The following is a 56452-nucleotide window of genomic DNA, read 5'->3' as shown; positions in this document are numbered from 1 at the left end:
AAGTATTATGTACACCCGTTTTGTATTCTGTATTTGATCCTCTGACACTAATAACAAACAATTTCAATGTTATATTTCAAAAAGAAGCACTGGGCAAAGATTTATTCATTCATTTTCTTTTTGGCTTAGTCTCTTTATTAATCTGGGGTTGCCACAGCAAAGTGAACCACCAACTTATCCAGCATATGTTTTACACGGCTTTGGACTGTGGGGGAAACCGGAGCTCCCGGAGGAAACCCACGCGAACACGGGAAGAACATGCAAACTCCACTCAGAAATGCCAACTGATTTAGCCGAGGCTCGAACCAGCAACGTTCTTGCTGTGAGGCGACAGCACTACCTACTGCGCCATTGCGTTGCCCTGGGCAAAGATTAATCAAGATTAATCGCATCCAAAATAAGTTTGTTTTGACTTAATAAATGTTTTAATTAATATTTTTATTATGTATATGTGTTTACAAAACATACATAAAAACAAAACTTTTTTGTCACATAGATGTTGAAATTTAAATATAATTTGTATCATATATTTTATTTTCATTCATTCATTTTACTTTGGCTTAGTCTCTTTATTCATCAGGGGTTGCCGCAGCAGAATGAACCCTCAACTTACCCCAGCATATGTTTTACTGAGCGGATGCCCTTCCAAGTGCAACCCAGTACTGGGAAAAGCACATACACACTCATTTACACACTCACTCATACACTACGGCCAATTTAGTTTATTCAGTTCACCTATAGTGCATGTGTTTGGACTGTGGGGGAAACCGGAGCACCCAGAGGAAACCCACGTGAACACGAGGAGAACATGCAAACTCCACACAGAAATGCCAACTGGCCCAGCATGGACTCGAACCAGTGCTGTGAGGAGACAGTACTAATCACTATATTTTATATTTACAAAATAGTCATATACAGTGCACACTCATTTGCAAATGAATGACTTTTATTTTAGATATGATTCATCGCGATTAATCTTTGGAGCATTAAAAAAAAAAACAGCTTAAGCTGACTCTTAGACTCTTTCACTTTTTTCAAACTTTAATAGCAGCAAGAATTAGAACCGAGTTTGCTTTTTTAAACTGACAAATAACTGTTTTTAATGACATATAAGGAATTGAAAACATTTATTGTATTGTTGAAGAAACACATCTAATTATGTTTGTTTAATTTATTAATTAATTTTAATGTATTTTAATTTTGGAAAGTATTGGAAGCTTTGTTAAAGGTATTTTATTATTATTTTAAAAAGGAAAAAAAAGCTGATTAAAAATATATATAATGTGCTAAATAAAGAGATGTAAAAATAAACTATCTATCTATCTATCTATCTATCTATCTATCTATCTATCTATCTATCTATCTATCTATCTATCTATCCATCCATCCATCCATCCATCCATCCATCCATCCATCCATCCATCCATCCATCCATCCATCCATCCATCCATCCATCCATCCATCCATCCATCCATCTATCTATCTCTGTCTGTCTGTCTCTCTGTCTGTCTGTTTGTCTGTCTATAAATACTGGTTATATTTACAATTACTTTATTAGGTACATCTTATTAGTACTGGGTTGGACCCCCTTTTGCCTTCAGAACTGCCTAAATCCTCCATGGCATAGATTGAACAAGGTACTGGAAATATTCCCGAGATTTTGGTCCATATTGAGATGATAGCATCACACTGCTGCAGATTTGTTGGCTGCACATCCATGATGGGTATCTCCAGTTCCACCACATACCAGAGGTGCTCTATTGGATTGAGATCTGGTGACTGTGGAGGTCATTTGAGTACAGTGAACTCATAGTCATACTAATGGACCCAAAGTGTGCCAAGGAAACATCACCCACACCATTACACCACCATCACTAGCCTGAACCATTGAAACAAGGCAGAATGGATCCATGCTTTCTTGTTGTTGATGTCAAATTTTGACAAACCCAAACTCGGCAGCAGAAATCAAGAGTCAAGCAACAGTTTTCCAATCTTCTATTGTCCAATTTTGGTGAGCCTGTGCCAATTGTAGCCTCAGTTTCCTGTTCTTAGCAGGAGTGGCACCAGGTGTGGTCTTCTGTTGCTGTAGCCCATCTACTTCAAGGTTAAAAGTGTTGTGCGTTCAGAGATGATTTTCCACATACCTCGGTTGTAACAAGTGGTTATTTGAGTTACTGTTTCTTTTCTATCAGCTCGAACCAGTCTGGTCACTTTCCTTTTGACCTCTGGCATCAACGAGGCCAAAAGAGAGATATTTTCTTTTTTTCAGATCACTTTCTGTGAACCCTAGAGATGGTTGTGCATGAAAATCCCAGTAGATCAGCAGTTTCTGAAATACTTAGACCTGCCCGATTGGCACCAACAACCATGCCATGTTCAAAGGCACCTAAATCACCTTTCCCCCCACATTCTGATGCTCAGTTTGAACTGCAGCAGATCGTCTTGACTATGTTTACATGCCGAAATGCATCAAGTTGCTGCCATGTGATTGGATGATTAGAAATTTGAGGTAATAAGGTATACCTAATAAAGTGGCCGGTGAGTGTATATAATAAATAAAATAATTTTTTTACAACTTTAACGAGAATAAAAGTGAATAATAATTCTATGACAGATTTCAAATTAAACAGATTTATTTATGTGGTGGACTAATTTTTAACATGTACACAAAAATATATATTTTTTTGTCTTCTTTAAAAGACAAATATGTAAAATCAACCAGCATGACGTCTCACACAAAGGATGTTGATGTTAATGAAGGCACTAATGCAATGTCTCTGTGCTTGCAGGAAATCTGAACGAAACCACAGAATGTCATAAATGATAGAAATATCATTTACTATTGCACAAAAGTTCAAACAAATACAGTAGCAACTGAAGACATGCACACACCAAAAGACACACATTAACCGATAAATAGCTTTAGGCTTGCAAAAGTGTTAAATTAACAAAACAAAAATCTGAGAAAGAATGCATAAACTTACAAATACGTACAAATTGAATACAGAAGTAGTACTATTTAACTGAAAACTATAACCTGATTTCTTCATAACTACCTTTTAGGAACATGTTCTGAAATGCTTGAGTTAATGAGTTAATATAGTTAATATAGTTTTCCCCCTGAACAAATACATTCATATTTCACATTTTGCAATCCACAATAACATCTCTGAAACCTAATGTAGGTTGGTTTTAGGAATAATTTGTGATCAAAATTGATTTTAATGCCCTTAATGTGTACTTTAAATTCCAGTGCACAATAGGACAAAGAGGAGACGTCGTATTTTGGTGTCTGCAAATAACTAAATGTACAATAATTAGTTTTATATACAAAGCATATGAAATACATGTGAAAATGATTTCAGGTTTCAAATAAAATGTTAAAATATGGCTGAAATAATGTTCCATGGTCATTCAGTGTAACACTATATATATATATATATATATATATATATATATATATATATATATATATATATATATATATATATATATATATATATATATACTTATTCTGACCCGTGAATATATAAAAATATATATAAAAGAATAAAAACTCTTGCTAAATTAGATCATATTTGAACTGATTAAAAGTCTCTTGCGGACAAATGGGTAAAACCTAGTAGTTTGATAGATTGTGGTAAAGCATAAAGTATTTTAAATGATAAGTAATTAGTATTGAGTGATGCAGTGTAAAGTCTTTAATATGACTCTTTTTTTTCTAAATGTTCTGAAACTTATTCTAAATCATACAACTTTTTAGTTTTATAAACTGTTGTTACATTGAAGGGCGAGGCAGTGGCGCAGTAGTTAGTGCTGTCGCCTCACAGCAAGAAGGTTGCTGGTTCGAACCTCGGCTCAGCTGGCGTTTCTGTGTGGAGTTTGCATGTTCTCCCTGCCTTCGCGTGGGTTTCCTCTGGGTGCTCCGGTTTCCCCCGCATTGGGTAGGCTAAAGTGTCCGTAGTGAATGTGTGTGTAGATGTTTCCCAGAGATGGGTTACGGCTGGATGCTGCATAAAAAATGGCTGGATAAGTTGGTGGTTCATTCCGCTGTGGCGACGCCGGATTAATAAAGGGACTAAGCCGACAAGAATGTTACACTGAATGACATGTTATTGGGTATATTCTGTATGATTTATGAAACTTATGATTATGTATAAAAGTGTGTCTCGGTTACGAACATAACCCTCATTCCCCGAATAGGGAACAGAGGCGTGTGTCTAGATAAAGACGCTTTGGGAAATCGCTAGATGACCAAAGTGTCTTTTATCTAGACACACAATAGAGTTCCCATGAAAGGAATGTCTTGGTTAAGAATGTACAGTTGAAGTCAGAATTATTAGCCCCCCTGAATTAGTAGATCCCTGTTTATTTTTTCCCCCAATATTTTTTCTCTCCTAGTTTTCAACGGAGAGCAGATTACTAAACATAGATTTAATAACTCATATCTAATAACTGATTTGATCTTTGCCGTGATGATAGTAAATAATATTTGACAAGATATTTTTTAAGACTTGTCTCCACAGCTTAAAGTGACATTTAAAGGCTTAATTAGGTTAATTAGGTTAACTAGGCAGGTTAGGGTAATTAGATAAGTCATGGTATAACAATGGTTTATTCTGTAGACTATCAGGAAAAAATATAGCTTGAAGGGGCTAATAATTTTGTCCTTAAAATGGCTTTTAAAAAATCTAAAACTGCTTTTATTCTAGCCAAAATAAAACGATACTATTTTTTCCAGAAGAAAAAATATTATCAGACATACTGTGAAAATTTCCTTGCTCTGTTAAATATCATTTGGGAAACATTTAAAAAAGAAAAAAAATTTAAAGGGGGCTTAATAATTCTGACTTCAACTGTAACCCTCATTCCCCAAATAGGGAACAGAGACATGTGTCTAGATAAAGACACTTTGGTTGTAGCGATCTCCTAAAGTGTCTTTGTCTAGACACACATCTGAGTTCCTATGAAGGGGAACCATAATTTTTTGGTCTTAGAAAAATATATTAATCATCTCTTATTCTAAATAACTGTGATAACTCCATTATTAAAGATATAACATTATTCGTATATATATATATATATATATATATATATATATATATATATATATATATATATACATACACGAAAAATGTAATATATATATATATATATATATATATATATATATATATATATATATATATAAAATAAATCAGTAAAGTGAGTAAGGACAATATTATCTCTTGCGCGTTTTACATTAAAATGATAACTATAGAGCTTCTATTGTGCAGCACTCTGCGTAAGGCAAAGGGCTGTGCAGGAATTAGAAATGTATTCATTTACACATCATTTAAATAACACACCTACGCCTTCACATTTGATATCACTACATATGTATAAAGTCAATGGGTTGGCATGGATAAATTATCCACCTTTTTTTCCGCAGCCTGTGATGCTTTGCGTGAATTATGAGAATAACCCAAGACAATAGATGACAATCCGGAAGTCATTCGCCGAAATGGCATAACAGCTAACGCCAGTACCTGAGGAAGGAGCCCTGAGGCCGTTTTTATTTTAATGGATGTCAATGAAGGAGAGGTGTCACTTTACTGAATAAACAGCTTTTCTGATTAAACAACTTGTCATTTTATCAATCGAAAGCCTCTCCGCTGATCTTCAACATGTTAAACACTAAACAATGCATTCATGGTGAATCATTACCCTGATAAAAAGGCATTATAGGGAATGCTGCATCAGCTAGGTCTATCAACTGTGAATGCCGACCAGCAATGTTAAAGCTGTTACATGATCGGCTGAGGCGCTTATGGAATCCATGTTAGCCGTTACGCTTTTCCCGATAGTGAGTAATACACTGATTTCCATCTTCATGTAGTTTAGAAAATCTTAAATTCATATAACTGAAATTGTACAATCAATAGGGACAGTCTTTTTTTTATTGTGCACAAAGAGATGTCATGTTGTCTATTGTAATCATTCATTGAATATTTTAAAAAACTTATAGAATTAACAAAATTTTGGCGGACAGTAAATAATATCTTTCAGAAGGTCATGATTCGCACTCATTAAATAATTACTTTATATAGCTTTATTTTATATTATTAGGAGAAACATAACACAGACGTTTCAGCACAATGTCTTCACAATTTTTTAGTGTGGTTAATACAGTATGTTGAAACGTACATTTTACATTTACATTTAGTCATTTAGCAGATGCTTTTATTCAAAGCGACTTACAAATGAGGACAAGGAAGCAATTTACACAACTATAAGAGCAACAATGAATAAGTGTTATAGGCAAGTTTCAGGTCTGTAAAGTCTAAGAAGGAAAGTATTAATACATTTTTATTTTATTTTTTTAGTATAGTTAGTGGTATATCCAGAGAGGCAATTGCAGATTAGGAAGTGAAGTGGAGACTAACTAGAGTTTTTAGACGTTTCTTGAAAACAGCGAGTGACTCTGCCGTTCTGATGCAGTTAGGGAGATCATTCCACCAACTGGGCAGATTGAACGCGAGCGTTCGGGAAAGTGATTTCTTCCCTCTTTGGGATGGAACCACGAGGCGACGTTCATCCACAGAACACAAGTTTCTGGAGGGCACATAGATCTGCAGAAGAGAGAGCAGATAAGAAGAAGCAAAGCCAGAAGTCGCTTTGTAGGCAAACATCAGAGCTTTGAATTTGATGCGAGCAGCCAGTGCAAACGGATGAGCAGCGGAGTGACATGTGCTCTTTTAGGTTCATTAAAGACCACTCATGCTGCTGCGTTCTGGAGCAGCTGAAGAGGTTTGATAGAGTTAGCTGGAAGCCCGGCTAGTAGAGAGTTGCAGTAATCCAGTTTGGAGAGAACAAGAGCTTGAACAAGGAGTTGAGCTGCATGTTCAGATAAGAAGGGTCGGATCTTTCAGATGTTATAAAGTGCGAATCTGCATGATCGAGCAGTTCTAGAAATGTGGTCAGAGAAGTTTATGACTTGTCTAACTGATGACATAATGTGATTAACTGTGGGATAAAAGGGTGGAGTGAGATGATTGTGTCACGCACTGAGGAAGGCATTGTGTTTTGTTTCTCCTAAGAATGTAAAATAAAGCTATACAAAGTATTGAGTGTGAATCATGACCTTCTGAACAATATTATTAACTAGTTTAACACACCAAAAATATTTAAAAACAAGAGCGCGCAGTTCAAACTACATTACAGACCATAAATAATGCCCAAAACTACTCTCTACAAATCTTTCTGAGGGAATATTACAGACATACATTGAATATTACTGTACTGAAGGGAATGGAAATAGATAATTAACTGGGCCAACAAAGCACATTCATTTTCCTTCAGCTTAGTCGCTTATTTACCCAGGGTGGCCACAGTGGAATGAACCGCCAACTATTCCAGCATATGTTTTATGCAGTGGATGCCCTTTTGGCTGTAACCCAGTACTGGGAAACACCTATTCACACTTGCATTCATACACGCACTCATACACTACGGCCAATTTATTTGATTCAATTCACTTATAGTGCATGTCTTTGGACTGTGGGGAAAGTCAGAGCACCTGGAGGAAACGCACGTGAACATGGGGAGAACATGCAAACTCCACACAGAAATGCTAACTGGCCCAGCCGAGACTCGAACCAGCGACCTTCTTGCCCACCATGATGCCTGAACTAAACACAGTGAACTCAAAAAAAGAGCTTTGGCCACAGATGTGCTTGTGATTCGAATGCTACTTTAAAACATTAAGCATAGCGTAATTATAATGATGGATAAAAATAAAGTACGAGGCCAAATGTAACTGTCACTGTTCATTGATTCCTTTTTGTGGTACAACTCTATCATCTAAAAGGGTTTTATTCAGTTCTTTTGATTAGAAGTTCACGAAACAGACCCATAGTTTGAAATGCAATAGACACATGCAGGAAAAAAGGTGGATGTGTGTGTTGATTTCTTTGAGAGTTACTGATGTGAAGGATTGAAATAATTTGTGTGTGTGTGTGTGTATGTGTGTGTGTGTTTTTCTCAAGGTTGTTGCTGATACTGGCTCTCGGTGGCAGTGTAAAAGTCCTCCAGCACGCTCTGCAGGTACTCAAAGGTGGGTCTGTCCTCAGGCTTGTTCTTCCAGCACTCTAGCATGATGTCGTAGAGCTCTTGAGGACAGGAGTCCAGACGCTGCATGCGGTAACCTCTCTCAAGAGCACGGATTACCTCGGGGTTGGTCATCCCTACACAAAAACACACACACAGTGTAAAACAGAGAGTTCAGGAGATTCTACTATTAGCTGTTGCTTCTGTTACTACATAGTTAGTTCTGGGTCAATGTCTGAAAAAGTCATTTGAGTTAACATTTGTGTTTTAAACTGTATGGTTGCTCTGCTGGAAGTACCAAAACTGTAGCTTGCTAGTATTGCATCACATCATATTTATGCACAGCCTGTTCACTGGTTGTTAAAAAGCAATGTCTAAAATGACTTTCATATATTTTAGTTTGATCTACAGAAGACAGACACTTTGTAAAATGTCATTCAGTGTAACAAAAGTTTCTATACAAAAAAATCTGGCATATTAAAAGACATTAATACAATATTTTTAAGGATCACAGTGCAGCTTCAATATACTTATTAATTGTCATGTTAAAAGGATAGTTCATACAAAAATGAAAATTCTGTCATCATTTACTCATCCTTCACTTGTTCCACATGGTTTCATTCTTTTGTTGAACACAAAGGAATATATTCTAAAGACTGTAGTAAAAAAGCAGCATTTCTTGTTCCTACTATATGTCAATGGTTGCTTCATAATATCTTCCATCAGAATTGTTTGTTTTCAACTAAAGGAAGAAGTTAATAAAAGAGAGAGAACCACTGAGGAAATGGTGCATGAGGATGTAAATCTATATGTTAAATCTATATGTTTTGCGAGTATACTGTACTTTAACCACTTGGTTTAGTTCTTAAACGCGTTTTAAGTATAATCATGTATTATTTTATGTATTTAATCAGCATACACAAGTGTCTTAATTGGTTTTCATAAATAAATATGCTATGATGAATGATAATGGAACATTATTTTGCCCAAAATTGAGATTTAATTTTACAAACATAATTAGAAACATTTGTTTATATTAATGTTTATATTATTTTTTTTTTGTCAAATGTAATCATTTTAAAAGTAAAATGTCATTGTATAACATGACTGAACAGAATGTTTAATATTATTTTCATTTTAATTATTTAAAAAAATATTTCCTATAAACTCCAAATATAATGACATCAAGCATGCGTTGGATTAATTTAGTTAATGTTTTCTTTAGACTTTCTATTTATCAAAAGTAATGAAAATTGTTAACACAATTTACAACAATAATAATAATAATAATAATAATAACATTAATAATAATACTAATAATAACAATAATAATAATAATAATAATAATAATAATAATAATGGGCGAAGCAGTGGCACAGTAGGTACTGCAGTCGCCTCACAGCAAGAAGGTCCCTGGGTCGCTGGTTCGAGCCTCGGCTCAGTTGGCGTTTCTGTGTGGAGTTTGCATGTTCTCCCTGTGTTCGCGTGGATTTCCTCCGGGTGCTCCGGTTTCCCCCACAGTCCAAACACATGCAATACAGGTGAATTGGGTAGACTAAATTGTCCGTATGAGTGTGTGTGTGTGTAAATGTGTGTGTGGATGTTTCCCAGAGATGGGTTGTGGCTGGAAGGGCATCCGCTGCGTAAAAACTTGCTGGATAAGTTGGCGGTTCATTCCGCTGTGGCAACCCCGGATTAATAAAGGGACTAAGCCGACAAGAAAATGAATGAATGAATAATAATAATAATAATATTAATAATAATAAATTTTTTGTGGACCAAATAAACATTTATGTAATCATGCTAAATATTCAGCTTTATAGTCACATTAATATATTTTCCCTACTAAAAAATCCAGCTTAAACCAGCCTAGGCTGGTTGGCTGGTTTTAGCTGGTCGACCAGCCTGGTTTTAGAGGTGTTTTGGCCATTTCCAGGCTGGTTTCCAGCCATTTCCAGCCTGGTCTTAGCTGGTCAGGCTGGGAGATGACCAGCTAAAACCAGCTATGTCCAGCTTAAACCAGGCTGGTCAAGCTGGTTTTAGCTGGATTTAGCTGGTCATTTTCCAGCCCGACCAGCTAAGACCAGGCTGGAAATGGCTGGAAACCAGCCTGGAAATGGCCAAAACCCCTCTAAAACCAGGCTGGTCGACCAGCTTAAACCAGCCAACCAGCCTAGGCTGGTTTAAGCTGGATTTTTCAGTAGGGTTAAAATACTCAAAACAATAAAACAGAGATACAAATATATATTTATTTCATATTGCAAATGATTTATAATTGTAAACTTCTATTTAATTTACAGTAAAGTGATATTGCTTGATTCATTGTATTTTTGTTAACTAAACCATTTTGGTGAGCATAAGAGCCTTTTTTCTTAATTTTAGCGTGAAAAATGTAATTGATAACCGTGGAACAGTCACCTGGGTATGGTGTGCGTCCATAGCTAATGATTTCAGTCAGCAGGATGCCGAAAGACCACACATCGGATTTGATGGTGAAGGAGCCATAGTTTATGGCCTCTGGAGCTGTCCACTTAATAGGGAACTTTGCACCTGAGGTCACAAGAAAACAACATTAAAACAACCCATAAACATGCTGAAGTTTACCAACATGACTCAAATACCAGACAGACCTTCTCTAGCAGTGTATTCGTTGTCCTCTATGATACGTGCCAGTCCAAAATCAGCAATCTTACACACTAAACTTTTGTTGACCAGGATGTTGGCAGCACGGAGATCTCTGTGGATGTAGTTCCTCTGCTCAATGTAAGCCATACCTTCTGCAATCTAAATGAGGAAACACAGCCACATTTAGATTAATGCTAAATGCTAATGCTAATAAGAGAACAGGAGGTTAGTCGCCAACAGGTAAGATAAGCTATGATGAATTTGTGTGTCTGTGTGTGTGTGTGGTTGTGTGGTTGTGTGTGTGTGTGTGTGTGTCCTCTTATCGCTCAGGGCAGATTCACATCTGTCTTTTTAAGTGCTCGTAGTTCTCTTCCTCTTTCCAACTCAGTGTCGCACCCTTTTTTTTATTTTGCAACCGTCACGCACACTTGAACTCAAAATCATCACTTGTTTTTTTTTAATTAACAATGTTTTTTTTTCATGTAGACTAGCTAAAAATGGTTTTGAAATAGCTATTTGTTGTAGTATGCCATCAGAAATATCAATTTGCATTTCCAAACATTCATTTAGCCATTGTAATTGACCCTTAATCTCCAAGACTCTTCAAGAAAGTGATTATTTAAAGCTACCTGTAAGGTTTATCACAAGTGTAGCTAGGATTCTATTTACAGTAGTGCATTTTTTGTTTTAAAATGTCTTTTTTTATGTAAACACTACTCATTTGACTGATGTTTTCATTGTGTTTTAGAAAAAAACATCTCTGTCCATTCTATACAGCTTAAAACCTATGATATGTGACCATTCACTCACATTTTGCCGGCATCAGTACTTGCAGTCTATTGGTTATGTAATGGTCAAATGAGAGGGGCTAGATGGATCAGGGAACAATATGCAATAGTCTGCTATAGAAGACTAATCAGAGATCTATTGTGAATAGCTGTGCCTACGTTTTCAACAGTTTGCCTTGCTGCCCGTCTATACAAAATTCTTCATTTTCACTGGTCAAAGATGTCGGAGTAGTGTGGATGCCAGGTGTAACCATAACAAAATTCTTACTTCGATTTTTTTGTCCTGTTTCTTGACCAAATATCTAAAAATACTTAAATCAAACGGCATTTTCTAGACAGATACTGTCTTGTTTTCAGAAATACTGATAATAATTGAGTTGAGTTTTTCTTTAAAACAAGCATAATAATCCACCAATGGGGTAAGTAATGTAATATTGTTTCTCTATTCATTGGCAGATTATCTTGCTTGTTTTAAAGAAAAACTCACTTAATTTTGACCTATTATTTGTGGAAACAAGACAAACTTTTCTCCTTGTCTAGAAAATACTTCTAAATGCATACTAATATGCAAATGTATTAGTGTAAACAGTTTCTTTAAAAAACAAAGAGTGGTCACACAAATAGTTTCATTTATTTAATATAAGTTAATTCATAAATAAAATCCAATTATGAATTTATTTTTGGGGATGTCCCGATCAGTTTTTTTTGCCCTCGAGTCCGAGTCACTTGATTTCGACTATCTGCCGATACCGAAACCCAATCCAATACTTTTATAATACATAAAAAGTATAAAGAAAAGCGAAGAAAGAGATCCAGGATGTTCCTTATTTTTTTATTTAATTCACCTTATTTAAACATTCAACAACTCTGTTAACAAACAGAGCACTTCTGTGAGGTAGCTTGAACAATCAAGTAATAAATAACATCTATTCTTCACTTTTGGACTTTAGTGCGACAGTACAAAAAAATCTAATATGTAAAACAAATAGCACCTTAACTAAAAATACCCAACAGGCAATCCCAAGTTTACATATCTCTCAGTTTGCTAAGGCAATATTTTCATCATCAACTTGATAATACCTCCAGACCGCACACATACTTGTGCTTTATGCTTCCATGTTCTACTTTGCCTGGATTTAACATATATCAGTTAATATTGATATTTAACCTATAGCAATATTAAAACTCTACAAAAAAGTGATGTCACGCCGCACGTGTTGCTTTTCTGTGTTAAGTCAAGAAAGAGGTCTAACTCTGTGCCACTGCATAACTATCGATGTATTAAAAAATAATGAGAATTTATACAGTATGTTATATGCATACAGTTGAAGTCAGAATTAATAGCCGCCCTGAATCGTTGTCCCCTGTTTATTTTTTTTCCCCAATTTCAGTTTAATGGAGATTTTTTCAACACATTTCTGAACATAATAGTTTTAATAACTCATTTCTAATAGCTGATTTATTTTTATCTTTGCCATGATGACCGTAAATAATATTTGACTAGATATTTCTCAAGACAAGGTTAGGGTAATTAGGCAAACTATTGTATAATGATGGTTTGTTCTGTAGACTATGGAAAAAATATAGCTTAAAGGGGCTTATAATTTTGACCTCAAAATGGTTTTTAAAAAATTACAAACTGCTTTTACTCCAGGAAAAATAAAACAAATAAAAGCAAAAAGAATTTCTCCAAAAGAAAAAATATTATCAGACATACTGTGAAAATTTGCTTGCTCGGATAAACATCATTTGGGAAATAATTAAAAAAGAAAAAAATCAAAGGGAGTTTAATAATTCTGATTTCAACTTCTGTGTATTTGTCTGTTTAAGCACATAGCCAAATTCCAAGTGTTGCAGCACCTCTTTATCATTATAGAGCACTTCCAACAGACACACAATGTCACATTCATTGACTGATTTTTAGGTTACAAAGAAATGAATATGGCTTTAGAAGAACAGAAAAAAATGCAGCTGTTTTTATAATCATTTCATAGTGTTTTCATAATCGCTGTAAGCCTAAATAAAAAAAACGGAAACAAATAACTCTTGTACAATACAGACAGGGAACTGATATGATCTTGGAACAGTACAAAGAGAAAAATGAATAGACTGTCATGTAAATATCTACCACCCTCTCTTTCTCTTTCTCTCTCTCTCTCTCTCTGTCTCTCTCTCACACACACACACACACACCTCAACACAAACGTTACTGTCTGTCGGTTTTGCATTTGAATATTAAAATGAACTAGGACAAACCTGATGAAGGGAACTCTATGTGGGGGAGGAAACAAATTAACAGAGCAAATGAGGCCTTCAAAGCATCTCACCTGTGCTGAGAAGTCGATCAGTTTGGGCAGCTGGACTCGGTTCCCTTCGTCGCTTTTAATGAAGTCCAGTAAACTGCCTGTAAATCAAATGCACACAAATGTAAGTAACAGAGAAATATAAAGATATGCTTTTGCACACAGTGATGTTGCAATGTTTATTTTTGTATGAAGTATGAAAACCATGCTGTGAGGGATAAAAATACAATGGAATCTATTCTGATAATCCAAGATCACAGTCTAAGGCGCAGGTGTAATTGCACTTTTGCTATTTTAAGGATGCGAAAAATAGTCTGTGTACCCAGCGCATGTTTTAAAAGTGTTATTTTCTTAATGAGTTACGGGTGTGCTTTGGGCGAAACATTAATTTAACCAATCAGAGTGCCATCTACCATTCCTTTTAGGAGCAAGATGTGCAAGTAAGTGTTAAGCTGTGGCATTTGAGAAATTGATGCTGCATCGATGCTGAGATTGTGAAAATGTATCGATATTCTCTCTTGAATCGATTGTGAGCTCAGTTTCTAACAGCAGATCTCAATGTATGCTTTACCGACAGCTGTACGCTGCTTGCACTACAATTCCTTACATATAGCAGTCGGAGGTAAAATAATAATTAATAAAGTAGGAAAGGTTTTAGCGAATTACAAGAGTATTCATAGTGAGCTGTGTTTAAATTCATTTTTGTTGCATAAAAACCATCTCACATGATTTGTCAAATGCACAAGCGCTCTTCATCATGAGTATTTGAGTGTAGATTAAAAATAGCCATCTAGCTGGCAAAAAATAGCCTAGAGCGCCATCTGCTGATAAAAATTAGCCTAGAATGCCATCTGCTGGTAAAAACAACCCTAGAGTGCCATATGTGGTGAAAACCACTCTAGAGCGCCATCTGCTTGTAAAAACTAGCTTAGAGCCCCATCTGCTGATAAAAAAAACTAGCCTAGATTGCCATCTGCTAGTAAAAACCACCCTAGAGTGTCATCTGCAGGTAAGATCTGAATTAAAAACCACCCTAGAGTGGGTTTGCTCTGCTGGCGAAAACTAGCCTAGAGTGCCATCTGCTGGTAAAAACTACTCTAGTATGCCATCTGCTGGTAAAGATTAGCCTAGAGTAATCCGCTGATTAAAACCAGCCTAGAGTGCCATCTGCTGGTAAAAACCACTCTAGAGTGTTATCTGCAGGTAAGATCTATGATTAAAAAACACCCTAGAGTGCCATATGAAAAAACTAGCCTACATTGCCATCTGCTCGTAAAAACCACCCTAGAGTGTCATCTGCTGTTAAAAACTAGCCTAGAGCACCATCTGCTGGTAAAAACTAGCCTAGAGCACCATCTGCTGGTTAAAACTAGCCTAGAGCGCTATCTGCTGATAAAAGCTAGCCTAGAGTGACATCTGCAGGTAAAAACTAGCCTAGAGCGCCATCTGCTGATAAAAACTAACCTAGAGCGCCAACTGCTAGCAAATAACTAGCCTAGAGTGACATCTGCTGGTAAAAAGTAGCCTACAGCTCTATCTGCTGTTAAAAACTAGCCTAGAGCACCATCTGCTGGTAAAAACTAGCCTACAGCTCTATCTGCTGATAAAAACTAGCCTAAAGTGCAAAGGTTTTAGCGAATTACAAGAGTATTCATAGTGAGCTGTGTTTAAATTCATTTTTGTTGCATAAAAACCATCTCACATGATTTGTCAAATGGACAAGCGCTCTTCATCATGAGTATTAGAGTGTAGATAAAAAATAGCCATCTAGATGGCAAAAAACTAGCCTAGAGCGCCATCTGCTGATAAAAACTAGCCTAGAATGCCATCTGCTGGTAAAAACAACCCTAGAGTGCCATATGTTGTGAAAACCACTCTAGAGCGCCATCTGCTTGTAAAAACTAGCTTAGAGCCCCATCTGCTGATAAAAACTAGCCTAGATTGCCATCTGCTAGTAAAAACCACCCTAGAGTGCCATCTGCTGGTAAAAACTACTCTAGTGCGCAATCTGCGGGTAAAAACTAGCCTAGAGTAATCTGCTGATTAAAACCAGCCTAGAGGGCCATCTGCTGGTAAAAACCACTCTAGAGTGTTATCTGCAGGTAAGATCTATAATTAAAAAAACACCCTAGAGTGCCATATGAAAAAACTAGCCTACATTGTCATCTGCTTGTAAAAACCACCCTAGAGTGTCATCTGCTGTTAAAAACTAGCCTAGAGCACCATCTGCTGATAAAAACTAGCCTAGAGTGATATCTGCTGGTAAAAACTAGCCCAGAGCGCCATCTGCTGATAAAAACTAGCCTAGAGCGCCAACTGCTAGCAAAAAACTAGCCTAGAGTGACATCTGCTGGTAAAAAGTAGCCTACAGCTCTATCTGCTGTTAAAAACTAGCCTAGAGCGCCATCTGCTGATAAAAACTAGCCTAGAGCGCCAACTGCTAGCAAAAAAATAGCCTAAAGTGACATCTGCTGGTAAAAAGTAGCCTACAGCTCTATCTGCTGTTAAAAACTAGCCTAGAGCATCATCTGCTGGTAAAAACTAGCCTACAGCTCTATCTGCTGATAAAAAACTAGCCTAGAGTGCAGTCTGCTGGTAAAATCTAGCCTAGAGTGCCATCTGCTGTTTTAAAACTATACTTGAGCACCATCTGCTGGTAAAAACTAGCCTAAAGCCCCATCTGCTGTTAAAAACTAGCCTAGAGCACCATCTGCTGGTAAAAACTAGCCTAGAGCGCCATCTGCTGATAAAAACTAGCCTAGAGCGCCATCTGCTGGTAAAAACTAGCCTAGAGCGCAATCTGCTGATAAAAACTAGCCTAGAGCACCATCTGCTGATAAAAACTAGCCTAGAGCGCCAACTGCAGATAAAAACTAGCCCAGAGCGCCAACTGCTGATAAAAACTAGCCTAGAGTGCAATCTGCTGGTAAAAACTAGCCCAGAGTGCCATCCGCTGTTAAAACTAACCAATCAATTCAAGAAAAAATAGTGATGAATTTTGAAAATTACAGAATCGATGCAGAATAAAGAACTAAAAAATAAATAAATTAAAAACATCAGCGGAATCTGATAATAAAGTCTTTATATAAACGAAAAGGTCATGCTTATATATCGCAAGAGAAATTCTTTTGTGATAGGTGTAACTGAACTAAAAGTCTCGAGTTGTAAAAATGATCTAATCTAGTACCTTTACATGTGACTTTATAAAAACTCTAAGCCCATATCCCTCTCACCCTCTCATTTATCCACATTAAATATAATATTGCTATGTATATCCTGACTAAAGTGTTTGGAGTTGCATGCACCTTTCTCCATGAACTCTGTAATGATGTAAATGGGCTCTTCTTTGGTGACCACAGCGTTGAGACGGACCAGTTTGTCGTGCTGTAGGCTTTTCATTAAGTTGGCCTCCATAAGGAAAGCTTCCACAGACATACTGCCAGGCTTCATAGTCTTCACCGCCACTTTGGTGTGCTTGTTGTACATTGCTGAAAAGCAAATAGAGATAAGTCTCATTGGTACTGTACGCTTCATTTCACCACAGGATCTGAAAAAATTGCCCTGTTTCAGATCAGGTTCAGGATCAGGTCAGTTCTTAGATTTTCAGGTTAGTGTTTTTCTTTAGGTTTAAAATTAGTTAAATTATATTGCTTTCTATATATATATATATATATATATATATATATATATATATATATATATATATATATATATATATATATATATAGGCCCTATGAGCCCTTTAGTGTAATTGTATTGTTTACAAATTTTTATTTTTACTTATGTTTTAATTATATTTATTGGTAATTTAGTTTTAAAATTGTACTTTTGTATTAATATTATATGTTAGGCACCTAAGGTCTGTGAGTAACACAATTTTTATTCTCTGTATGTCCTGTACATGTGGTTGAATTGACATTAAAGCTGACTTTGACTTTGAAATAAGCAATAAAACAATAAACTGCAAATATCCTCACATGGCTTATTGCCTTAATGTAACAATAAAATCATAGATAACTGTTGGTGTAAATAATCTGTAATATATTCAACATATAATGTATGATATATTATAAAAATATCATCAAATATAGTCCAACATACTAAAAATCTAGCATACATCACTAAAATGTTAAATAAAATATATTTAAATATATTTTAAAAACATATTGGTAATATGATATGGATAGTTTTTTTTATCAATTGAATGAATGAATCAGTTAATAAATTAATGAATCAATTAATACATGAATAAATCAATCAATTCTTAAAATACATAGCTAAATATTAATAATAATAATAATAATAATGCATTTTATTTAAAGGCACCTTTCATGACACTCGAGGTTACCGTACAGGACAGCTAGAACACTCAGTTCAAATAAAAACACAATAAAAGTCAATAGAATACAATACAAACTTTAAAAATGCAGTCGGGTTAAAGTGAATAAGCTGTTCTAAACAGATGTGATTTAAGTTTGGATTTAAATTGTGAAAGAGAGTCTAAATTACGGAGATCAGGAGGAAGTGAATTCCAAAGCTGAGGAGCAGAGTGGCTGAAGGATCTGCTCCCCATCGTGACAAGGCGGACAGAGAGAACAGTTAGGTGAATGGAAGTAGAAGACCTGAGTGTTCGAGAAGGTGTGGCGATTTGAACAAGATTTGCAAGGTATGGAGGAGCAGGACTGTTGATGGCTTTAAAAGTGAGGTGAAGTATTTTATAGGTAATTCTGAAAAAGATGGGAAGCCAGTGAAGCTGTTGGAGAATGGGTGTGATGTGACAGATAGAGTTTTTTTTTTTTGGTGATAATACGGGCTGCAGCATTTTGTACCAGTTGTAATTTATGAAGAGTTTTGTTAGGGAGGCCAAACAGAAGGGAATTACAGTAGTCTAAATGGGATGTGACTAAACTATGAACAAGAAGGGCAGCTGAATGAGGTGTGAGGGAAGGACGTAACCGATTTATATTTCGAAGGTGGAAATAAGTGGACCGGGTGACATTATTACATGTGCAGTGAATCAAAGGGTGCTGTTGAAGATGACCCCCAGACTCTTAACCTGAAGGGAGGGGGTAATGACAAAATAATCTGTAGGAACAGAAAAGTTTTGTGATTTGTTTAAAGTGGATTGTACAAGTAGAAGTTCAGTTTTATTATCATTTAATTTCAGGGAGTTTGTGGTGAACCAGTATTTGTTGTCTGCAAAGTAGTTAGTAAGGGATGAAGGGGGGAGTTTGTGGTTAAGTTTGGTTGATAGGTAGACCTGGGTGTCATCAGCAATGAAAATGAATTTGGTGTTTGCGGAAAATATAACCAAGTAGAAGAAGATAGATGATAAATAGCAGGGGACCCAAAACTGAACCCTGGGGCACACGGGTAGTGACGGGGACTGATGACGAAGTGAAAGACTTTAATTGAATGAACATTCTGTTGAATATTCTGTTGTAAATGAAATAATCTAAAAGGCAAAATTGTAATCGAATATATTAAATATAATAATATTGATAATTTAGGATATATTTTCAGAAAACAGTTAAATAGTATGATACACGTTACTTTTATTTATTAAATAAATAAATGATACATTTGAGCAATTTCTAGTTGTGGCAGCTTTTCGACGCGTTAATGTATAATACACTACCAAAATTTGCAACACTTTAAATCTACTTAAAGCTTCACATAGCTATCAACTTCAATCCTGTATTTCACTTTGTCCAAAAGCATTTAAACCCTAAATAAACAACATTTTTTATCATTACACAAATTTGAATAAGCAATAAATCGATATGTGAGTGTCTTACCCATCCAGACCTCCCCAAACTGTCCTGCTCCCAGACGTTTGTCCAGTTTGAGGGACTCGCGTGGAATCTCCCATGCGTCTTTCTCCCAAGGCTTCTGAGGTTTGGGACTCAGACAGGGAGAGGTGAGAGACTGGCACAGCCCATCGCTCTGCTCTGTACAGCAACATTTAAACCATTGTTAACTTTAACGACAGACACTGTTGATGAATCAACTAATAGTTATCACCATATTTATCTAGTTTTCTAAAATGTTGTTTAAATTAGCAAAATTGGCATTATTGAATTAAATCTGTTCTTATTTGCATTTACAGCTGAAGGCCCTCCTATTATTAGCCCCAATGTTAATTTTTCTTTTATTTTCTGTAAGAAGATTTATTTCAACACATTTCTAAACTCAAGTCATTTTTAATAACTGATTTCTTTGCCATGATGACAGTACATAATATTTTATAGATATTTTTCAAGATACTAGTATTCTTAAAAGCTTGAATTGCAATTTAAAAGCTTAACTAGATTAATTAGTTTAATTAGACAAGTTAGGGTAATTAGGCAAATCATTGTATAATGGTGGTTTGTTCTGTAGACAATCGGGAAAAAACTGCTTTAGGGGGATAATTATATTGACCAAAAAAATAAATAAATAAATAAAAACTGCTATTATTTTTGTCGAAATAAAACAAATAAGACTTTCTCCAGAGGATGAAAAAAAATTATATAGGAAATATTGTGAAAAAATCCTTGCTCTGTTAAACATCATTTGGGAAAATTTAAAAAAGAAAAAAAATCACAGGAGGGTAAATAATAGGCATGCGCCGATCAGGATTTTCAGCCTATTGGAGTACCGATTCCTTGTCATGGTGATCTGCTAGTATCAATTCCGATGCTTTAAGCTTTATATAACCAATGCAGAAAGCACATTTTCCCTCACGCCCCCACACATCCTCCTCACATGTTGTAGCTGCTGATGTATATTACCTGGGTGCGCACGTGGGTCTTCCTCTGCTTATAAACAAACACTTGCGATCAGTTCATGAGATCGGCGGAGTACCGTTCGAGTCATGAAATGTGATTATCAGCCGAAACCGATCTCTGACTGATCAATCAGAGCATCCCTAATAAATAATTTTGACTTCAACTGAATTTATCGTACAATTATTATTTTTGTGAACATGTAAGAGTGTGCTGTAGTACTGCTGACTGGAGATTTCTGTCTCAGTGCAGGAGAAAAAATAGTCATTTTGAGAAAACGATCTTCAAAAATATAATTTGTACTGTCATTGAAATTCACACACACATAAAAAACTAAACGTTGACTCAACTTAAAATTGTAAGGCAATTTGTTGCACAGCTTTTTTTGGAGTTGACTCAACTTTTAACCCAAGTACTGTACTTAAAGGGTCACGAAACACCAAAACACATTTTTTTGAGCTGTTGACAGTCGTATATGTGTCCCACACTGCTAAAAACACTATTAGGACACTAATACTATTAGGTTGTTTTTTCGTTATTTCGAGCAAATTCGTACTTCCGGTTTGAAACAAATTTTTGAAGCTGCGTCACGGCCATGAGATCTTAGCATGTAGACTGGACGTCTGTACCTGGGAGTGCCTTATTACGTCTCTGAGTGTGTTGCATTAATGCATGAGTAAGACTTGGTTCAAACAAATAAGCGCGCTCTATTGTGTATGCGGTGCAACTTCATTAATATGCATGATAACTTTGAAGTTTTTACCTGTTACAGTGTTCAGAGTCAGACGGCAGAGAGACGACACATTGTGTTGCCAAAACAAGCATGCAGTGTTGCTTTTATAATTTGCTGCAATGAAGGTTCTGTTTTCATTTTCTCTCTATGAGAGCGCAGCTGGACTCACATGTGGATCACAGTGCACACAACGCTCGACAACAATACGTGTCTAAGGAACCTTTTTTTTTACCCGAGAGCTTTTCTCATCTGGAAACGGTGAAATCCAGATTTGCTGCTCGTCTCCTCTTAATAAAGATGTGGCTCTAGTTGGTGTTGATTGTCCTGTCTCTACAGATTTGGTGAGTGAGCGACCAGTGGTCTTTGTTTATTAAGATGGCAAAGTTAGTTAGTATCGAACTAACTATTACATCGAGTGTAAACATGTTAGCACCACAATCCAACTATTATCGTCGTGTAGGATTTTCACTGCATTTTGTGAACGGAATAGCACACACAGCTGTCTGACGCTACCTGCCGAGTGCATCTAAGGTTTTTTTTCTCTCATTCGCCGTGCGGTAACAAACACTGCATGAAAAATACACGCTTAGAGCAGTTCCTCGAATCAAATATCTCGTTTGTCACGAGGGGCATGAATGAAATTCCTGAATGAACGAGCCAAACAAGTTAAAGTCCACTATTTAATAATTTGTCAAATAATTCGATTACTGATGTCCATGTAAACACAGTCACTGTCTTTCTCCCCTGTGTGTGTATGTTAGTTTTGCCTCTGAAAATCAGCTCCTCCCATTTTTATGCAAATTTTTACAGACCTTCCCTCTTTTGCTCCTCCGACACTCCTCCCTAAACAGAGCTGGACACGCCCACTTTTCTGACTTTTTCTAAAGTAGAGGTGTTAAAACACCCTGCTGAAACAAGGGGGTTTGAATTTAAGTCAAATTAACTTAAGTCAAGTCAAAAAACTTGACTAAAGTCAAGTCATTTTAAAGTTGATTTTAAATAGATTTTAAAGTGCAACAAAAGAAACATTTAAAGGTGTATTTTGGATGATTTGTTTCCATTAGACCAGGGGTGTCAAACTGGAGGGCCGCAGCCCTGCACATTTTAGTTCCAACCATGCATCAACATGCTTACCTGTAGGATTCAAATAAACCTGAAAAACTCAATAAGTTTGATTAGTGTTGATGAGTGTTAATTAGGTTTGGAACTAAACTGTGCAGAGCTGCTGCACTCCAGGAACTGAGTTTGACACCTGTGCTTTAGACACAAAAATAAAATCACTTTATGTACAGCTAAAAAGCCCAAAATTTTAAAAACGAAGAAAAAGAAATCATCCGCAGCATTGCAAATGACAACCAAATGACAGAACAAACATTGAAGGCTAATTGTCACCCAACACTACAAACTAAAAATATCTCCAATGAAAGGTGACATTTTGCATATTCCAGCAGTCCAGATCTGTGCATCTTGTACTCACTTTTGTAGTGGCTGACCAGGTCCTGCAGGGTGTTGAATGTGATTCGCGGGGAAATATAGAAACCGCCGTTATCCAGTGTGCGGATCTTATAATGCTTGACAGTGTCAGCCTGATGGTCGCTGTCTCTCACAGACAAAGAGTAGCTTCCTAAGAGGAAGAGGTTCACAGGTTTAGAAAAAAAATACTTGGTAGATGTTACAATTACACACTATAACAAAATAGTTAGACCTGCTAGACGTACCCTTGGTAGTCTCACTGTCTCTGATCATGAAGGAGCCTGTTTTGTTTCCAGAGGCCAACAGCTGTCTCTCTGCATCCTTCCTGCTGACACCTTTAAAAAACCACCTGAAGAAACATACAAACATATAATATACTATAATATACTATACTATAATATAATATAATATAATATAATATAATATAATATAATGTAATATAATATAATATAATATAATATAATGTAATATAATATAATATAATATAATATAATATAATATAATATAATATAATATAATGTAATATAATATAATATAATATAATATAATATAATATAATATAATATAACTTAATATAATATAACGTAATATACTATAATATAATATAATATAATGTAATATAATATAATATAATATAATATAACTTAATATAATATAACGTAATATACTATAATATAATATAATATAATATAATATAATATAATATAATATAATATAATATAATATAATATAATGTAATATAATATAATATAATATAATATAACTTAATATAATATAACGTAATATACTATAATATAATATAATATAATATAATATAATATAATATAATATAATATAATATAATATAATATAATATAATATAATATAACGTAATATAATATAATATAATATAACGTAATATAATATAACGTAATATAATATAATATAATATAACGTAATATAATATAATATAATATAACGTAATATATTATAATATAATATAATATAATATAATATAATATAATATAATATAATATAATATAATATAATATAATATAATAAAATATAACGTAATATAATATAATATAATATAACAGAATATAATATAATATAATATAATATAATATAATATAATATAATATAATATAATATAATATAATATAATATAATATAATATAAAATAATAGAATAGAATAGAATAGAATAGAATATAACATAACATAACATAACATAATATAATACAATATAATGTAATGTAATATAATATAATATAATATTATATAATATAATATAATATAATATAATATAATATAATATAATATAATATAATATAATATAATACAATATTCATTCATTCGTTTTCTTTTCGGCTTAGTCCCTTTATTAATCTGGGCTCGCCACGGCGGAATGAACCACCAACTTATCCTGCATATGCTTTATGCAGCGGATGCCCTTCCAGCCGCAACCCATCTCTGTGAAACACATACACACTCAATATTTTTACACCAGCTGCAGCCATGGTACTGCAGCAATGTTCCTTGATTATTACTCTAAAATAAGAGTATAGTTCCTAGCCATATTTGCCAAAAAAATAGCTAACTTTTTTCATCTGTCTTAGTAAATGATATAACTACATAAGTGTCAAGCTTTGAAAATGAAAGTTATCAAAACACTTTGGTCATTTTTAAATGAGATGCTAATGGTCTATTCTGATTCAATGATCTATGCTAAGCTAAGCTAAAGTGCTCTCACTAGACCTGGGTGAAAGGATAAAAAAAAGACAAAACTCAACTGTTTTACTCTAAGGGAATAAATGAGCCTATTTTTTTTTTAAATAATGTACCTTTAGCACAACAATATCAATACATGGATACTTAAATTGTTAGGGTTAGGGTAACACCACACCTCTTTTCAATACAAACATATGTATCATTACACCACATAAAAATCTTCACTTACTCTTCAGTTTCCAGAGTATCTTTGGCAACATAGTTACTGGGAATGAAGCCCTCTTGACCAGTGCTGATGATTACTGCTTTCCACCACTCGCCGGACCTAAACATACCAGTCAATGATTTAATCAATCACTTATTAATCAGAGAAGCAAGATTGTAAATTGCACTGTAATTCTTCTTACTCCTGCAGGATTCTGAGCCGATCTCCTTTCTTGAAGCCCAGGTCACCTTCATGCATGGCTTCATAGTCATACAGAGCGATGGCAATGTTTTCTGAAGCTGAACACCAATGGAATAATTAGTGCGAACAAGTTGTGATCACACATTTTGTTCTGAGTAACACACAGCCTACTTTCACACGGTAGTGTTTAACACTACACTTAAAAAAAAAAAAAACATAGCATCAGTTTTTGACTGTACATAGCATCATTTACTGTTTTAGATAAAAAAAGTACATTTACATTTGACCTGTTTAATATTAATTTTGTTCTGAGCAAAAAAAAAAAAAAGGTGACCATTCATTTTTAGCATGATTTGAAGATGACGCCCACTAAAACGTCATTTTATAACTTTAATATGTCTTGTCAGGCATATTTAGAGCAATCATTTTTGATGATATGCAAATATATCTGAAAATATTAATGAAAAATATTTATGGATCAAAGTGCAGTCGCAAAATAATAACTAGTTTGTCCTTTTAAATCTTTAAAATTTTGCCACTATTCTTCAAAGCACTTGGTTTTAGCCATTTGTCAGCAACATTTTTATTTTAAATAAATTGAAAACATAATATATTCACTGGTTATTTTTTTACATACAGGTTAGGATGAGTAATAATTGTTTCATTTTACATGAATACTTCTGGTACGCACCCATACATGAATGTTTTGTTTTCACAAAAATGACTTGAAACATTAAAACAGACGCTTTCTGTCACAATCACCAGCGATCTAATCCTGGCAGATCGCAGGTAAACACACCGATCACATAGAACTACAAATCCGCCATTATATGGACTACAAGTTCCAGTCATGCACTGCACACACACACACACACACACACACACCGGTTTCTAATCCGGACTAATTGCTAACACACACAGCTGAAGCTGTTCAGAATTGATGACATGGACTTTCAAAGCAGCACTGACACACACACACACATACACACACACACACACACACACACACACTAGTTGCTGAGTCTTGTTAAACTGAATTGTGAACATTACGATGTGTTTTCTTTGCCTTGCCAGTTTTGACCCTCGCCTTGTTTGTTAGTTAGATAGTTTGTTTGTTAGTTTATGTTGTCTGCTGCCTGCCTTTTCACCTTTTGCCTGTTTATTGACCACAACGTTTTTTGTTTGCTCCTTATTGTGACCGTTGCTTGCCTGACTATTATTCTAAATAAATCCTGCATTTGGATCCACACTCCATTGTCAGCGTCCGCTTCACGTTACACTTTCTATTAGTGATGGGAAGTTAGGATCATTTTACTGACTCGGATCTTTGAGTCTTGTTCATCGAGATGAAAGAATCGTTTTGAGTCATTTCGTTCATTTGGTTCAATTTGCCAAAATATTATTAAAATGTTACGAACTGCTTTCAAACACATCTACAACTAGCCCAAAAGGTTGATCACACGAAAAATAAGTCATAAATAGATTACTATAAGAAGGAGAAAATAATAATTCAATGTTTACCTGCTCTTTTGTCTATGAAGGTGTTTTTATCTCTTTGCTCAGCTCACCTCTTCATGTCTTCAAATGTCAGTGGTTCGTTCACGTTACACTGACAGTCATATATAATCTTAACCAATGTACAGTCGATAGGAGCCGTGATAATTAGTTAGTAATTAGTAGATAATTAGTCGTTCGTTTATCACATGACAGAATAACTCAAACCCAAGGACTCGACAGATGAATGGTTCAATTCTTTTTCTGGCTCTAAACGCATATGATTGGCCCGTAAGGAAATAATGACTCAAACCCGATAGAGGACTCGAGAGATAAACGGTTCAATTCTCTTTCCGGCTCTAAACGCATATGATTGGCCCGTGAGGAACGAATGACTCTGACCCGATAGAAGGCTTAAAAGGTGAATAGATCAATTCTTTTTTCCGGCTCTAAACGCATATGATTGGCTTCTGCCTTCCCACGATGAACGACTCAAAAGACTTGAAATCAATGATACCACCTGCACAAATGTATGCACGCACGGACGAACGAATCACTCCCTGAGAGGACTCGTAGTTCCCGAGTCATATTGAAGATTCGTTCAAAATGAACGAATCGTTTATAAACGACCCATCACTACTTTCTATGTAAGGCTGGGCAATATGGCAAAAATGCAATCTCGATAATTATTTTCCATATTGAACGATAATGATATATATTTTGATATAAGTTGTTGATGCTTCCAGGTTTCAATGAGTACCCCAACAATGACTAAAGCCACAAAAATGAGAAGGTTCATTAAATGGCATAACATATTTTTGGCCGAAAATTTGTTCGGTGGTCGAAAATTTGGTCAAATACCAACACACTTTTAGATTGCCAATGTTGCACATTTCTGCACATTTCTAGATCAATATAGAGTAAAAAGTCCAAAGCTTATCATGTTTATTAGCATAAAGTTCATCACAATACAACATAATATAGTTTATCGGCCCAGCCCTATTCCTATGTATACAAAATCAATATGATGTGGATAACAAAACTATCTTTAACCTAAATTGAATGAATAAAGTTACAAAGAACTCTTTTCATGATCACCAAACACATTTAAAACTTTACTTTTCAATTTCAAAGTTCAAAGTTATGGGTTGTTGTGTCTTCACATTTGATGTTAACCTAACATCCTGAATAAAACCTCCAACCAATGCGCTATAATTAAACATACAGTAGTTTCACTTACTATCTGTCCCAGGAGTCTGTGCATTGGAGGTGGTTCTGTTCTGTAAAAAATAAAAAACAGTGCAGTATTTTAAGTCACTGGGCTAAACATTTCACTTCTGTTTTCTGAGAATAAAATACACAAACCTTCCATAAAGAAGATATCTGTTTAAACAAATAAACATAAAACTCTTTTTATGGTCATTATGTAAATCAGCTCAAAACCATGCAAGCGCAGAGCCACTTGATAAATGATGCATATTTGAACATGTAAATACATTTTACATTTACATTTCTCATTTTAGGGTTAAATGCTCATTCAGCCATGAAGAATTTTAGTTTTAAAAATCAATCTAACTTTAAAATAATTTCATAACACTTTCAGAACGATTACGTATAGCGGATGAACAAATAAAAGACTGGCATTAAACAATTTAAACATTTAAAGTTGCAGATGACGAAACTGCAGCATGTGCTTATCCTCCTTTTTTCACATACAGTAGAAGCGGATGCAGCATTTTGAAAATGTAATGCATTTCTTTCCGTTGGCATTTGATTCTAGCTACGAAACAGCTTGTTGTTTTTTCTGCTTGATGGTGCAAAGTGGTATTTTTATTCCTCTTTCGCTCTTTAGATCATGATAGCACATCAAATCACTTGTTTGAAAGTTTTTAAAATTGGCACACTGATAAAAAAAAGAACAGTCTAAACCACAGCACAGCACTTGGTGGCGGAATTTTTCTTTCAAAAAGAGCATTTTTTGCCTCCTATGTTAAATTCAAACTTTTTACTTTAACGGCAAAGAAATTAACACATTCTTTGCCATAAACTGAACTCTTCACCTATGTTTATGCTAACATATGTGAACTGTAAGACCAACAGTAGCAACAAAATTATTATATTTTTTTATGTAAAAAACAAAAACTTTTCTGCTGTTTAGAAGTTTTTCAACTCCTTGCTAGTTTGTCGAATTTTCACAATAATTAATGATTTTCAACCACTAATAAATTTCTAGTAAAAGGTTGATGTGACTGTTTTTAATTTCATGTAGTTCCTTTAACAGTATCGATAATGTAACTAAATCAAAATATAAATAAACCTAAGCATTTATTTAGTTGTTCAAAAATAAAATGACATGAAAGATCGCTAATTAAGCTCTAGTTAAAGGTTGATGTGACTGTTTTCAATTTCATGTTGTTCTTTTAACAGTATCCATAATGCAATTGAATCAAAATTTAGTCCTTTAAATAGATTGAAGCGTTCATTTAGTTGTTCAAGCATACAATGAGATGAAAGAATACTAATAAAGTTCTAGTGAAAGGTTCATGTGACTGTTTTCAATTCTATGCGGTTCCTTTAACAGTATCGATAATGTAATCGAATCAAAATATAGACCTTTAAAAAGATTGAAGCGTTCATTTTGTTGTTAACGCATAAAACAAAATAAAAGACCAGTTTAACAGTGTCAAGAGCAGCAGGCAAATGCAGAAAATCCATTGAAAATACTGTTATAATAATTTTATACAATTGAAGACATGACACAGAACGATGGAATGGAATGCAGTGCTTCTTGTCCGGTGTGAGACCCACTTCTCACACCGGACAGCTTTTAGATAGTCCCAAATGTTCTTAGAATAACGCACATATACATCTAATATTTTGCCTAATCACCTTTTTAAATACAAATTTAATAATCTAAACCTGAACTTATGTTGACAAACTACAAATCATATGCATATTTCATGTATCATTTTCAAGTCTGAAATTAAAAAGCTGGGTAACAATTATGGCAGGGGTGCCCAATACATCGGTCTCGATCTACTGCTCGAATGCAAAGGAAGCGTGGGTAGATCGCATTGCAACTTCATATCATATATCTATCAGGCAGTGAACATTATTACATTTAAACAAATTAAATGTAGCAAGTTCATAATTGTCCACAGTTCACCAGAAGTGCCTAAACTGGCTCATTCAAAATTAAAAGTCCCCGTGCATATAGCCCATTGGAACATTTCATCAAAAAAAATCAATTGCTTTTAAATAGTCCCAACTGTTCTTAGAATAACGCACATATACAATTAATATTTTGCCTAATCACCTTTTTAAATACAAATTTAATAATCTAAACCTGAACTTATGTTGACAAACTACAAATCATATGCATATTTCATGTATCATTTTCAAGTCTTAACTTAAAAAGTGGGGTAACAATTATGGCCGGGATGCCCAATACATCGGTCTCAATCTACTGGTCGATCGCAAAGGAAGCGTGGGTAGATCACATTTCAATTTAAAAAATAAACATCAGCCTATCATCCATCCTCACTGAAATTTGTCGCTTGATTGACATACAGGGCAGCCATTCTGATATCTGACCTTTTCCTTTTAAAACCACGCCAACTTCGCTAAGGCCAAATATTGTTCCACCATGATTTATGATCATTTTGTAGTGAGCTTGAGGCTGGCTATCAGCAGCTACAGTACTGTCCTGCTTCCATTCAGTGCAAGTCATCAGAGTAAGGTAATGACGAAAATATGAGCTGTAGGCTATTGCACAATATGGCTTCATATTTACGCAAGGTACATTAATATATATTATACAAATACAGAACTCTCTGTAATAAATAAATAAATGTTTTGCATTTTTATATCAGGGATATCTTAGATCAAACTTGGTGTGTTATGATAATTATGACCTGAAGTTGCGGCACAATGCAGAAGTCAGAAGATATGAAAATTTACATTTGAATGGTTTGGCCACAACTCTCAAACCCTGCCTTAAATCATGTTTGCCGTTTTGAACATCGTTTATTTCTTTACATTGATTCAAAATGCTACATTCAATGGACGGACTGATTTATCATTGTATAAATTGGTAACTTCTGTTTGGCACTATGCCCTTGTGGTCAATAATTATACATATGTGCAGCTTGTTGTCAAAAATAATTATTAAATTACATTTTAAGATGTATTAAATGGTTAAATTTGCACATTGTGTGAGATTGGCCTTGATTAACTCCTTGGATCATGATGAAAACATCAAAACCAGTTATGCCACAATATCTCTAATAATATGATACAATAATTAACATAATAATAATAATAATAATAATAATAATAATATTAATAATATTCTAATTATTTGGCATGGTGCCAGAAAAGACCTAAATATGTATTTCTGAAACTTTTACATATAATGGAACGTGTGTGTGTGTGTGTGTGTGTGTGTGTGTGTTATTATGAGGCCTTGTCAACACACCACATCAATTTTGTGAACATATTGCTCAAAAGATAAACCATATTAGTAATGAATGTATGATTTCCAATTGTTTAACTAAATTCATCTAAGAATGTCTTTAATTACTGGTTCTTGTTCCTCCTGTCATGTTTTCTTCTTATTTAGTCTCGAATCATTGCTTTTTCTCATCTATGTGTGTATTTATTGGTATAGATATCAATCTAGGTGTGAGCAGGCTTTTAATCAGGTAAAAAAGGGTTCAAATGATATCGTACAGCTCTATTTTAGATACACATTCAAAACTCATTTTCTAAGTGGAAGTACAGTTTTCAAAGTCATAAAATTTGCTGAAACAAGCGATACTGCTAATCTCAACTCAGCACTTTTGCCGCAGAGCTCATGATCAGAGTTAATCCGGAGACATGAATCCCCAAAACGCTTCTACTTACAGCTTTGGCCCCTGTTGTGGGGTCTTTGGTGTAATGTGCCACGTTGCGGTTGTCATCGCTGTTCACTGATTTACCAATAGGATCTTGCTCCGGTTTGGTCCCCACACAGCCCATGTTGAGGCCTGAAGAGTAAACCACAAAGGACAACAGTCAGGTTCCTGTACATAAAAAAAGCCTAAATAAAACAACAACATGCAAAACAAGGGCTGTTCTGAGTTGCCATTAAAACAACAAATTACATTGGAAAAATGAATGGAACATGCAATACGAGACACAATTTATTTAAAACATGCTAATTTTTATGGCTTAGAAGATAGTCGTGAATTAATACTTCAGTTAATACCTCGAATACTACCATTGTATACCCTTACGAAAAAAATACTTCAAGTTCATTTTATTAGGTGTACTAAAGTAATGTAGAAGTAGATTTTAAATATAATTTAAGTAGCATGCTATATGTATTCAAGTATAGCTTAAAGTGTTGCTGACCAATACGAACCCTATGAAAACATTTTTGAAGAAAAGTTGAGGGGGGGGGGGGGGGGTGCTCAGGGAAGGGCCAGAGTAGTGTTGCGGATGAAAGTGAAGTGGATGTTGTGGATGATAGTGAAGAGAGGGGGGTTTGGATAGGGGTCGCGCTATTGATTTTGGGTGGGTGGTATCGCGGATGAAACTGTTGAAACTAATAGTAACCTTTTTGTTTATGTTTTTTTTATATATATATATAGAAATTTTATATAATATTACATTTACTTTTTTAAATATTTCCCAAATGATGTTTGACAGAGAAATTCAATTTTCACAGTATGTCTGATAATATTTTTTCTTCTGGAGAAAGTCTTATTTGTTTTATTTCGGCTAGAAGAAAAGCAGTTTTTAATTTTTTATTAATCATTTTAAGGATGGAATTATTAGCCCCTTTAAGATAATTTTTTTCTCGATAGTCTACAGAACAAACCATCATTATACAATAACTTGCCTAATTACCCTAACCTGCCTAGTTAACCTAATTAACCTACAGTAGTTAAGCCTTTAAATGTCACTTTAAGCTGTATAGAAGTGTCTTAAAAATATCTAGTCAAATATTATTTACTGTCATCATGGCAAAGATAAAATAAATCAGTTATTAGAGATGAGTTATTAAAACTATTATGTTTAGAAATGTGTTGAAAAAATCTGCTCTCTGTTAAACAGAAATTGGGGGGAAAAATAAACAGGGGGCTAATAATTCAGGAGGGCTAATAATTCCGACTTCAACTGTATATGTACAGTTAGTTAGTATTATAATTAGATTACTGCTACAGTATGTGACTTACGTGCAGGTTTAAAATGGCTCTTACACTCAGTGTTGTGTTCATATTTATGAGTATGATTATTTATGTAGCTCTGTGATCCTGCGAGACACAACATTTCGTTCCACTTTATGTACACACACAAAGCAGAATGACAATAAAGCTCAACTTCACTTGACCTTGACCTGACATATTCACACAAACACATGCACAACCCACCAACAATACCTGGCAGTGCTGGGACTTGAACTGGCAACCACAGTTTTCTAGTGTTTTAAGGCACAAATATGGACAAAGTGTACAATTTAGAGTAGCCAATTTGGAATAAGCTGAAGTATTAGCTGTATATTTATGGTGTATGTTAGGCATGGGGTGGTATATGATTCTGACGGTATGATTAAAAACTCATGGTTTCATAGTATTGTGATTACTGCTCTAAATGATTCTCTTTTTAAATTTGATTTGAGCCCCCAATTATGTTACGGTCCCTAACTTAAATAAGACTCGTGACCAAAAGACAAAAGACAACGTAACATAATAAACAACGGCCAAAGTTCTCCAGCTAAATTATTTGTTAATATAACATAACCAACAAAACAATCCAAATTGACAAGAGATGGGGAGCCCAACAACATAATAAAGAACAACCAAACAAACCTAAAGCAGGTTGGAGCTCCCCACTTCAAACAAATATCAAAAGGAAAGCATAAAGGAGAACACAACAATAAAGCCGTCAAAGACTGTGGTGACGTGGAGGAATGAGGGGCCGTAGAAGTCCGCTTCCGTTCGTTTTAAAGACCTGACGCCACCAGATTAACCAATAGAAAACTGAAAAGGGAAAAGGACAAACAAGATCAATTGAAAGTAATTATTAATGGCAGGAGTGAACGCCACACGCAACACTGAGTAAAAAACAAAAACTTTTCCCCCTTTGAAGACAATATATTTTAGTTTGAGAAACATTACAAATATTTTGGAGCAGTAAACATCTCAGGCTTAACAATTCAACTAAATCATTAACTTCTGCTCTCTTCATTAGTTTAAACAACACAGGCTTCTTTACTTGAAAAGGCGTCTTTAGATAAATTTTCTCCTGGAGATACTTTTGTCCTAAAAAACAAAACAAAAAAAAAAGCATGTAAAAAAAACAAAAAACTTAAAGGTGCAGTAGGTGATCTTCCACAATGCTAACAGCTTAGCATAAATCTCTGAATCACAGTCCCTCCCCTGCCGTCTAGAGCCACGCCTCCTGAAACACGAGCACCGCAAAAGAATCCTCTCTCATGTGTTAAAAGCGACTAGTGCTTGTCCGGCAGGCGTGCAAGCCAATCTGACATGCTATTTCAGAGTGAATATTTAGAGTTGCATGAGAAACAATATAGGGAGAGACTAGGCGGAATAGCGCTATTTACTTGTGTTTTGTTGTTAAACTAATTAAGATCTACATCATCGATGCTGTAAAAAGGTCCCTTATGAAACTGAAAATAGTCTTATCAATCTTTCATCGAAAGATTTAAGTAGCTGAACAACACTTCTGTGAAGATATAACCCATTTGTAGCAATAACATCTAACGTTACATCAGCTTTGCGTTAAGCTAAAACAGTTTAAAAGCAAAACATTACCCGTCAAAGAGAAATCCTTCAGACATTGTGTCATACTTTCGCCAGCGTGCAAAGGTAACTCCAATATTGATTCAGGTTCTTAAAAGTTTTGATTCAGCATGTTTTTACCGATCACGCACGCGCATGCTCTCTTTCGTGAACGCGCGGCGGTCTGCGAAGCTGTGTACAAACGGCTGTGCAGTTGTTCAAATCTGCATTTGCTGACAGACAGATTGGGCTACTTATCGGAATTTTGAGAGATGTCGGTCTGACTCTATTTAATTGGATGAAATTTTTTTTGTTTTATGCCTTACCCAAAATATAAAATACATATAAATACATTTAGATCATTTACTGTAATCATTACTATTAGACTGTGAAGAGACTTTCAACCAGCACAACAAAAAATGCTTCTGAAGACAATCCCCTACTGCACCTTTAAATACACTGTACATTTTTGCTGTTTTAAAACCTTGACTTTTCCAAACCATGTTAAACCTTGAAACCAGTTTTTGTCCCATGCCTAGTGAGTAATTCCTCTGATTTTATTATTTTTTAGTTTGAAAGCAGTATCCTAACAGCACACTTTAATAAACCTCTTGTCCGTAAAGGAAGTACATTTTAGAGAAGTACCTCAAAAATAGACTGAAAGTATATTTTCTTACTTTTAGTTTAAACGAAAACACTGACCACACACTTTTCGATTTCTTTTTCATATGAGATATGTTTCTCAAAAATTCAGTTGAGTGCCACTGACTGCTTCAATCTACCAAAAATGAAAGTCCTGTAATCATTTACCCAATCACATCACCCTTGACTTGTTTTAAACCTTTATGAGTTTGTTTTTTCTGTTTAGGCATGGGACGATAACCATTTTCTAGGTTTACCACGGTTTGGAAAAGTCAAGGTTTTAAAACCGCCACAATGTTCTGCATTCCTAAGGTATGAGGTATAAGGTATTTTTATTTTAGTTTTTCAGGACAACAGTGTCTTCAACAGAAAAGATATCCTAATCTGTTGTTTTCAAGAGTTCACACTTAGCTGATGATTCATAAAAAGCTTGTTTGGCATGCTGTCCCGGTAGGGAGCCCCGAGCTCAAGGGATCCTCGAGCCCGGGGCTTCCTCCCGTTGGCAGAGCGAGGGGGGAGCCTGAGCTCGGTGGATCTCAGAACTCCCCGGCTGCGGTAACTAAGGGAACAAAAGGGGTTAGACAAATGCTCAATTGTTATGCATGTTGAATGTCTTTGGATGGTGGGAGGAAACCGGAGAACCCGGGGAAAATCCACGCGGACACATGGAGAACATACAAACTCCTCACAGAAACGCCCACCGGCCTGGAGGGACCAGGGCCAGCAGTGTTCTTGCTGTGGGGCTCACAGTGCTAACCACTGGGCCACCCAATCAGAGGTAAAGGAGGATATAAGGGTAGGAGGGGGTGGGGGGGAGGGAGTTCCTCCAAATGAAGATAAAATAGACTGAAAACTGGTTATTTATAGTAGCTTAGGGCTTATATGATTGGAAGATAGTAATTAGCAAATACGGGACCGGCCGTGATAAATCATAAGCACGTGATCCTCTCGAAATTAGTTTATGGATAAACTTGGCTTAAATGATAAAGAAATCTGTGTTTTTGGAACAAATGAAGACAGCAGAAGTCAATGATTGATTTGAATTATTCAGCCTGACATCCCAGCAGTCACATAACATCATAAAATGTTAATATTAGATAGATGTCATAGTGGTAACGTCCACACAACGTCAAGGTGTAACATGATTAGATGTTAATATTTGGTTGATTTTAGGTTCATTTTAGGTTGGACTGTAGACATTGACGTCGGCCTGACATTGCGTTCTGACGTCAACCTGATTTTCATTTCCAAACAAAATCCAACAACCCAGGCTCATTCTGGAAACGTAGTCCCGCGGACGTTTCTGGAGACCGCGGAATACGTCCCGGGAGGTACGTATAGCTGCAATTTTTGTTTTTGCGAATCCACGAGAGGCTGCTGTTGTGCGCTTTTTCGTATCTCAAACGCCTCTCGCGAGTGCAGTTCCCGCCCGCGCTGTTCTTGCGTGAAACCCACCAGAGGCTGCTGTCCGACTGACTGGACTGTGCGACCGTACCGGCCAATCGGCTGACCCGCCCTCCTCCTTCCCTAAACCCAACCAATTTTACCGAATGACCCGCCTGCCCGTTTACTTCTCTAAACCTGAGCAAGTTTACAAAAGCCGTCCAAAAAAAAAAAAAAAAAACCTTGATTTTCTCCTTTTCTACCGCGTTTTCAGATTTCACCACGTTGTCACCCTGTTATGAAACTCATTCACTTAATTTTTAGGATTCTGTTTTTGTCTTACCTGATTGCTGGAACCGCTCTTCCCCGGACTTGAAAACGATCACAGTGGTCAACTCCTCTCTGCATCTCAAGCCTGCCGACGTACACGGTGAGCTGAGTGGACAAACGGGTTGCAGCGGGAAAGCCCTTCACAAGGAGGTAAGCGGTCGGCCAGCCGGCAAGCGCAATAAGGAACAGCGTCACACCGCCCTGTAGCGTTCGCTTGAAAAAAATAAATGCAGCCGTCTATACCTCCCGGGACGTATTCCGCTGTCTCCAGAAACGTCCTCGGGACTACGTTTTCAGAATGAGCTTGGGGTGAAATCCAACGTCTCTACGACATTGGGGTACAACGTCAATATGATGTCATATTGATGTCCTGTGCCTGCAGGGATGTTGATTGTTTTTTTTTTTACTGTTTTTTCAAGTTTAGTATTTTAAATGTTCATTAAAAAAAAAAATTGTGTTCAAAGGGGAATAAAAGTTTTAGTTTTTTACCCAGACATTTAAAAAAATATATATTTTAGAGCAGTAATCACAATACCATAAAACTGTGATATGTTTATCAAAGATTATTATTGCGTCAGAATCATATACCGGCCCATGCCTACTTCTGTTGAACACAAAAGATGACCTACAGTATTTGTTTTTTCTACTATATAAGTGGGGGATGATGAGTTTTCAGCTTTCTTTATAAAGTATGAACTTCTTTTGTGGTTAACAGAAGAAATAAACTCATAAAGGTTTGGGTCTTAAGGGTGAGTGAATTTTTAATTCTGCGTGAACTGTCCCTTTAAGGTCATGTCTCTTTTGGGAAACGCTTTGACTGATAAAAGTAGTGAAAGCCGAAATAACAGGTTTTTTGCCTTGACTTCCACGTTGTAGGCTGCAGTTCTCACTCGCCTGTGGTTTTGTCATTAACTCGCTCACACATGCACATGCGGAAGCTGCTCAGTGGAAACTGTGGTTGGTTAAAGCCTAATGTTCAAAGCTGATTCAAATCAGCTAGCCTTTACACCCTAACACTAATTTTGTGTATCAGAACGTGGCAGAAATTAACCAACCAAAACACTACCTCCATTTCAAAGAGATTCCAGCTTTGGCCTTTAGTTCAAGCTACGTTAAGCTACTTTACCAGAAGCCAAACATTACTGAGCTCTTTGGCCTCTTTGTGGTTATCGCCATAACATCGAGGACCTTGAAGTTGCATCTTGAGTCAAACACTTGCAAGTCATGTGTTGACATGGCGTAAGATAATCTTTCTTTTTTTGTTTGATAATTAACTCATGCACGTTTAGTCTAGACTCTCATGTCCCCGAATAAAACCACAACCAAAAAAAAAAACCACACAAACATCATTAGCTGGTTTGTTTGTTAAGGATAGAGATGTAAATAGTAGACCTTTCACTTGAGGATCTAAACAATGTAGCTGTGATCTGTTAAACTGAATGGTAATTCATGAATTTCTAGTAAAGTTGCATCCTCCAGTAGATGCAATAGCTTGAGAAATACTGTACGTGACGCATACTTGTTTCCCTTGAATGGTTCACCCATGTTCTGCTTTCCGCTTTTCTTTCTTTTCTTTTTTTTAAAACTCTGTGTTACTTTGGTTTGCGTATGATTTGCTTTTTTAGTCTCATTGGCTGACTAAAAAGATCAGGGCCTGTGTGAAAAAAGAAGTGTGCTTAATCATTTTGAAAGTGAACTTGTACAATCTTAAACAGATATAAACCTACTTGTGATATCCAAACAATCTTAAACTGATATATGATCCTAATAGTGGATAATTAAATAATTACATTTAAAAAGATGAATATTCTGCCATCATATATTCACTCTCAAGTCAATATACACTTTTGTTAAACACAAAAGAAGCTTTAAGAATGATGATAACTTATCGGTTGATTAGTCTTGAATGAACATACGTGACCATTTCCAAGAAAACGAGTTTTAAGTTACACAGCTATGCTTGTAGGACCAGCCTAAAAACGTTGAATGATTGAAAACGATCATTATCAGAATATTAAGCAAAGTTCTTACATAAAGACATTTAGTAAATTTCTTTTTTTGCATTAGCATCGCACATTGCTTAATTTGGACAACTTCAAAGCAGAGTTTCTTAATATTTTGACTTTTTTCGAAACTGTTAGATTCCAGGTTTTTAAAGATGTAGTTGTATCTCGACCAGTGGTGTAAAGTAACAAATTACAAATACTCAAATTACTGTAATTAAGTATTTTTTCTCAGGAATTGTAATTTACTTAGTAGTTTTAAAAATGTATCGGTACTTTTACTCCTACTATTGTTATTCAAATTGCATTACTACTTTATTTTGTCTTGTCCTGCTGAAAAAAACAGCTTAAACCAGCCTAGGCTGGTTGCCTGGTTTTAGCTGGTCGACCAGGCTGGTTTTGGAGGGGTTTTGGCCATTTCCAGGCTGGTTTCCAGCCATTTCCAGCCTGGTCTTAGCTGGTCAGGCTGGGAGATGACCAGCTAAAACCAGCTTGACCAGCCTAGCCAGGCTGGGAGCCCAGCCAAAACCAGCTATGTCCAGCTTAAACCAGGTTGGTCAAGCTGGTTTTAGCTGGATTTAGCTGGTCATTTTCCAGCCTGACCAGCTAAGACCAGGCTGGAAATGGCTGGAAACCAGCCTGGAAATGGCCAAAATTGCTCTAAAACCAGGATGGTCAACCAGCTAAAACCAGCCAACCAGCCTAGGCTGGTTTAAGCTGGATTTTTCAGCAGGGGGATTGGCTAGGAAGAAAAATCAGTCCTATGTATACTGTCCAATCAATTTGCAAATAGAAACTAAATCAAATCCTTTTGAACAACTTCATGACGTGAGTGCTTAATAAAGGCAACAAACCGTTTTAAAGCAGAAGTGTCCAAGAAGATGTCCAAAATCTTTATATGCAATGACCCAGGCACTGTTTAGGCTGCCCAAATGGTCTTAAACAATTACTAAATGCAGTACAGAATGTTACGTTTTCACACACACACAAATTGTATTTAGACGCATCAGCTAATCACAGCGCAATACTCACTACTCACCACTCTTAAGTATTTTTTACTCATAGTTTGAGTAATATTTACAAGTAATGGTACTTTTAGTTTTATATAATTTTTCAGTAATCTTTCTACCACTGATCTTGACCAAATATCATCATATCCTAACAATCCATACAATTTTGGAAATTATTATTTGTTCTCAATATCAATGTCTAAAAAAACGTATCCTTATTACTGGTTTGTCCGAGGACTCATTTGGTCACTAACATACTTAAAATAGCGACACGGTGGCGCAGTGGGTAGCAAAATCTCCTCACAGCAAGAAGGTCACTGGTTCGAGCCTCGGCTAGGTCAGTTGGCATTTCTGTGTGGAGTTTCCATGTTCTCCTCATGTTTGCATGGCTTCCTCCAGGTGTTCCAGTTTCCCCCACAAGTCCAAAAGCATGTGGTACAGGTGAATTGAGTAAGCTAAATTGCCCGAAGTGTGTGTGTATGGGTGTTTCCCACTGGAAGGGAATCCGCTGCATAAAACATATGCTGGATAAGTTGGCACTTCATACCACTGTGGCGACTCCGGCCTGCCATTCTTTCTGTTTGACTGTCTGTAGTGATGACAGGCGATTCGCGAATGAATCATTTGTTTTAACTGGATCTTCTAAGTGAACGGGTTAACCCAGTTCATTAAATTAAACAGAGTTGTTGTGAAATGGTTTGCGTCTTCAGCAAGTACTAACATACCAGATACTCCCTCTGAATCGAAATAAACCAATATCCTGAGTTATTCAGTAACTCGAACAGTACACTGACTCATCTGCTGTGAAAAAAGAGACCTGATGATGATGATGATGATAATTGCGAGCCGACTGTCAGTTACCTCGCAGCACACTTTCTCATTGAGTGTGTGATTCAACCTAAGGCTTTTTTATTCCGCAATATATTTTGTAAAAGCCAATAAAGCAAGGTAAAAAGTAACTCGTGTTACATTTTTTAAAGAAATAACTCAAACAATTTCACTCATTTTTAAAGCAATGCGTTCTACCACTCGTAACTTTGAAAAAGTAAAAATGCGCAGTACTTATAACGCGATACCACCAACACAGATGATGAGTAAATAATGACAAAATATACATTTTAGGATGAACTGTCCTTTTAAATATACTTAAAAAAGGTACAATTTCATATTTCCTAACATACTTTGGTACCCTTTTTTAAAAATTAATTCTTTTAATAATATTATAAAATTATAATTAGATATAATTACACTTTTTATGTACTGACTTACACACTAAATCACTATAGTTTACCTGTTTGTCAGTTTTCAAATGTGTACAAATATGTTCCATCAGTATTCAGCCTAACATAAATTATGATAAAATTAAAAAACCTAATTATTCCTTTTAAGGGTTATTTAGGATCCCTAAATAGAGTCTTTTAAATATTTAATCAAATGATTCTTGTTCTAATAATCCTGACAAGATGTGTTTCGGTAAATAAACTATGGTAAAGTATTACGCTTTGCTTTTTTTTGATATGTGAAAAGCCCTTTTCATATTTGACTCAAACTCTTTTCATTCCATTACAATCATCTGTTTAAATCTGTACGTGCTTTTTTACAAGGCTGTTTTTTTAAACCTTTACTCAGTTAGTCTCCTTTCAGCCAGGCTTCATCACAAGTGCATTTCCTTCTTCCGACTGAGAATCTGATAACTGATTATACCCTGAAGAAATTTCAGATTTGCCTTTCGACATCCCGTCCAAAGATTGCTGTGTCCCTCAAAGCCCGGGAGGCCGAGAGGAACCACCTCCACTTATTTTCCACATCAATGTGAGGAGACGAACTACAGCTCCCTCCATTTAACCACACACATGCAAATATGTCATGCTACCTTCCTTGTTATAAGGCTCTCTCATTGTTTTTAGTTTTCTCTCCCTAGACACATATGTGCAGACTGTCACCATATACCGTAATAACATTTAACGGCGAAGTGTGCACTCTTTGTATCGATTTACATTCGGATGGATCCTCAGAGGAAGAGAAATGGTTCATCTGATAGTCTTGTTCTGTAAAACCAGTGGACTATGGAAGTAACAGAAAAAGTCAAGCTAAAGCGTGATGTTTCAAAGAAACAGGCAGGTTCCTCAAACCCAAGTGACTGCGATTAAATGCCTATAAATAAAAAAAAATAATAATACAAGTTGATATTTTAGGTATGCATTAGTTTGAGTATGTCTATGTAGTAGGTGTATAAATATCAATACACTACCAGTATACAGTTGCAGTCACAATTATTAGCTCCTCTGAATTATTAGCCCCGTTTATTTTTTCTCTAACTTCTGTTAAACCGAAAGAACATTTTTGTCAACACATTTCTAAACATAACAGTTTTAATAACTCATTTCTAATCACTGATTTATTTTATCTTTGTCATGATGACAGTAAATAATATTCGACTAGATATTTTTCAAGACACTTCTATACAGCTTAAAGTGACATTTAAAGGCTTAACTAGGTTAATTAGGTAACTAGGCAGGTTAGGGTAATTAGGCAAGTTATTGTATAACGATGGTTTGTTCTGTAGACTGTCGAAAAAATAAATAGCTTAAAGGGGCTAATAATTTTCACCTTAAAATGGGTTTTAAAAAAAATTAATAACTGCTTTTATTCTAGCCGAAATAAAACCAATAAGACTTTCTCCAGAAGAAAAAATATTATCAGACATACTGTGAAAATTTCCTTGCTCTGTTAAACATCATTAGGGAAATATTTTAAAAAGAAAAGAAAAGGGGGGAGCAAATAATTCTGACTTTAACTGTATATAATAGTGCACTAGGCTATATATTACTTCTGACTACATTGGCCCACTTTTTAGTTCATAATAGTATACTACTTTATATACAACCATAGTAAATTTTGAGTACACGACTAGTTCACAACTTAGTTGGTATGACAGCTGTATTATAATAGATATACTGACAGTTACCGGTTAAATATTTGTATAACTTTTTAGTTTAAGAAAGTTCACTCCAAAGTAAACTACTTGTAGTTTTCAGAAATGTAGACTATGTGTAAACAAGCACACAATTATTACTTTTAAAGTGTACTACATTAACATGTTAAAGAGATACCTTTATGAATTTCTTTCTTCTGTTAAACACAAAAGAAGATATTTAGAAAAATGTTGGAAAACTGTAACCTTCGACTTTCATAGTATTTGTTTTCCTACCGTGTAAGTCAATAGTTGCAAGCTTTCAGCTTTCTTCAAAATACCTTCTTCTTGTGTTCAACAGATGAAAGAAACACTTAAAGGATTGTAACCACTTGACAGTGAGTAAATAGTGAGTCAATTGTCATTTTTTTGTTTGGGTAAACTATGCCTTTAATTTTGTATTAATACGCTTTTAACTGTACTTTAAATAGATATGAAGATAATTCTCAAGCATGCTACCAAAGAAGATCAGGTTCAGTTCCACTTAACCTGATACTGCATTTAAATAGGAGAGTATTAGAATAAACAGTAACACTTTACAGTAAGGTTGTATTAGTTAATATTAGTTAATGCACTTCCTAACATGAACTTACAATGAGCAACACATTAATTACATTATTTATTAATGTTTGCTAATGTAAACACAGTTCATTGATGATTCATGTTAACTCACAGTGCTTTGACTAATGCTAACAAGCATTAATTCGTATTTTACTAATGCATTAAATGCTGTACTGATATTGTTCATTAATAATTCACATTACATACATTAACAAATGAAACGTTTTTGTAAAGTGTAACCGAGTAAACATCTACAAGGCAACTGTACTCGAATAGTATTCTTGAAGACAGTACAGACTAAGCGTACTTTTCCTTAGCATATTCTGAGAAGTATGTAAAAACCGAAAGTATTTTTCTGTTTAATTGCTGCATGCAAACTAATAGCACATTTGCATTTTTGTATTATTTTAGTAAAGACGAATGTATAACCTCTTGAATTACTGTCTTTGTTTTGAAAATATTTTAATTATTTAATTCAGAAATTGTCATAACACTGAATCAGAAAAACTATATCAAATCTTTCTAATGAATATAAGTTAGATATGTTTTAGATTCTAGTTTACACAGAAATGGCAAAGCAGCCCGGAGAAGATATGAAAATCAATAAGACTGTTAAAGTAACATTACATGCAAATTAGTGCCGCTATGTCTTTAGCTTGTTAGAAAATGTGAAAACGTCATCGAAAAGAAAATTGAAAACCAGCTTTAACAAAACAGCATTCACAATGGAAGTCGTTCAATCAAAATAGGCTGAACAGATTCAAATATTAGCAAGGATACAGCAAAATGAAATGAAACACCGCAACTCTTAAAGGGAACTCACCGCTTCACTCGCAATCCAGTCAAGTTAAACTTCTTTAGGCTATTCACAAAAAAATCGCCAAATGACCTACGAGCAGAAAAAATTGCAGTGCCTTCACACCGGCTTCTCCATCACAGTAATGCGCTTCAGTTCAGTGAATAGTGAGACTGTCGTTTCTGTTCTGCTCAACAGGGCGTGTCTCAAATACCGCCGAGATGCCTGACAACTACCATTAGACGCTTTCAGAATCAGCTTAGTTCATACTGAAACACTTGAGTGAGCATACAAGACTCAAAACAAGCTATTTACCACCAGAAAGGTTCCAAGCCCATGCACTACGCCTAAAGTGTTGTCTAGGTAGGGAACGGAGTGAGTATTGAGCCACATCCTTTATAGTCAGAGGAAATCTGTCATGAATATTCCGCTTCATTATCTGCGTGCCCGATTCACGCAACAAACTTCAGCCACGAGTTTGTGTGTGTGTGTGTGTGTGTGTGTGTGTGTGTGTGTTAAAAGTGGCTAAAAACTTTTAAAATCCTTTTTGCAAACTTCTGAGAAATGTCATATATTATTCACTCTGCCTATATTTAACACGAATATCCCAACATTTAAGGGTTATAAGGTAATTTCATGTACATAATAAAATACCAGAGGCAGATTTACACAAGATTTGCTTGAGAACAGATTAGAAGATTTGTGTGTACCTATTAGCACATAGTCACAGACATACACACACAGATGTGTTATTGGTGTGGAAATAGACAAACAAACAGTTGGTCTGGACTCAAGTTACATAAGGACAAAAAAAAAAACCTGAGCCTCTAATAATCCCCTATCAGATTGTGGGATTAAACACTCTCCTTTGAAAAGAGACAGAGAAAGAGAGACATAAAAAAGAAAATACATAAATAACATCTCTAATAATGAACACTAACATCAACCAAAACCATGATCTATAAATCTAAAAACCGTGAATATGCAGTGCAGTTACTTCATAATATATACATTTTCTTGTCGGCTTAGTCCCTTTATTAATCTGGGGTCGCCACAGCGGAATGAATCGCCAACTTACCCAGCACGTTTTTACTCAGCGGATGCCCTTCCACTGCAACCCATCCCTGGGAAATATACACTCACCAATCAAAAACACACCTTTTGCCTTCAGATGAGGTACATACACCAAGGTATGCAGAAGAGGGTATCTGAATGTACAACACATCGAACCTTGAAGCAGATGGGCTACAGCAGCAGAAGACCACACCGGGTGTCACTCCTGTCAGGTAAAAACAGATGCTACAATTGGCACAGACTCACCAAATTTGGACAATAGAAGATTGGAAAAAAAATTGCCTGGTCTGATGAGTCTCGATTTCTGCTGCAACATTCAGATGGTGGGGTCAGAATTTGGCATCAACAACATGAAAGCATGGATCCATCCAGCCTTGTATCAACGGTTCAGGCTGGATGTGTAATGGTGTGGGGGATATTTTCATGGCACACTTTGGATCCATTAGTACCAATTGAGCATCGTGACAATGCCAACGCCTACCTGAGTATTGTTGCTATGTCCATCTCTTAATGACCACATTGTGCCCATCTTCTGACTGCTACTTCCAGCAGGATAACGCACCATGTCATAAAGCATGAATCATCCCAGACTGGTTTCTTGAACATGACAATGAGTTCACAGTACTCAAATGGCCTCTGCAGTCACCAGAACCCAATCCAATAGAGCACCCTTGGGATGTGGTGGAACAGGAGATACGCATCATGGATGTGCAGCCAACAAATCTGCAGCAACTGCGTGATGCTATCATGTCAATGCGGAGCAAAATCTCTGAGGAATATTTCCAGTGCCTTGTTGAATCTATGCCATGAAGAATTAAAGCAGTTCTGAAGGCAAAAGGGGGTCCAACCCGGTACTAGTAAGCTGTACCAAATAAAGTGGCCAGTAAATGTCATATATATGATGAGGCTACACACAGGAGTCTGAGAAAAATGTTAATTTTAGAAGCAAATACAACACAATATCTAAAATATCATTGGCATTTAGAGGTTGTTGCGTATAAACTCTTCATACATATAAACATTCATAAGAATTCTGCATATTTTGCCCACTTTCTGAACCATTTACAGGACGACAGTTGTAAAACTCATAAAGCATGACCACAAACACTTGCCATGTGCTTAGTTGTATTTATTTCGATGGACAACAGATGTTTTTCCAGTTATTTACAGTGAAGAATTCGAATAACAGCAATCTCCATATGGTATATTTCGCTAAATATAGATTTACCGCAGTTCAAAGTAAATATAGTTGACAAATGCAACAGCAATTATACAGAAAGTTAACTTTTTTTCTTCACAGTTTTACCCTTCCTCCTTTTACACGCAGAAACGTTTTACAGCTGCAAGTGGAAAATTCACTATTACAAAATATATGCTTGACATCTCAAAAAAACCAAAAGGGGAAGCCAAGGGTTTTACATTTTGTCACATCTACAAGAAGCAGGCCGTAGTGCTCAGACGAAGACAAAAATAGATGAGAAGTGACAGTTCTCGCACGGAAGAGAGAATGAACGCAAACCAAGACGAGAAACACGACTTCATGGCAACATGGCAACATCTCAACAAGAAAACCAGAAATTAATAATAACATGTGGCTTAAAATGAAGGAGAATCAACTGAATATAACAAGACAATTAGAAAAACAAACCAAAAAAAGAAGAAGTTTATTGACAGCCCCCCTTGTCAGTAAGAACAGCTGGCTTCCTGTTTGGCTAGAGTTGAATATTTCTGCCAACTGAAGTAACATCACATTTCATCTGCATTTCAGCATTTGAAGTTGTATGACTGATAGAGTTGGACATAATAAACAACGTATCAAATATAATACAGGGTTTGATCTATTTTGATGCACATGGACAGGATAACAGAAGTGTGCTTGGATTTTCTGGAAAACTTAAAGGGCACCTATGGTGAAAAATCTACTTTTTAAACTATTTAGACAGACATATGTGTATATATAGTGTATAGACCATCATCCTGGGGTGATACAAACACACCCAGTCCTTCTTTTTCAATTAAACAACATAAAAACGGTGGACCAATTAGAGCGGTTTTCAGACCGACCGCAACTTTACGTAGAAGTGCGGTCCCCCCGCCCACCGAATTGATTGACAGCTGCGCGCATTAACATGTTCCGGTAGTCACTTGTATATGTCAACAAGACCAGGCAGACATGCGCAAAGCAACCGGGAATAAATGGTCTGTTCTGTTCGCTAGTATCAGCAATTATCATCAAATGTGATTAAGAGTAAGTTTCACATGTTTAAAGTGTTTTAAAACAGTGCACGTGTGTAATTAATTACAGCGATTTACTTCAGCTTTACTTCATCAGCACAGCCGCGCGTCAGAATAATTATAAAAGAAGACGCTTCAATACCAGTTTGTGGAAGTTAAATCAGGTTTATTTTGTACATTAGCATAACAGATATCCACACAGTACTGGAGATTAGCCTGTATCCTGTCATATTTGAGTGCAAAAACAGTGCTGTGCTAAGCTAAGCGCGCTCTGTCTGTCTGCCTGCCTGTGTGTGTGTGTGTGTCAGCTGCGGTGTGCGTGTATATCTCTCTGTGTGTGTGTGTGTGTGTGTGCTTTGTAGCGATATTGTGTGTGGCTCATCATTGCAACTTCACAATACTGATTAGTAAAGGTTAGTTCTCTGTAGTATTTCTCACAAACGCTACGTGAGACCTTCTTCCTTTAAGTCTGTCTGTTGTCTGACGCAGCTGAGGTAGGAGATTAAAGCACGCGGGAAGGCACGTAGAAAAAGTAGGCGGGAAAGACTCATCTTAAAGGCGCAGTATGACAAAACCACCCCCTGCTGGAAATCAGTATAAAACAGCATCTTGTAAAAGGTATAATGAAAAATCTGATGGGTGTTTTGAGCTAAAACTTTATATACACATTCTAGAGACGCAAAAGACTTAAATTAAATCTGAAAAAAAGGGGTAACCTAGGTGCCCTTTAAATGCATCCAAGTCATTAAAACATGTATAGATGCTACTTGTTGATGTATCCGCCATCTTGGAACAGTTATTGTGTTGTCACTCACTTAAAAAATGTCACAACTCATGCTTCCTCTAAGCTGCACCAGTATGTGGCCGTGCACCTCTGATTAAGACAGAAAATGCCATGCAAAAAGATTGCACTCTAGTAAGTGGTAATATTTTAAGTGCAAATCATAACAGGTGTCAATCGACTGGGAAGATTTTAAAATGAGTGAGCGATTTATTCAGTGTCTTAGTGGAAAAACAATCTGGATGACAGAAGAAAACAAGTGCTGCAGGTACATCAGGTCTATAGAGTTAGAATCGGTAAACGCTGCTGACAGCTTTTACAGAAAGACAATGATTTGCACTATAGTCAGCAGCTGTAGTAGGAATGGGTTTTGGTTACTCTAGAGATGCCCAAACTAGGGCCCGCAGGTCAAAGTTGGCCCATGGTAACCTTTGATTTGGTCCGCCATCCCATCTGAGAAGAGAGGGAGAATGACAGTAATGGTTTAGGCATTGTTATTTTCAATTTATTGTAACCTTTTATTTGTTTTATTGTTAAGCTCCTAAAAAAGCTACTTGAAATGAAATGTTTCTATTTGAATGCAGTAGTTTAGTTTTAAATGTAAATAGTCTTCCAATGGATAGTGGACAATGCAGAGACTTTGTTGAGCAAATCGAGGCAAAGGCAGATTCTGCTTGACTGATGTATTCAGCATTGAACTGTTACAGTATAAATGTGATTGTTTGTTTTTATTGCAATATATAATATAGTACATAATTAAAGTTATACTGCAGGGGTCAATACGATTCAAAGTTATGTTTTCTATTAATTGTTAAATATTATGAAATAAATTACCCATGGCAACTTGTAAAATAATTGGGTACTTTTATCTTCGGCCCACGACTCTCAATAATATTTATTTTTTGGCCATTTATATGAAAAACTTTGGGCACCCCTTCTCTATACAAATGGCAACACACACGCAAGGTAAAATGTTATGAAGTTTTAAAGTACGCTGCTTTGGTTAAGTGGTAGTAATTACAGATAATAGACGCAGTATGCTAACAAATCTGGTTATTATATTGATTTTAATTATTCGTTTTGATTTAATAATGCAGGCCTAATGAACTGATCTCATTTGTCAATAAACAATTTAAAGCTCCTATAGATAATCAGCGGGCAACGTGGTTGCGCAGTGGTTGGCTGTTGCCTTACAGCAAGAAGGTCACTTGTTTGAGCCCTGGCTGGGCCAGTTGGCATTTCTGTGTTTATTTCCAGTTGGTCTCCCTGTATTTGCAGGGGTTTCCTCTGGGTGCTCTGATTTCTCCCACAGTCATGCGCTATAGGTGAATTGGCTAAGCTAAATTGTCCATAGTGAATATGTGTATGTCCTGGTCCTCCAGGTTGGGGGTTGAGCATTGGGCTAACGACCCACCTCATAAAAACTAGATGTTACGAAACACCAACATGGTGTGGCTTATTATCAACTTCAAAATAAACGGTCTTTGAAAGCAAATTACACCTCAGAGAGATGACTTTAATGTTGTTTTTGAATCATTCCAAGTATAAATGTTGGAACATTTTAAATGAATAGGGCTTAGGGGGGATAACAGGGAATACAACACAGCCAGGAACTAGAGGTGTAGTTGCAAGCGTACAAGTTGTGAATGAAATGTTAAATCAGCAAACTATGTTTGTAACGACGAAAATTGCAACCTAAGTTGTCTAACGATGGTTTTCAAAAACGCACCCCTGCATAATATTTGGTTTAAATGATTTTTAAAACAGATTTCATTGTAAAGAATGGTAGTATTGACAACACACTGTAAAAATGCTTCCCTGGGAAGCAAAAAAGTGCTTTATTCACTGAAATTACTGCTTGATGAGATTTAATATGACTCAAGTGGCTTATTTCAAAGAATGAATTGAATATTTCTATTTAATTTATTAATTTTAACATTGATGTTAAAACTGTTTGATATAACCTCGTTCTGTATGTATGCTGTATATGTAGGGTATAAACACTTTTGCTCAGGTTGCCAAAAATATCCACCATTAGTTAAACGTTTTGATTAAAAAATTTAAATAAAAAAACGATAAGAGCATTGGTATTGCAGCTTGGAATAGTTATATCAATGTGTGTTCTGAATGTGAGTGATCAACATGTACTTATTAACCTTTTGGGGGCTTAATAATAAAAGTGACTACAGTTGAAGCCAATGCCTTTCAAAAATACAAAACAATTAAAAATAAATAGCCAAAATTAAAAATTGTGTTCTTTCTATTGACAGCAATTAAACGTAAAAAACAAAACAAAAACAAAAACAAAAAAAGGGACAATTACAAAAAGGAGACCTTCATCCTTGTTCTGGGTCAGCATGGTTTCCTTGAGGTCCTCTGTTTAGCCGTATTCTCTTTTCTTTTTGCGAGCGAAGGGACGGAGCTAAGACAGAACAACGAGTCAAAAGGGACATTTCAAATCTAAATGTAACAAATAACAGTTAAAAAAGTTAACTCACAATCAGAATCTTGACCAGATCTTTTTCTGCTTGCTTCAAGGTGGTTGTTTTCCTTCTCCTCTTGCTCTATTGATCTGCTTCCAGAATCTGCGACCTTTAAAATACAGTAGGTCAGTGACCAGAAAAAAGCAGAAGCTACAACTGAAACCTCAATTAAAATAGTATGCAGCATAATAACATCAATGCTCTGATTACCTGTCCTCCATGTTTAAGTGTCTCCATTACAACAACTGGAAGGCAAAGCAAACAATTTAGACCTGGTTAATACTGTTGCATTTATGCTTAATGAAAAATACAGCTTTACCTGGTTGGAGGGAAATAGTTAGTGAAGGAACTTTCTTGTTCTCTGCGCTTATAGATGTTTCAGCAGCTGGAGAGTGTTGATCTTCTTTTACCTCATCCTGTTCATTACATCTTTCTTGTGCTTCCTCTGGCTGTGTGAAGTGAACCAAACATCACGGTTACTTTTATTTGTACACTCAGAGACCCGCACATCACAAGATTCACACAACATATTCACTTGCGGAGGCATTTTAGGTTAATTGCTGTCAAGTTGTACTGATTTGTTCACTTTTCATTGAATTCATAACACGAAACAAGGAATTAGTACAATTTTAAAATAAATAATTCAATGTTTTATCTAAAACAAGAGAAGAAATTGATAAAAATGTGTGAAGTAATTCTTAATTTGTGTTGATTATACCACCTTTCTATATAAAATATCTTGTAGAGCTTAATAAATACACTGTGATAAATGCTACACACAATCAGTTTCTCTTAGGACAACATGAAGGAATTAAGTTAGCTTATTTGTTTTTACAAATTTGAGTGGATTGAACAACACAATTAGGATGTCCCAAAAAAATCTCAAGAATTGTGTTGTTTCAGCTCTTTTTTAATAAGTAGTTGTCAAATGTAATTTTGAGTGTAAGCACAGAAGGTAGAGAAAGGTTTGCAGCAGCTAAAAAAGAAAAAAAAGTATTTTTTATTTTTATTTTTTTTACAAACAGTAACAGTAATTTGGTTTAGTTATCAAAATAATTATATTTTTTAACAAAGCAAGAACAGTAACATCCTGTTTCCCCTGATCAGTTGATGTGATCAGCAACGCTATGTTGTTATAGTTCATTTAAAGAGCTTTTCTTAACACTGTGCTAAAATGGTATGGGTGTTAACTTGCTTGCAGAAAAAAAAAACTACCTGAAGATTGAAAGAAACGGAAATGCTTAAACTGTTTTCTTCTTCTATCTTAAGGTTAAGCTATTAGCTTGCGAATTAAATACTTATTGAAAGTCTAACAGATCCAGGAAAAGTCAGAATTATTAGCCCTTTCTGAATTATTAGCCCCCCTGTTTATTTTTTCCCCAATTTCTATTTAATAGAGAGAAGATTGAACACATTTCTAAATATAATAGTTTTAATAACTCATATTTAATAACTGATTTTTTTTTTGTCTTTGCCATGATGACAGTGAATAATATTTGACTAGACATTTTTAAACTTCTATGCAGCTTAAAGTGACATTTAAAGTCTTAAGTAGGTTAATTAGGTTAACTAGGCAGGTTAAGGTAATTAGGCAAGTTATTTTATAATGATGGTTTGTTCTGTAAACTATGGAGACAGTAAAAAGTTTAAAGTGGCTGATAATTTTGTCCTTAGAATAGGTTTTAAAAAAATGTAAAACTGCTTTTATTCTAGCCAAAATAAATACAAATAAGATTTTCTCCAGAAGAAAAAATATTATCAGACATACTGTGAAAATGTCCTTGCTCTGTTAAACATCATTTGGGAAATATAAAAAAAAAAGAATAAAAAATTCAAAGGGGGCAAATAATTCTGACTTCAACTGTATATGAAATTATGAATAACATATGAAGGGGGGCATTAAATTACTGTTAATTTCTTTGCATTTTAACTTTGTAAACTATAAAAGCATGCGTCTCCTCACAGACTGCTCCCCTCTTTCTCCCCCTGCTCTGCTCGCCATGCCCACTCTTCCCTCTGCTCGCAGTGCTCCACGCCCATCATGAAGCATTATTTGAAAAATTGGACTTGAACCTAAAGAGGGGGATTTCATGGTTCGGTCCCACTTTATATTAAGTGGCCTTAACAACTTTGTACTTACATCAAAAAATAAATACAATGTACTTACTGTATTTATAATGTATTTGAGAACACTTGTGGTGCTTTTGAGTTGGGATAGAGGTTGGGTTATGGACAGGTTTGGTGGCATGGGTAGGTTTAAGAGTGGGTTAAGGTGTAAGGGATGGTCAACAGTGTATTTACAAATGTAATTACAAAAGTTAATTACAGATGTAAATACATACATGTATTAAATCAAGCATAAGTACACATTAAATACATGTATTTCCACAATAAGTACATTGTAACAAACTATAAACTCCTGTGTAAGTATATATTAGTTAAGGCCACTTAATATAAAGTGGGACCCATGGTTCTTTAACATTAAAAATCACGGTAGCTGTGGACAGTCTACTACAACTAGAACAGGCTTAGGAATATGGGAAGTATCATGGTCTAAACTTTTTTTTATTATATTTATTTATTTGTTTATTTATTTTTATTTTATTTATTTACTTATTTATTATTATTTATTTTATATATTTATTTTTAAGGGAATGGGTTGTTGGGAGGGAGAATGGGGGGTAAAAGTTTGCTGTGCCTTCATGATTATTGTTCTGTAATTGTGTAATCTGTTGTTTTATGCACATTGAAAAAAGTAATAATTATATTGTACAAAATAAATAAATAAATCACGGTAGCTTAAATGGGGTTAAAAAGGGGATACTGTATGCAGAATCCAGAATTCCCTTTATTAGTGACACTGGTGGCCATCAGCTTGTTAATTGTGACATCACGCAAAGCGGCTTCCGAGTCCAATCGCTATATCAAACTGTATGGGGAGAGTCATCAAATGTTATTAAAAATGATTAAATAGCAATTTAATTCTTTCAAAAATCACGATAGCAGTATACATAAATCCATGCCTAAAATCTGATCGCCAGAAAGTGATTAATTTTTAATAAATTGTTAAAATTTTACTGTCGGATGCAGCAAGTCCAGAGACAGTTGTGTACACCATGATTCATATAAAATTCACTTTAATGTGTGATATGACTTAAAAGTGTCTATAAACGAGTATTTTCATTATTCAAATAAGTAGCGGCTTGGACGACAGACTGGACCACAGACAGTATTTCATTCTTTATGACTTAACAAGTGGATAAAGTGAACTGCAGTCAGCAACTGAACATGATTCAGTGCCCTCACAGCCCTGATATAGTAAAGTAAAAAGTTGGAAATACTTTGGCAGCAAGATACCAAAAAGATACATCCATAAAGCTGAGGAACATTTAGATTATTTTTTTTCTCTCAGCGTAGTCTGAAAATAATAATAATAATAATAATGATAATAATAATAATAAAATATATAAAAATATAAATATATAAAATAATAATAACAGTCTTATTAATAATAGAGTAATAGTATGACAAAATAAGAAAGCGGCAGTTAAAGGAGTCACAAACTGAGAAATCAAAATTGCCTTGATCTGTTGACATATAGAGGTCAACGTACTATAAAAACATCCTGTAATTTTCAGAACTCAAAACTTCCTTGTTAGTCTAAAAACAGCTCAAATTAAAGTCAAATCTAACAAAACGACGGATTGTCAATGTTGCTCTATTTCTTGTGATAGTGTGGCTAAATCCCACTTCCACGATCACCTAATTCTACACCACAGCCTGATTAGCTTCACTCTTTTTTGCACTGTGGCAGGTAAATAATGAGAGGCAAATGCAGGTCTATGGAGAAAATATTCATTCATTTTCCTTCGGCTTAGTCTCTTTATTCTTCAAGGGTTGCCACAAAATGGAATGAACCCCCAACTTATCCAGCATGTTTAACACAGCGGATGCCCTTCCAGCTGCAACCCAGTACTAGGAAACACCCATGCAAAACCCATGCCAACACAGGGAGAGCATGCAAACTCCACACATAAATGCCAATTGGCCCATCCAGGACTCGAACCAGCGACCTTCTTGCTGTGAGGTGACATTTCTTACCACAGAGCCACCATCTCGCAATGTAGAAAATAATAAAATTTCAAACTGTGTAATGATGATCGTGCTTTGAAAGTCATTGGCTGCTAATATGATTTTGCTATTTAGAGTTTGCAAATAATCCATTTCCGATATTATATTATTAAGGAGAAAGTCAGAATGTGCAAATATAAAACCAATTTTACCTCTATGTGTAAGTTCACATACCCTGCCGTACAGGTGTAGTTCGCTGTCAGAAAGCGGCTGTTTTCCTTGTTGATGATTATACAGGCCTTGTACAGATCCATATTCTTTCCTTGTCTTTGGCTAGGCAGAACCTCAGTTTTTAGCACTACATAGTGTTGAATCTGGTAATCATGGAACATTATTTCTTGCACATGACCACACAGAACAACATTGTAGGTATCCAAAGACTTGTAGGCCTTTAAAGGGCCCATATTATGTTGTTTTTAAAAATACCCTTCCATGTAATGTGTAACACAGCTCTAAGTGAAGTGAAGTATCCAGCTAAGGCTTAAATCTGTAATTGTACAGTGTTTAAAACTGTTGATTCATCTATAAAAGAGTCGACTCATAGTGCTTCAAACGAGTCGCCTTGATAACGAGTCATTAGGTGTTTCGCCATGACGTACTAACGAAACCAAGTTATCCACGTGCACGCGCAATTTGAAACCTGCGGCCCCGCCCTCTAACACAGAAACCCACACACACACAAACACACACACACAAACATGCTGGTCGATTGAAGTCACACTGCCGATGGATATTATTGAGTCTCTACCCAAAGATGAAACCTCAGCATTATAGCCAAGCCTTGAACAGTTGGAAACTACTGGAAACTTCTGGAAACTACATGCTACAAAGAATACTTCATCGGCGTTTGTTAAAGGAAGGATCAGTAAAGAGTAACTTACTGATGGACATGTCAGGATGGGTTTCTTCCTCCATTACTCAAGTGTAAGTACGTGCGCTTAAAGTTGTTGCCTTGTTTACTCTAGCTTGCAAATGTATTTAGTTGTGATTTGTTACTTGTAACTGCGTGTACTGTATGAGGTAACTCGCTATATTCTCATATCGCGTGCAAAGCCACGTTAAAAACGCGTCGTGTGCTGCTTTGTTTATGGAGTCCGTGGAGGAGAGTAGTGTGTGTGTGTGTGTGTGTGCGGGCCGTCGTCCGGAGGTGTGTGTGTGTGTTTGTGTGTGTGCGCGCGCGTTGTCGTCCGGAGGAGGGTTAGAGGGTTAAGTGTGTGTGTGTTTTTGTGTGTGTGTGTGTGTGTGTGTGTGTGTGTGTGTGTGTGTGTGTGTGTGTGCGTGTGCGTGCGCGCGCGCAAGGACGAGGGTAATATGTGTGTGTGTGTCTGTGAAAAGAGCAGAGTGAGACAAGCTAGAAGATCTCCTCAACAGTTTTTGGAGTTTTTGCTCAATAAAATAGTTAGTCGTTGGTATTTTCAAGTCCATCGTCTGTATTTACATTCACCCACTGGCAGCTAAAATCCACGCCTTACACTATCGAGCGTGTATGAACTGTGACTACTTTTATATTGCTGATTAGCTGTTGGGCATTTCACTCTGTCTCTCACTGAAGGCAGTCGACCAATCGCATCAGACTGTCATTGGTCCAATCAGCGCAGATTAGCTTCGCGCCTAGGAGGGGTTTGGGAACAAATGAATCACTGGACGATTCATGCTGGAGTCGCTGGGATAATTAGGTAAAAATAAATGCAGATTATAAGACCATGAAAGTGTTTTTTGACCTTGCATGCATATTAGACTGTTGTTGGAGACCCTTACAACCAAAATATGACCCTATTTCATGTATAATATGGGCTCTTTAACTTCTCTCTTCTAAAATCATTTGGAGCTTCAATGAGATTGTATATTTGGGGCTGGATGCTTGGCCATTTCGTCT

The 56452-nt window shown here is 35.7% G+C and overlaps 2 protein-coding genes across 8 annotated transcripts in view; both read right to left on the bottom strand.

Annotated features, from left to right (window-relative positions):
• Positions 1-3721: 3721 nt before the first annotated feature.
• On the bottom strand, positions 3722-44021 carry hck (HCK proto-oncogene, Src family tyrosine kinase). Of its 7 annotated transcripts, XR_015523144.1 has the most exons (15): positions 43900-44021; positions 33647-33693; positions 31292-31413; positions 27627-27666; positions 24894-24990; positions 24716-24811; positions 23023-23126; positions 22782-22928; positions 19603-19755; positions 17110-17292; positions 13829-13905; positions 10719-10872; positions 10507-10638; positions 7964-8225; positions 3722-3841 (listed from the first exon to the last, which is right to left on the bottom strand). XR_015523144.1 is itself a non-coding variant. In XM_087306531.1 (14 exons), the coding sequence occupies exons 3-14, from the start codon at positions 31403-31405 to the stop codon at positions 8023-8025; spliced, it is 1500 nt and encodes a 499-aa protein (XP_087162657.1). In that variant the 5' UTR covers positions 31406-31413; positions 33647-33693; positions 43900-44021; the 3' UTR covers positions 6074-8022. The 7 variants fall into 7 exon arrangements, 2 of the variants coding, with proteins under 2 accessions (XP_087162657.1, XP_087162656.1); XR_015523143.1 differs by lacking the exon at positions 33647-33693 and having other exon boundaries at positions 3722-3895; XR_015523142.1 differs by lacking the exon at positions 33647-33693.
• Positions 44022-46060: 2039 nt separating this feature from the next.
• The window catches only part of rbbp8nl (RBBP8 N-terminal like), a 34302-nt gene continuing 23910 nt past the window's right edge, over positions 46061-56452 (bottom strand). The window contains exons 11-15 of the mRNA XM_087306524.1: positions 50765-50894; positions 50656-50690; positions 50461-50554; positions 50297-50384; positions 46061-48415 (exon numbers count right to left, since the gene is read on the bottom strand). Of these exons, the coding sequence (XP_087162650.1) occupies positions 50299-50384; positions 50461-50554; positions 50656-50690; positions 50765-50894 (345 nt within the window). The 3' untranslated portion in view covers positions 46061-48415; positions 50297-50298. The remainder of the gene's footprint in view (positions 48416-50296; positions 50385-50460; positions 50555-50655; positions 50691-50764; positions 50895-56452) is intronic.

Source organism: Danio rerio, chromosome 23 (assembly GCF_052040795.2).
Source record: "Danio rerio strain M-AB ecotype USA chromosome 23, GRCz13ab, whole genome shotgun sequence".
Taxonomy (NCBI): domain Eukaryota; kingdom Metazoa; phylum Chordata; class Actinopteri; order Cypriniformes; family Danionidae; genus Danio; species Danio rerio.
This window is presented reverse-complemented; position numbering and strand designations above follow the sequence as displayed.

Bases quoted from the DNA above. Each gene is read 5' to 3' on its own strand.
- hck (XM_087306531.1), bottom strand. From the start codon at position 31,405: ATGGGCTGTGTGGGGACCAAACCGGAGCAAGATCCTATTGGTAAATCA. The intron at 23,127-24,715 runs GTAAGTGAAGAT...ATGTTTCTTCAG, and splicing joins GATACTCTGGAAACTGAAGA to GTGGTTTTTTAAAGGTGTCA. The intron at 10,873-13,828 runs GTGAGATGCTTT...TTCCTCATTTAG, and splicing joins TGATCGACTTCTCAGCACAG to ATTGCAGAAGGTATGGCTTA.